The sequence below is a fragment of the Gymnodraco acuticeps genome, unplaced genomic scaffold (genome assembly GCF_902827175.1).
Source record: "Gymnodraco acuticeps unplaced genomic scaffold, fGymAcu1.1, whole genome shotgun sequence".
NCBI lineage: Eukaryota > Metazoa > Chordata > Actinopteri > Perciformes > Bathydraconidae > Gymnodraco > Gymnodraco acuticeps.
This window is the reverse complement of record NW_022989802.1, coordinates 11,455-83,543: the sequence shown is the minus strand read 5'-3', so window position 1 is coordinate 83,543 and position 72,089 is coordinate 11,455. Positions and strand designations below refer to the sequence as shown.

The window sequence follows — 72,089 nt, the reverse complement described above, 5'->3', positions numbered from 1 at the left end:
CCATTCTTCTCCAGTCACCTGCCAAAAACATTCACTTGTTTACAATTATTAACAAATGTGAGCCTCTGAACGCACTCAAAGGGGTTTAAAAAAAAGAATCTTTGTGTGAATGTGGTGCAGCATCCTGTGTTATTGAAACATGATGTATTGACTCCTAAAAGTTATTGGTGAGACTTTGAAATCAACAATAGAGCCGCTTCAGCCCTCGGCAGGATCATATCACGCTGGCACTTTGTAGACACACCCGGGTGTTTAGGGGATGCTCTGCTCTGACATCTGGAGACTAGCTCAGGGCTAACTGGCACCTTTTAAAAGACGCTTGAGATGATCTTCACTGGTGTTGTTTAATAAAACAGGAATGACTTTCATGATGACAATGTTAAAATAATTTGACAGGCCACTTGTGAGTAACCCTCCCACACCTGCAGATAATGATTTTAAATCTGTTGAAGCAGAGCAACACTGACTCACACCACCCTGCGGTTCACTCCCTCCTCTGGCATGCAGCTGATTATTGGAGTGGCATTTAACTAATCCTGCCAGAAAAGGTTAAAGGAAAGAAAAAAGAGGAAGGGAGGAACCTTTAAGACTCTGACAGAGGGAGAGAATCCCAACTGAAAAAAACACAATTTCACATTCAAGCAATTAAGTTTAGCTTCACCCTTCCGATAACTGAGGTTGGTGTGTTTTGAGGTTCTGTGTTTGCATGACAAAGATGAAAGGGCAAGCAATGAAGGTGTTTCAGATTGGCTATAAATGTGTGAAGTCATTAAAAGACTAAGTGATTTGCGGCAATGCTCTGGATGTTGCGTTACATGACACTGCTTTAAACCAGGTGGGGTATGTAAAGGTCATCCCCTCCCTTTACAACTATCTAGCCCTTGAGCAAGGTATTCAACCCTTCAGAGAGGCGCAGGAGGAGACTTGTTGTAGGTGTGAACATAGTGTCAAAAGCTTTTTCATGGAGAAAATATTGTTTGTGCCCAGATGAATGAATGAGGTTCAACGAAACATCTGCACAGCGGATTCCTTTACAAAAGAACAGGAAGTTTTAAGACAGGACTTTTATTATTATTGACTGCTCTGTACCACAAAATGTCATGCAGTATCTGAAGAGGCTGGTCTGGTTGTTGATTTACTCATGAGGATTTGAGCTTTCTGTCATTTAAAATGTATTTTCCCCGACTAATTTTACTTAGAAGATTCATGATTGTCGTGATGTTAGTTTCAGGTTGAATGTTTGACAGACATTCACTGCAGATAGAGTAGCATCGTCTTAGTTTCACAGACTGTCTGCAGTCAGAGGATGGTTAGCTCACAGCCGAGTCCTCACTCTTTACCACAGGGTTTCACTAAGGGACCGTCAACAAATTACTGTTTGAGAGAAAACCAATGTTTTTTTCAATCCTAACTTGGCCATAGTATTGAAAATGATGCTAAACATGTGTAAATAAACCTATCTAATGAGGCACACATTTTCTAATGACTTGTCTATTTGAATATATCAATGAAATAATCAACAGTTTTTTTATTGAACAAGTCTTGAATTTTTTCAATAGTTTCTTTAACATGTGAATCAATTACTCCAAATCGAGGCAGAACTCTCTTACTACAATAATATTGGAGACGCCTCTTGACGACCTGAGCTTTAATGACTCAACTCTTCTATATTGTGAAGCTTTATTGGTAAAGAAGTTACAGGACGCTGTCATTAAGTTGGATGCAATCTGTAGTCAGAGGTTAATCAAACCGATATATTACTTTGTGCCACATAAACATTTGCATAATGGGTTTAAAGTTGGCCTGTACTGTATCTGTTTATTTATTTACATGGTTGAGACACAGGCAGCCTAAAGGTGACCTTCGTTGTGACTCATGTTTGTGGCTGTCAGTGACAGCGGCATTGCGAACAGCAGAGACAAAGACAGGACGCGCCACAACGATCTGCGGCTTCCTGTGGAACAATACTTTTCTAACCTTTCTAACAACTGCTCAGGGTCGCTCCATTAAACGCACACATAGAGACACACACACAGGCCGTTTCTCAATGTCGAGTGAACCTGCTGCAGAGCCACTATTTCAAGTATACTACGTCATCGAGTGGCGTTGAATGCTGGGCATTTAGCATGCATTTAAACCAGCGGTGTCAAACTCAATTTCATCACGGGCTACATTCGCATTACGGTTGCACTCAAAGGGCCGGTTGTAACTTTAAGACTATATAAAAATACATATATCAATATTTAATATATATAAAACAATGTATTATATGACATCATTGCCTTTGCATTGGATTATTATAGGATGGGGTAATAACTTCATAATTAACTAGGTCTGAAAGCAGAAGTCTAGGGCAAATAATTGCAAGTCTCTTCAGTGAGAATGTCACAAAATGATTTAAAAAGAAAAGCCACATTCCCCAAAAAAAGTGACATTTTGAAAAAAAAGTCAAATCTGAGAAAAAAGTCAAATTTGAGATGCATTGTGCTCCATGTATGGGCAATGTGTTTCTGTAAATCGCCATGTAACCGTATAACAAACATGATATTCTTTGCAAGCTCTTATGGGGCCACATAAAATGAAGTCGCGGGCCGGATTTGGCCCCCGGGCCTTGAGTTTGACACCCCTGATTTAAACAGTCCTTCGGCGCCACTCGATGACGTAGTATACTTGAAATAGTGGCTCTGCAGCAGGTTTACTCGACATTGAGAAACGGCCACATAATAAGCTGTTCTCCCCTGCTCACAAAGATAACTATTACTACTTGGATTAGATTGCCATCTGCAGGCCATACAGTTAATTTGATTCTTAGGCTAGAAATGCTTGTGAGAAGCAAGTGAGAACAATTATTCTGGTGATCAATTTCAAGAATTATTTCAGACTTTTACCTTTCTTCTGTGTTTATAATTAGGGCCTGAGCACGAAGTGCAAAGACCTATTGAAATCGTCAGATTTTTTATTATTATTTTACCGGTTCTGCACTTTCGACCTGTTTTTGAGGGGGTTACGACACTATTCATGTAGCGATATTTGGCAACGCCGGCAGGACGGGTGAAAATGTTAACATTCTGGATTCGATGGGTGAAAAATGTCCAACTTGCTCTCTAGCGCCACCTGTGTAAATGCAGTTTTTCTAAACATTTACAAAGTCGCAGCGTGACTCTGACGGACCTGAAATTTTGCACACTTATCCGGGTGCAGCAGCTCTACATATTATCTAAAAATCCCCATGAAATCCCGAAGCTCCGCCTACTTTGATTTTTTTGTAATTAGCATAATGTGAAAAACAGTGAAATATTAACTGAAATTGCAATTTCTTGATTTTCCACACCAAACTTAGTGCACAGCCTCAGTGGAGGGTCAGACACATTACCGTACAAAATGAGCACGAGGTGTGGAAAAATGTGGCCGACATCAATCAAAACGTATTAGCAAAAGGGTGTGGCCTACACATAAATGCTCACAATTCATCCAAAATGTATCCAAATATCACAGATTTCGGTGAATAGGTTCAGTGTGTCTTGGTAAATAGGCACAACAAACAATGTTCATTTCGGACAATAGGGGGCGCCAAAAACACAACTAATTTATATCTCAAGAACCGATGGACTACAAAAATATATGTTGTCATAGACATACTGGCAGGGTGAATATAAACTGAGATTTAAAGGGTGGGCGTGGCCAATGAAAAATGTGGGCGTGGCCTATTCAGGTTTTTCTCGAAATCAAAGGGTTAAAAAATGTACCGAGCCATAAGTAGGGGAAAAAATGAGTTACAGCCTTTAAATTTGGAACGCATGTCACAGCCCACAACCTTTTCCAGACTGTAGAAAAAAATCGTACGTTTTTGCAAATATGGCTCAGTAGTGCCCCCTATTGTGCGGTAGTCAAATATAGTTTCTTCGAACTACCCAAAACTTGGCACAGAGATTCCTCATAGAAATGCGGACATATTTCAAATTGGCTTCCATTATCCCCGCCCCCTATTAAGTCGGCCATTTTGAAATATGTCCATTTTAAGCGCATTTTCACATACTTCTCCTAGGAAAATGATCGGAAAAATTCCAAACCAGGACAAGATCAGCCCATATCCAATGCGATGCTAAATTGTGAATGACTAATCGACTGCTCAAACGGGGAGCTCGTAAGCTAACAGAACATGTACCAATTTTGACGATTTAAATGCCACAAAATCGCTAAAATGACTTTTGGATGCATAACTTGGAACACACGTCACAACCCACTTCTTTTTCCAGACTGTACAAAAAAAACGTACATTTGTGTACACCAGCTCAGTAGCGCCCCCTATTGTGCGATAGTCACATATAGTTTCTCCAAACTACCCCAATCTTGCCACAGACATTACTGATGGAATTGCGGACATATTTCAAAATAGCTTCCATTAGCCCCGCCCCCCAGAAAGTCGGCCATTTTGAACAATCGGCGTTATTCATGCATTTTCAGCGCATTTTCGCAAACACCTCCTCGGGAGAAGATCGGAAAAATTTCAGTCCAGGACAAATTAAGCCCATATCCAATATCATGTTCAATTGCGAATAAAATAGTTGCTAGCTTAATCGGGGTGAACGTAAGCTAACAGAGAATGTACCATTTTTGACGATTTACATGTCTCAAATGACTCCAAACTACTCGCATATTTGTCCAGATATTCACGAAACGCTGTATACACATTGCTATTATGATGGCACACAAATTTACCAGCAACAGCTCTGCTTATTAATTTCCCACATTAACCATAAACACCCAATACATATAAAAGTCCTAAACAATGTATGGTGAAATGTTTTCCATCTTTGTTTTTCTATCTACGACTACAAACAGTCTTTCCAGTACAAGCAGAACAGTAACACATCTTTCTATGCAATACAATAGAACACATAATTTAAACCAGCAGGATGTAAACGGAGGAGAACAGCCGGTCTGATTTAGTGTCATGTGATTATCCTGTAATGAGTAACATACACGGTGTTGATCGACTATATAAACAGTTCATTTATTGTCTCGATACATGTGTTGTGTAAGACATTTGAATCAATTTGATACATCAATATTAAATGTACCTTTATTTTGAAAAACGTTATTGTGAAGGACAAACCGGATGTCACATTTCCGGTATTGCCGGTTTAGGGAGAGACTTAATTCAGGTAGCTTGCCTTGGCTGTGTGTGTGCGCGGAGGTTTTGTCGTCAACAGACTCATTAAACTACCCACTTCTCGGTACATAGAAACCCTGCTCCACTTTGTCAAACGTGAGTAATATAGCAATTGGTGTGTTATACTGAAATGTGTTGACGTTGTATGCTTTTCATTGGAACACGCTGTGGGGTGTGTGCATTGCTACTGCTAGTTAAGCTAATGAAGCATGTCCATGCTACCTCACGCGGATAGCAATGCCATTGAAGACCAGTTTAGACCAGACAAAGAGCTATGTTAGCCTAGCGCATGTTAGTAGCTAGCGCCACTTGTTTTGATGTACGTTTTTGTTGATAACCTCGCGAGTTTGTATATTTCAGTGTTGAGGTGGGCACCGTTAGATTCTGTGTCTTTACAGTCATAAACAATGTGTTGGATGTGGAGCTAGGATAAGTAATAAGGGAGCTAGGCGTGATTTTCGGTGCAGTAATAGGTTAGCATGTTTCGCTCGGGGCTAATTCAGAGGCTCACTGTTAGCATTGTGTGTTTTTAAAAAAAAAAATGAAAACGATCAGTTAAATTTGTTTTTTTCCCGTTATATGGATATAAAATATTCATAGTTTATTAAATATTAAGGTTCCTTAGACGTTGTTTCCTGCAAATGACGCGATTTCGGGTCCGTGGGGCCTAAGAGGATAACAGAGTGTTCTCGAAATCGAAGGGTTAATACCCGTATTACTTATCCAAACTGCACATACAATATATCCAATTAAAGCTGAGACTCCACAGATTATTTAAGTATAGTATCTAAGCGATCCGATCTCGCAACAGGGGAAGCAAACACAGACATCACAACACGTACCTTTTACGGGAGATTGTCTCACCGTAACTGTCAATCTGATCAAAATACGTGTTCAATGGCATTAAAACGAGAAAAAACGCGGCTGAATCGGTTGATCCATAGGTTGATAATGTATATGTGGCTTTGAAGCAATTGTTTATAATCCATAATTCCATTTGTATGTAAAAATCGGAGCACAAAAGTTAGCTGCTAATGGTAGCCACCAGAGTATATGCAGCTTCCGGGTTTGGCTACGTGTCACTCTCACTCCTTATTTGGTAATGTGTGTGTGTTAGTCTGCGCTGGACTGCCGCATAGCCAACACCGGAAGCAGCAGCCACTCTGGTGGCTACCATTAGCAGCTAACTTTTGCTCTGCAATTTTTACATAAAAATGGAATTATGGATTATAAATGAAATAATTTTTTTATACAGAGACGTTAAAAACCTATGGATTAACCGATTCAGCCGCGTTTTTTCTCGTTTTAATGCCATTGAACACGTCTTTTGATCAGATTGACAGCTACGGTGAGACATCTCCCCTAGAAGCTACGTAAAGGTACGTGTTGTGATGTCTGTGTTTGCTTCCCCTGTCCGAGTTCGGATCACTCAGTGATGATACTATATACCTAATTGCATACACTATTTCAAGCACAAATACATTTTTTTTTCATTTCACATACAAACTGTCTTAATTTCTCTTCTCACCCACACCTTACCTAATCACCTACATGTCTTACTATAAATGGAATGGAGACCTCTTTCATGCCGAGAACAAACACCACTGCCCTGCTAACAGGATCTTTTAAATTACATAGCATGCTATTTACAATTATATCTAATGACTTTCATCCTGTAATACAGTACAATACATATGTTGAGACTACATTTTAAGTCATACGCTAATATTAACCAATACACAGCTTCAATCATTACTTTACTTACCTTGACCACATAACAGCTGTATTGAAGGTTTGCTTTTTGATCAATAAACACAACAACAAAAAGCAAACTCCACTGGTATGGAACATACATGGCCTAATATCCAGAGGAGATGCGTTTATCGAGTAAACAAACGGTCAAGGGCAGAACGTCTGCACAACCCACTGCACTGCACGCCACGGTTAAGGCTCCTCCAGACAGCCTCCGTGATAATCGATCGTCGACAAGCCTTTACGGAAATGTGTTTTCCTTCGAGGCGGCGAGCCCACATACGTTTCCCGGTCGCTGCCGGAAGACCTGGGAGTCCGGGACGCGAACATTTGAGAAATGACGAACGGCTCAATTCGGAGGACACGCGCGCGTCTGCTTGACGCCGGGACGACCGGCGACCCTCCCCTACATTCTAAAAATGACTACAACTTTTGAGGTGATCTATAAAGTTTAACATTTTACATATAACTTAAATATCAAGGCACTTAAATATAGTTTTCATGAGTTCAGACCATGGATGTATAGGTTCATACACAGTCTCTGTCCCCCTCTGGTGGAGGAATAGGACAGTCACCACAACATTTCTGTATCTCTCACTGCTCAATCATATATGCACATGCCCTTGGCAAGAGCCTCTCCTCTCTACGCCTGCCACTCTGTGGAGCAGTGATCACAAGTTTGGACATTTATATAGCTTATTTTACATAGTTAACACATTTATTTCTTCATGCATATTTTTACTAATCACTCCCCTTTTTAAATAGTTTTTGTTTTAACATTGGAATTATTGGAATTATTTCATACCTGTTATTATTTATGTTGTTCTTTTATTTACAACTATAATAATTATAAACGTGTCCCTTGGAAATAGTTGTTTACATAAATGATGACCAAAACGTTTGCGACCCACTGAGATAACTTAGACTAAAGTTAACTATTTAAACACTCAGAGAGTCCTTTATCTTTCCAAGTAGATCTGTATGCCAAGTTTTCTAAGCAACATTTTTTTTTTTTTAAATGGACGAAGTACCAAATGAAATTTTTTTTAATGAAAAATGTGAAACTTTACCACTGGAGTCAAAAGGAAAAACCTAGATCTACACCCGAGGACGATAAAGTCATAAAAGTCCATATTTGAGAAGGTCTTGATGTAGTTTTTAAGACATTAAAGAGATTAATAGGGAGTTTTGAACACATCGTAGGGCTCCGCTCTTCAGCTGCAATACCACCAGCGGCCACGGCGGCGTTGTGTCGCCTAAATAAAATGTGTTTTTGTGTTTTTATATGTATTGTTCAAACTATTTAAAATAAAGTTTTCTAAAAAGGCAAAAGGACATCTCCTTCCTTTTTTAAACCTGTTGAACTTCAATTGAAGTGCAACAACAGCAGAGGAAGACAGCACAAGTGTTGGAAACTACAGGAAGTACATCCAAACAGATATTTAAGTTTGAACTCTTTGTTTGAAAAAGATTGTGTCCAGTGTTATTGGAGGGAGTCCAGCCACTCCTCAGGGCTCCTCCCTCCAGCAGGAGCAGGGCAGTATCGGGGCTCCTCTCCTTCTGAGGAGCAGCGGTCGGCCGGGTTCCCCCCCAGCGCTGTGACCCTCGACGCGGCTTGTGTCTCAGCCAGCTCCCTGGTTTTGGAGGTGAGGCGCGGGGCTTGCCTCTACTGTTGTCACTGCAAACCCTGACAGCTTGATGTGTGGGCTTAAGCTGCAGCTCTGAAGAACCAGCCTGAAAACGGAGTGCCTGTCTGCGATCCATAGTCCTGAAATCACATCAAAATATCGTCAGAAGCTAGCAGTCAAGTACTTCACAAGTACATGTGAAGTAGGCCTACAGCAGTTAGTTAGCACAAACAGTGTCGTTTTTATATGTACAAAAGTGGTGGGGCACAAAAAACTCAGATGTCTATAAGCTTCTGCAGTGAGGTTCATGGCTGGTGACGCACTGGCACTGACTCTTCAGGTTTACAAATATTATATTTTGACCTAAATCAAAATATAATATTATTTTCAAAAGCTTTTTTTGTCTGATGCTTCAATTAATTTTAAACAGACAGTTCAACAAAAGGATACCCAAAAAATGTAATTTTATCATTTAAATATTGAATTTTTCTCTCTTAGTAAGATCCCATTTTCAATAAAATTGCAGTCTTACCTTGACTTGAAGATGAAGTCCATTTGCCTATCCTTCTGGACAAAAATCTCTATTACTTTTTTGTAAAAGTCCTCCTTATCTTCTTGTAGTTTCAAAAGTCTATCATAAATCTGATCTAATCAATAGATTTATGATTCGAAAATTATAAAAGTAGGGTAGAAATCCGGCTGAACAAAACGTGCATTTATCTAACAGGTTTGTTTCCCACAGATCTTATTTGGAGCTATTTTCTAAAATCCTATGGAGAAATCTCATTGATTTTTTGTCGAGGGAAGCCATGCGCAGCTTACTTCCGGGTTTTAGGATGCGTCACTGCAGCTCTCTCGTCTCCTCTTCACACACCACACTTTTCGCGGCACACGTACTTACAGCCAATCAGCTCTGAATTATGTGAGATGACGTATGGTGGGGATGGCAGCACTATGCCCCTATGGTCATTATTTTTTTGCCACACACATTAAATAGGAAAATATTCTGAGCATGCGCAGTGTAGTTTTTACAGTCACCATTGACTTAGACAGTGAGAGGGAGGGGCATGATCGGGTTTTGTCCCACATGGCTCTAAACAGCTCAATAGGCACACACTGTAGACACTAATTAGAAGAACACAGACTAAAAAAGCAATGTACAGATGAATCAGATGATTAAACATGATCTTAAAATATATTTTATATATTTTTTAATTTATTTTTTACATTTTTTTGTAATCAATATTTGTAATACTTTCTGCTGACACTAGGTGGGGCTGTGCCCCTAATGACCAGTCGCCACTGAGCACAAAGCCTCTCTTTGGAGAAGATGGACCTTTGAATTCAGGTGTTAAAGCAGCCAGAGAGAAACACATAGTACACAGGATGAAATAAACAGGGATGATAAGAATAACAAGTAAATAATAGAATATTAAATAAGAAAAAACATGTAGTAACAGTCTGAATAGAAATAAGAAAAATAACATGAGTAAAAGCTGGTTCTGATTTGAAAGATAATGCACACTTTTCCATCAGCTTGCATTTGGGTCCTGCCTGCTTCACTCTACCATAACAGGCCTCACGCCGTACGTGCGAATGGGGACGCCATTTGCCGTCGTCAACCGCGGTCCATGTCCCCCACGAGCGACGTCTTCCCTCGACGCAGGAACAACACTCCGTTGAGCTCCTGTGTCACACAGAAACAAGCTTCCTGAGATTCTGTCGCTGACGAAGAGAAGCCGTCAACGCCGTGCCGCCAACGCCATGCTGCGGGGGGTCTGCGATAAATCCCACCAACCTGGATGACGTGGAGCTTCCCATCGCCGCTACCACGTGGAAATATTTCAAATCCCCGTCACGGACTTGTAGACAGGCAAAGTGTGCCTCCACGTGTGCGAACCACACCACAGCGGCATGCTCCCAAAACTCTGGCAGCTTTACAAAAACATCGCGATCAGCCATGTTCATTGAGTCTTCGGAAACTTTCACGAAAACGTCAGGGTCACCAGTGTAGAGCCGATGAACGGGAGTCAGAGGCGGTGCATTCAGAATGGATTTCCACACTTTATTATTCATTAATACAGAAGACGTGAGTACATGTGCTGCTCTGTGTAACCAGCTAGCATGAATAACCCCAGTACCCTCACACTATATCACACAGTGAATTATGTCCCGTAACTGTCACCACACAAGCACCCCCAGAATTCACTCGTACACAAAGTCTGTGCGGCGGGGAGGAACGACAAGCCGACCACCCCGACTCCGAAGAACGGGAGCCGGGGAGGCGACCTCTGAAGGGTAGATGGAAGCAGAACCACAGGCCCCAATTCTGTGACAGGTGTCGAGGCCGGGGGCGGCCCCGTCGCGGAGGTCGAGCCAGCACCACCGGCTGGTCCAAGTCCAGGTGAGCAGCCTTCACCCGGTCCACCGAGACGTGCTCGGCTCTGCCACCCAGGTCGACCACCAAGTGCTTGTCCCCGTGTTCCAAGACCCGGAAAGGCCCATCGTAAGGGGGCTGCAGGGGGCCTCTGTGCGCGTCGTGTCGGATGAACACATCCCCTGCCGAGCGGAGCTCCACGGGAACCCGGGACACCTGAGTTCCGTGCCGAGCAGTGGGGATCGGAGCAAAGGCCTCAGCGGCGTCCTGCAGTAAAGCCCGCTGGGCCGTCGCCGACCAGGGAGCCGATGCGTTGGGGAGGAAATCCCCCGGAACCCTCAGCGGCTGACCGTAAACCATCTCGGCCGTGAACCACTGCAGATCCTCCTTAGGCGCGGTCCTCAGGCCCAGCATCACCCAAGGCAGCTTGTCGACCCAATTACTGTCCGTAAGGCCGGCCTTGAGGGCCGCCTTGAGGGCCGCCTTGAGGGCCGCCTTCATGGAGCGATGGAACCGTTCACATAGGCCGTTAGTCTGAGGGTGGTACGCGGTAGTCCTGTGAAGCTTAACCCCAAACCACTTGCCACGGCGTTCCAGAGCTCGAGCGTGAATTGTGAACCCCGGTCCGAGGAAATGTCTGACGGGGTGCCAAACCGACACACCCACGTCGCAATGAAAGCCCGGGCTATGTCAGCCGCCGATGTTGACACGAGAGGGACCGCCTCCGGCCAACGGGTCGTCCTGTCCACCATGGTGAGGAGGTAGGAAAAACCCTGAGAGGAGGGCAATGATTGTGAAGCTGACAATTAAGCGGCCCGACCAAGCAAGGAGGCAGAGGCAGAACGTCCAAAATACAACCCGGTGTGGGCATTTATTAAGTCATGAACACATGACACACAGCCTCAATCCTGCTGTTTCTCCCTGACCACAGCCTGCAGCCACAAGGATCTCAGACACACTACTTGCCTACTGACAGGGAGAAACAGCAGGATTGAGGCTGTGTGTCATGTGTTCATGACTTAATAAATGCCCACACCGGGTTGTATTTTGGACGTTCTGCCTCTGCCTCCTTGCTTGGTCGGGCCGCTCAATTGTCAGCCTCACAATAGGTGTCAGAAGTGGGATTGACCAAGTGAGGAGGTGAAAATGATGGAGGAACTGAGGAAGATGATGAGATCACTCCTGCAGCTTCAGGCAGCCGGTGAGCAGCAGTTCGCACGGGTACAGGAACGGGAATCCATGATGGAAGAGGAACGGAGACTCCGGAGGCAAGACGGCAGATTGGCTAAAGGCTCGACGGGCACTAACTCTGCCGCTGAGGCATCAAAGGTCCTGTCGGAGAACCGGAGATTGGTGCAAGAGCAGAAAGAGGAGCAGCTCCGGTTACAGAGGGAGGAAGAGAAGAGGAGATGCGCTTAGCGGAGGAAGCTCGTTTGATACGCCTGGAGGAGACGAGGAAGATGCTTTTTTAGCCGAGGAGGAGCGGGTGAAAAGGGCCGAAAAGATCCATCATGAGAGAGAGCGCGTCAGGCAGCAGAACCAGCAGGAGGGCCTGGAGAGGAAGAATCGGATCGCCAAAAGGAAGAAAGGGAAGCTTCCTTCTGACTTCACGCCCCAACGCCCCCCCCCCCCCCCCCACCCTGAGGAAACCATGCTGCACAAGGGGAAGCAGAAACCGTGCAGGGAAGCCAAGGTTTTTAAGACACTGTGCTTCCGGGGGAGAGGGGTAAGGAAATGTAACGGAGGTGATCTCTGGGGCCATAGATCTCGGCCTCCGTTACGGATTGTGTAGTTTTGTTGGTGGTGAAATGTATGTAGTGTGTTCATCTGTATGTGTTTTAGTTTGTCTGTCTCTGTTTGCTGGTTTTATGTTAAAAGTGTTCCCCTTCCCCCATGTCTGTGGCTGTTGATTGTGTGCACCTGGTGCCCTGTGTTGTCTCCTCTCCCCCACCTGTGTCTAATTGCTGATTAGTGTGTGTATTTAGGCTCTGTTTCCCTGTCTGTTTTGGGGCTGGGAGTAGTGTGGGAGATCCTTGTGGCTGGTGACTGTGCTCACGTGAACAGCAGATTGAGGCTGTGTCACATACTTGTGAGTAATAAATGCCCACACACCGGTTCTTCCGGGAACCAAGTGACGTAATGGACCAAATCCACGGAGCTCCTCACACACACACACACACACACACACACACACACACACACACACACACACACACACACACACACACACACACACACACACACACACACACACACACACACACACACACACACACACACACACACACACACACACACACACACACACACTCAGCCAGCCTTATTTTTCTCAGCTGCAGCTCCGCGGATTTCTCAGCCTGAGACGGCGGGACACGGCGGGACACGGCGAGGCCCGGCCCGGTCCGAGCACACACACAGACCCACAGCCAGGTGTGTGTGTGTGTGTGCTCCGGTCGAGCTCGGGCCGGGCCTCGCCGCGTCCCGCCGTCTCGCAGACCCCACGCAGACCCCACGCAGCAACCAGGAAACGACACCAGTAATCCAGCTCACACTGTCCGCTCCAGCAGCGAGCCCCGCAACGTCCCGCCAACACGGCACCCAGACCCCACGCAGCATTCTCATCTGTTTGTCATTACTGGTGTCATTTCCTGGTTGCTAACACCATTGTAACACATAATCACTGATGTTCCGCTGTAACGGTGGTGGACTCATCAGAACAGAGTGGGCGTGCTGACCAATCAGAGCACACTGGGCTCACAGGGAGGGGGGGGGGGGGGGCAGGAGCTCCAACAAGCCGTTTAGGACAGAGAGTGAATACACACAGAGATGCTGTGAGAAACCAATGTGAGTTTGGAAAATTGAACAATGTAAATCTATTCTAGTAGACCTCAACAATGGAATTATGATCAGTAGAAATGGCCATGACCTGGGACCTTTAAAATAAAATAAAAAGGCTGGTCAAGTAAGAAATCTTTATGAAAAAGCAAAACAAACAAACAGAAAAACTGGTGTGTGTGTGTGTGTGTGTGTGTGTGTGTGTGTGTGTGTGTGTGTGTGTGTGTGTGTGTGTGTGTGTGTGTGTGTGTGTGTGTGTGTGTGGTGTGTGTGTGTGTGTGTGTGTGTGTGTGTGTGTGTGTGTGTGTGTGTGTGTGTGTGTGTGTGTGTGTGTGTGTGTGTGTGTGTGTGTGTGCACACAATTGGGCTGATGTAATGTGTGCATATCCTTATAAAATAACTTGTAAATATTTTAATCCACTATTTTTACATTATATTCCAGTACTTCAGATTGTTATCTCTCGATTAACACCAACTGTCAGAAACACGGTGGATCCAACCAAAACAAAACACGTTGCCTTCCTAAACCCAACATTGAGTCTATGCTTTTTTTTTCCGGCCCCAATGGCATTGACCGGTTCGCGCAGTCTTCAAAGTAACCAAGCAACCTAAATTCATTTGTAATTTGTGGGTGTTTCTCAATGTCGAGTACAGCTGCTCCAGAGCCAATATTTCAAGCATACTACGCCATCGAGTGCCGCCGAAGGACTGTTCCAATGTCCAGCATACTTGGAATTCTACCGAAGCCGGCGTACTTCGTAGCGAGGAAATTTCGAGGCTGCACATGTGTTTCCTCCGCGGTCTTAAAATCCCCACAATGCTTTGCGCACGGACCAATTTCCAAATCTTTGGCGGAAATCCCGCTCCATTTAAGGCGGGGCCTCTCATATGACGCACACCTGCACACCTGTTAGCCTGTTCCACAATTCTTCATTTTCCGAGGCTAGGAAGGATTCTTGCCTCGCTTCTGAAGCAAGTGACTCGGAAGACATGTGCTACCAAGGAAGCGTGGGGGCCAAAACAATATTTGCACTGGGGCCAATCACAACCTTGTTGCGCCACTGCATGTAACGTTTTTGTATTTCCACTCAGGCTACCATAGTTCACTTTAAATAGCAAGCAGTGATGTCAAGCTAGCAGCAGGTCATTTCATGCTTCCTTTGAATCATTATCAAATATATAAAATCGACTCATTATTTGAGAGTGTAACTTTCCCTTATACACATTAGTGCAGTGGTTCTCAACGTGGGGGGGGGGGGCGCAGAGGCATGCCAGGGGGGTGCAGAGGCATGCCAGGGAGAGAGAGAGACCAGGAGGAAAAATGGTTATAAAAAAAAAAAAATCATAATTTGAAAAATTATTGATTCGAAAATAATATGATACAGTACTATTACGTCTGGGTCTCTGTGTTTCATTAAAGCTCAGCTCTGTGTGTGTGTGTGTGTGGAACGAGCCATTTTGTGTGTGTGTGCGCGAGCGAGAGAGAGAGAGAGCGCACCGGTACCGGAGATCGTTGTTGTTAGCTTCTGGTGCTAGCGAGCTACGCTAACGGATATAAGCAGTCTTTTCAACAACAAAGTGGAGGAGAGTCCTCTCCTGTCAGACTGAGAGACTCAGTGAACTAAAGGACTCTCAGTGTTATCTCAGTGGGTCTCAAACGTTTTGGTCACCATTAATGTAAACAATTATTTCCGAGGCACATATTTATATGATCATTATAGTTATAAAAAAATAAGAGAATAAATGAAAAACAGCTATGAAATACTATATGACAGTAAAACAAGAATAAAGTTTAAAAGGGTGATTTGTAAAATATCCATAAAGAAAAAGTTTACAATTCTGTTTCAAATGGGTGTTGAGAGATGTATCCATAGATCTCTCATGTTGCTCTCAAAGTGCACCAGATTGATGCTTTTAACTTCAATATTTAAAAATAAATCTTCCCGGGGGAGTTTGCCCCCGGACCCCCCTATGTGAGGTCCACACACCACCTATAAAAATAGCACTTGACCCCTGCTTCCACCTATATGCCGTGAGCTGATTATCGAGCCTTCATTGTAACAGTCGTGGGTACGTTGTGTGTGTGCGTGGGGAGTGTTGCAGTAGAACATTCCTCTGTAGCGCCCGGTACATTAATGGGAAACCCTAAATGTTTGAGCACCCTCTATGAAACGTCAAGCTACCCCACAGCACCTCCAAAATAAATCTCTGGCGCCGCCACTGAGCCTGACTATTTGTGTTGGGGGGGCCCGACTTTTTTTTTTCTCCAAAGGGGGGGCCGGACAGAAAAAGTTTGAGAACCACTGCATTAGTGTGACATAAAGCTACCATGTTATGTTCCTTGTTCATTGTGTACTAATGACCTCTAGTGGACATTTGAAGACACTACACAGATTAGTTTGTGTGTATGTGTGTGTGTGCACAATAGGACATTATTAACAAATATACATTTATTTATAGCGTATCACATTAAAAAAATTAAATGTAGCTCAATCACTTATACATATGATTCAAGTTCGCTTAAAATACACATAAACATTAAGGAACATATCTTTACCACATTCAGAGTTAGTGAGTAACCTGATAAATAACATTTCAATGAAAAGCATTTGTTCTTGATTATATAGTTTGCTAGAGCTCATTGAATAAAATCTAGAAAGCTCAAGACTTCACGGTATTTGCATTCTGGCAGATAGAACAGAATATCTTTACTATTAAGTTATACACATTTTACACATGTTATACCTCAAAATACAGACTTAAATATACACAAAATGTTAGATCTATATCATGATTAATTTACTAAAATACAATGTATGTTACGGTATTCCACCGGCATTATTATGTAGCTAACTGTCACAATGCCGAATGAACGCTGCCAAGTAAGAATGGAGCAATTAAAGCACACTCTATAAAGAAAGACATGCAGTGGAAGTAGTAGTCCAAGGAAAGTGTACGAGGGAATAAGTTAGTAAGAGAAACCCAAAGACAGTGTGTTTTGAAGAGTTTGAGGGTCACATGTTTTCCTTGCAGTAACAAATTAAAACGATAAATGAATCTGTGTTAAAATGAGAGTCAGACAGACCTCGGCCTTTATAAGAAAAAACTGGAATGAAACTGAAACAAATGAAAAAGATAACCTCCTCCTCTGAGGTACAATGTGTCGCAGTCAGTGTGTGTGTGTGTGTGTGTGTGTGTGTGTGTGTGTGTGTGTGTGTGTGTGTGTGTGTGTGTGTGTGTGTGTGTGTGTGTGTGTGTGTGTGTGTGTGTGTGGCCTAGCATTACTATACTTGTGGGGACCTAAATCTGTTTACACAGTCACGTGTGGGGACTCACCCCCCTTATGGGGACAAAATGGAGGTCCCCATAATCATTAATGTTAGGGTGAAGACTTGGTTAGGTTTAGGATTAGGGTTAGGGTTAGGCATGTGTTGGTTATGGTTAAGGTTAGGATAAGTCTCCAGGAAATGCATGTAAGTCAATGTAATGACCTCTGAAGTGATGTGTGTGTGTGTGTGTGTGTGTGTGTGTGTGTGTGTGTGTGTGTGTGTGTGTGTGTGTGTGTGTGTGTGTGTGTGTGTGTGTGTGTGTGTGTGTGTGTGTGTGTGTGTGTGTGTGTGTGTGTGTGTGTGTGTGTGTGTGTGTGTGTGTGTGTGTGTGTGTGTGTGTGTGTGTACTCTGACATCTGCTGTGATGATGACTTTCTGAGAGGACGCGATGTTAATCAACACACAAGTGCATTACGGACATAACCACGCACACACACACACACACACACACACACACACACACACACATGCAGAACTACTAACAGACACACACACACACACACACATATGCAGAACTACTAACAGACACACACATATGCAGAACTACTAACAGACACACACACACACACACATATGCAGAACTACTAACAGACACACACACACACACATACATATGCAGAACTACTAACAGACACACACACACACACATATGCAGAACTACTAACAGACACACACATATGCAGAACTACTAACACACACACACACACACACATACATATGCAGAACTACTAACAGACACACACACACACACACATATGCAGAACTACTAACAGACACACACATATGCAGAACTACTAACAGACACACACACACACACATATGCAGAACTACTAACAGACACACACACACACACACATACATATGCAGAACTACTAACAGACACACACATATGCAGAACTACTAACAGACACACACACACACATACATATGCAGAACTACTAACAGACACACACACACACACACATACATATGCAGAACTACTAACAGACACACACACACACACACACACACATACATATGCAGAACTACTAACAGACACACACACACTCACTTACACAAACACACATTCTGATGGACAGACTCACATAACCACACTCACCCACGCACGCAAACAGACATACACTTATAGTACATAGTATATAGGACACACACACACACACACACACACACACACACAAACTGTCCCTTGTTAAATGTCAGGTGGTGTGTGTCATTATGTAACTCACAGTGTGTGCCCTCTGCAGTTTCACCTGCAGAGGGCACACACTGCTCACCTGAGGAACATTAACAAGATGTGTTCATGAGTCAAATCCACATGTTAGTCTCTTCATGACATTATGTTAAATGGAGTAAACATTGTTGGTTATTTAAACTGTATTACTGGTTCGGGGGTAATGGGAACGGTCTAATCGCTGGATTCAGAAGACTTGCTGTCAGCTACATGTGATCTAGCAGAGAGTATTTGCAGACATAAATCATATATGTTATCTATTTAGTTTGGAATTGAGGTAAAGGCAATATGTTGGGGATTGTGTATTTCTGTATTCCTTAAAACTCCACTGATGTCCTCTCAATTCAACCCGAACAGAACAAAAGGGTCCAAGATGTCAACATAATACTAGAAACAGACTTTCACAGTGTTTAAATAAATAGTCCATATATTGTTTTAGATATAACATCATTTGACTTCAGCCTTGAAGCGATGGTCAGGAAAGGGCGAGCGTGATTGACAGCTGATGTCGTTCTGAATCAGAACATTTGGAGCTGACAGAGGAGGACGTGAACTTCTTAAGACACTGCGGTCAGATGTTACTCAGCAGAGGTGGGAGAAGTACTCAGGTCTTGTACTTGAGTAAAAGTAGAAGTACTCAGGTCTTGTACTTGAGTAAAAGTAGAAGTACTCAGGTCTTGTACTTGAGTAAAAGAAGAAGTACTCAGATCTTGTACTTGAGTGAAAGTAGAAGTACTCAGATCTTGTACTTGAGTAAAAGTAGAAGTACTCAGATCTTGTACTTGAGTAAAAGTAGAAGTACTCAGATCTTGTACTTGAGTAAAAGTAGAAGTACTCAGATCTTGTACTTGAGTAAAAGTAGAAGTACTCAGATCTTGTACTTGAGTAAAAGTAGAAGTACTCAGATCTTGTACTTGAGTAAAAGTAGAAGTACTCAGATATTGTACTTGAGTAAAAGTAGAAGTACTCAGATATTGTACTTGAGTAAAAGTAGAAGTACTCAGATCTTGTACTTGAGTAAAAGTAGAAGTACTCAGATCTTGTACTTGAGTAAAAGTAGAAGTACTCAGATCTTGTACTTGAGTAAAAGTAGAAGTACTCAGATATTGTACTTGAGTAAAAGTAGAAGTACTCAGATCTTGTACTTGAGTAAAAGTAGAAGTACTCAGATCTTGTACTTGAGTAAAAGTAGAAGTACTCAGATGTTGTACTTGAGTAAAAGTAGAAGTACTCAGATCTTGTACTTGAGTAAAAGAAGAAGTACTCAGATCTTGTACTTGAGTAAAAGTAGAAGTACTCAGATCTTGTACTTGAGTAAAAGAAGAAGTACTCAGATCTTGTACTTGAGCGAAAGTAGAAGTACTCAGATCTTGTACTTGAGTAAAAGTAGAAGTACTCGGATCTTGTACTTGAGTAAAAGTAGAAGTACTCAGATCTTGTACTTGAGTAAAAGTAGAAGTACTCGGATCTTGTACTTGAGTAAAAGTAGAAGTACTCAGATCTTGTACTTGAGCGAAAGTAGAAGTACTCAGATCTTGTACTTGAGTGAAAGTAGAAGTACTCAGATCTTGTACTTGAGTAAAAGTAGAAGTACTCAGATCTTGTACTTGAGTAAAAGTAGAAGTACTCATATCTTGTACTTGAGTAAAAGTAGAAGTACTCAGATCTTGTACTTGAGTAAAAGTAGAAGTACTCAGATCTTGTTCTTGAGTAAAATTAGAAGTACTCAGATCTTGTACTTGAGTAAAAGTAGAAGTACTCAGATCTTGTACTTGAGTAAAAGTAGAAGTACTCAGATCTTGTACTTGAGTAAAAGTAGAAGTACTCAGATCTTGTACTTGAGTAAAAGTAGAAGTACCAGAGTGTAGGAATACTCTGTCACAGTAAAAGTCCTGCATTCAAAATGTTCCTCAAGTGAAAGTAGAAAAGTATTCTCATCAAAATATAGTGAAAGTAGCGACAGTAAAAGTAGTCGTTGTGCAGATTGGTCCATTTCAGAATAATATATATGATATGTTTTATAATGATTGATCATGAAAGTGTTCTCAAAGCTGGTAAAGGTGCAGCTAGTTTGAATGACTTTGTATACTGCAGGGTAGCTGGTGGATTTACTCCAGGTGGAACTAAAGTCTGATTCAACACTTGATTAGATTTCACATCATTCATCCACATCTGTGAAGTAACTAAAGGTATTAAATACATGTAGTGGAGTAAAAGTACAAAGTAGTATGAAATGCAAATACTCAAGTAAAATACAAGTACCTCAAAATTGTACACAAGTACATTTACTTAGTTACTTTACACCTCTGTTTCCCTGCATCATGGAGTGTTGATATCTGATTTCATGAGTTTCCAGGAGCAGAGAATCCAAATACATTGTTGTCAGCCTCAAAACATCACATTTGGATTCATTATTGGAAACATAATAGTTGAGTTTCAGTGTTTCCACTCATGGCGTAGCAGGAGGAGAACACAGAGCTCAGAACCTGCCGTGAGTTGTTTCTATTTCCAGAGCTTTGAGGTTTGTGATGCAGGGAAGCTCTGCTCAGCAGGGGGTCAGGCTTTGAAGAAAGGACAACAGTAACATTTCTAAATAAGGCAACTTCTGTACCGTCTCTGATAAAGACACAGCACACTCTGTTTCCAGATGTTCAGAACAGTGGTTAAAAAGTCGTACTGTTGACCCCCCAACAGATGTGTTTGCTCATTATGTAAAATCAATTGTACAGTATATTTACACTCAGTAAAGTGAGGAAGAAACATGAAAAGAAACACACAGAGACACATAAATGCACACACTAAAAAATACATATACACACTTACACACATACAAAGGCACACACTCACTTACACAAACACACATTCTGATGGACAGACTAACAGAAACACACTCATCCACGCACGCAAACAGACATACACTAGTAAATACTAGATAGGACACACACACACACACACACACACACACATTATTTGTCCTTTTAACAGAGAACACTCAGTAAAGTGAGGAAGTGGCTTCTGCTAGTCTTATAAATAATAAGCCCTTTGAGCACCAGGAAAAGCGCTATATAAATAACATTTAATATGATTATTATTATTATTATTATAAAAAACCAAACCTTTAAGGGTGTCGGTGGTATTTAAATTAGCATTGCATATGTTATACCCCTAAATACCCCCCAACATGGACTCTGATACTCTGCAACTTCTACAGGTGCACCATAGAGAGCATCCTGACCTCCTTCAGGTGCTCCAGAGAGGATCCTGACCTTCTACAGGTGCACCCTAGAGAGGATCCTGACCTTCTACAGGTGCTCCATAGAGAGGATCCTGACCTTCTACAGGTGCACCATAGAGAGGATCCTGACCTTCTACAGGTGCTCCATAGAGAGCATCCTGACCTTCTACAGGTGCACCATAGAGAGCATCCTGACCTCCTTCAGGTGCACCCTAGAGAGGATCCTGACCTTCTACAGGTGCACCCTAGAGAGGATCCTGACCTTCTACAGGTGCACCATAGAGAGGATCCTGACCTTCTACAGGTGCACCATAGAGAGGATCCTGACCTTCTACAGGTGCACCATAGAGAGCATCCTGACCTTCTACAGGTGCACCATAGAGAGCATCCTGACCTCCTTCAGGTGCACCCTAGAGAGGATCCTGACCTTCTACAGGTGCACCATAGAGAGGATCCTGACCTTCTACAGGTGCTCCATAGAGAGGATCCTGACCTTCTACAGGTGCACCATAGAGAGCATCCTGACTGGCTGCATCACGGCCTGGTACGGCAGCTGCACCGCCCTCAACCGTAAGGCTTTACAGAGGGTGGTGAAAACTGCACAGAACATCACCAGGACGGAGCTGCCATCCATGGAGGACCTTTACGGAGCGTCCACACTACAGCTTCAAAAAAAGCTTGGAGCTGGGCGTGTCTAAAGCTTGGGGATTTTATTCGACCAACAACCAATCACATGAATCTCCCGCCCCCGACATACAAAGCAAAAAACCCCGGGGATTTTATGCGAGCAATATATATATATATATAAACTCCCCAAACAGGTGAAAACCTACCAGTTTCACCCACTGTCTCTGCCACCTCCCTCCATGCCTGGTTCCTCCGGGTTGTATCCCGGTAGGTGAAGAGGGTCTGCTCATACAAAACCGGGTGATTTGCTACGCCGATAATTAGTTTCTCCTCCATCTTTTTTTGAAATATAGAAATGAACGGCGGGATATCTCTCCCAGCTTAGACGCGGTTTATTGGCTAGGGCTTGAGCTGTCAGATTTTCAGAAACGGGATTTGATTGGCTGGCGCTGGCTACTCCGGCGGAGACGGACCGCTATGCTACCCACAATTCAGTTCGGCGAAAAGCGAGGCAACGTGACGTCACCCCATTCAAAGTGAATGGGCAGACGCGTTGGAAACTGTTTTTGAAGCTGTCGACGCTGTAGTGTGGACGCAGCGTTACTCCCAGCGGCTCAGGGAGAAAGCTGTTAAGGGAAATGTTTACATAATGTCCTCAGTTATTGTATAAAGAGATTGTGTCTATTCTGTACTATAGGGATGTAATACTGTTATTGTACCAGTGTGAGGCACTGTAGTATTACGTGCTACGTAATGACCAGTCTTGCGTCATGTAAATGAGGGTGTGTTCATCTGATGCACGTGTACACTGTCTATGTTTGTTCTCTTCTAAGTTAGCTCGGCTGAGCGAAGGAATCACCTGTGAAGCAGAGGAATAACTCATGCTCAAGGGCTAAACAGTTCATCGTCTCCGTCTCCAATATTTCTCTCCGAGTGCAGCGTAGGAAGAAGCTGCCATCCTAAACCTCAACAAAAGCCCTCAGGATTATCAAAGACCCCCGTCACCCCAGCCACCAACTGTTCTGTCTGCTGCCATCGAGCAGGCATCCGGACTAAACCCACCAGACTCAGAGACAGCTTCATCCCACAGGCAATAAGACTGTTAAACACCTGAACTGTTGAAACAACATCCACAACATTCATCTGCTACATGCAGGGGCACAGCCCCACCTAGTGTCAGCAGAAAGTATTAAAAAAAATGATTAAGAAAAAATGCAAAAAATGTATTAAAATATATATAAAATATAGATTTTAAGATCATGTTCAATCATCTGATTCGTCTGTACATTGCTGTTTTAGTCTGTGTTCTTCTAATTAGTGTCTACAGTGTGTGCCTATTGAGCTGTTTAGAGCCATGTGGGACAAAACCCGATCCTGCCCCTCCCTCTCCCTGTTTAAGTCAATGGTGACTGTAAAAACTACACTGCGCATGCTCAGAGTATTGTCCTATTTAATGTGTGTGGCAAAAAAATAATGACCATAGGGGCATGGAGAGGCGAAGTAACGCCCATCTACTTCCGGTCCATGGGACCCCGGAAGCGAAAAATTTACATTGAATTCAATGGAGAGAGAAAACGTATCTTTTGATCCTGTTTGAATTGTGCTACGAACTACACATATGATGTTTGTCAATCTTAAACAATCATTTCCATGTCAAAAAAGTCACATTTTGTCGTAAAACTGCTGAAATATAAGACTATGAAAAATACGCTACTACAAAGACTACAAATCCCAAATCCCATTCTGGGTCGCGTAAGTGATGTCACAGGCATGCTCGGTGATTTATAATAAGACTCGTAATTAAAGCGAAGAAGAAGAAGATCTCATAACTGATTTATTCCCTCCAATAAATTATAGATCGCTAAAAATAAATTCACTTTTACAAGATGCCTGTGTGCTTTGTACCAGGTTGTAGTCATAAAAGTGATCATACCACTTGCTCCTTCTATCGATTCCCGTCTGATGAAAGGACCAGGAGTCGCTGGATCAGACATATCAGGTAATATCATAGGTAATATACATGTTGTGCATGGAACATAGTCAAGTTAGCTACCTAGCTAGTAGCGACGAGTAGCGAGCACGTTAGTTAGCATTACATTACTTAGCCTTGTCATTTTTAGTAGCCTTACCATGAAGTTATTATTTTATTACATGAAGTAAACCAACATTTTAAACAGTAACCAAACATGATGGTAAGTATTTCGTGAAACTTTTGAAGAGTAGCCTACTGCGCCCTCCACCGGGTGCTAAGGAAGCAGTTCAGGGAGAGTCGAAGGCAGGCAGGGAGCTTTGCATGACATTCTTCTGGACGTGTTTCATTGTGATGACAGCGAGGGTGAGTCAATCTGTTTGTTGGAAAGACAGTCGTTGTGTGCTTATTGAGAGAAAATTGTTAGAAGAGATAATTATTCAAAGTGTTGTTACTTTAAAGTGTTGTTACTGACCTTTTTCTCTTTTATTTTCTTTACCTCACCTGTAACTGCTGAGACGTTGAGGAACATGCACACTGACCTGCTCTGGCAACCTGATTTCCACTGTACGTAATAGTATTTGGTTATGATATATTATTTATATACATCAAAGGCACAATGCACCCCCCAGAGACACACATGTATTGAGTGTGATATTTTGCATAGGTCATGTGAAATCATCTTTACATACTAGAAAACTGTAGGAGCGGCAACTTGTTTTGAAATTGAATTTTTAATATCCGATAATAAAGTTGATCTGTTTTCTTTATTCTTCTCTCTTCCCAGCTCCATCACCATTCTCTGTTCCTGCAGGTCCTGCTTGCTAATCAATGCTCATATTTTTTTACACAATTACAAATAAAGTCATTGTATTGTATGACATGGTTTATAAAGCACTGAATGGTTTAGGCCCAAAATACATTTCTGACCTCCTGCTAAATTATGAACCATCCAGATCTCTCAGGTCTTCAGGGACTGGTCAGCTTTCTGTCCCCAGAGTCAGAACTAAACATGGAGAAGCAGCGTTCAGTTATTATGCTCCAAATATCTGGAACAAACTCCCAGAAACCTGCAGGTCCGCTGCAACTCTGACTACTTTTAAATCCAGGCTGAAGACTTTTCTTTTTGTCGCTGCTTTTAATTGAACTATTCATATTTTAGACTGCACTGTAACTTTTATCCATGTATTTTTTCTTTTAATGTTTATTTTATTAGCTTTTCTTTTTAATGACTGATTTTAAATGCCATTTTCTTAATCTCTTTCATTTTTTGTAAAGCACTTTGAATTGCCTTGTGTTGGAAAGTGCTATATAAATAAACTTGCCTTGCCTTGCCTTGACATGAAGTTGTGCTTCATTCGGAGTCAATAATAAATTCATTCTGCCTTCAACTGCGCAATGATTGTGGACTGCACCGACATCCATGTAGCTGCCCCCCAGTAAGATGAACCAAGCAAAGAGGGTCACCATCATGCCCAAGGACATCCAGCTGGCCCGCCGCATCCGTGGAGAGAGGGCTTAGACTGACCTGAGACCAGCACACCCAAACACAACAGCTCTTTTAAGAGCCACATACATTTTCAAAGAGTTGCAATCCTACGTTATTATAATGATTAAACTGGTTTATGTATCACTTAGTTTACTGAACCGTGATGAATGAAATAAATGAGTGAGGTAGTGGTTTACTGAAGTTACAAAGACATTAATATATGAGTAACAGGTCAGTGTAAACACAAGCTTCTGTCAATTATGGATCATTCAAACTATTTATATAAAAATATGTAATAAAGTTCTAAAACAAGTATTCGGTATATTCCTTGATAGCTTTTGGAGAAGGTTGTTTTTAAGTTTACTCAAATCTATCGTTTCAACTGTTTCACTTTATGAAAAGGGAACAGGTGAGTAGAGCATCATTGAGTTTCTTATTCTGTCAGTAAATTATCCAAATGAATGTTTTTCATTATTTTAGTCAACCCTAAACAAATTGATTGTACCTTGTAATAATGACCTTAGATGGTCGGCAAAGTTAAATTAACTTCAGAAAATTAAATCTGTTCTGAGAAAAAACTAATAAATGTTTAAAGATAGGAACTTGCCATCCCACTGAAAAACAGTCCGTAGAGATTTAAAGGCGTAGTTGTAGTTCAATCCAACGTTTCATTTGGATTCATTTGACAACAGTCAACTATTTTCATAAAGAATATATCTATGTTTCAAAGTCAACTTTATTGTCAATCTTACTCAGTTTGAGAGATCAAAAAGACGTTTAAATACAATTATACAATTTACAGATATGTATACAAATATATATATCCTATATACACCATCATGTATAATGATGGTGTATGATGTAGAAGGAAGTGTGGTAGATAACAAGTAAATATAGAGTTACATACAGATCCATGTTACAGCAAAATATGGAATAACTAAGAAGCACGCAGTATAATAATAATTACATGCAACAATTAAATAACTGCTCAGCATCTCCACCACAATCCCAATCTGCTGTGTCCTGTTTTCCTCCCCCCTGCATAACACCCCATCACACATACGAAACACAACGCAGAGTCCGAGGGTGTTAAGAGTATGTTTATTGAAATGTCCTCCTCTCTACTGGCCAACACAGGGAGCATATGCTGGGTGTAGAATTTTTCCAGGAGGAGGAGATTTCCATGCCATGCAGGGTCTTTGGGGATGGGGATGATGATCGCCTCCTTCGTGGTCCACACAACAAAGTAGCAGAGACTCCGGTCTGTGATGTGCAGCTGCCCTTGGACCTGGTGCCAGTATGGGTGATTCTCCTTGAGAATGTATGACCCACCCTCCTCACGAAGACAGAAGGATGGTAACTTGACTGCCTCCGCGATGGTCATGTTCCTCTGGCTGTGTGGACACTTCACCTCCAGCAGGGCAGATGGCTGCACAAGTCCATCGGGTGATCCTCCCAAAACACCGGACTCACTCACAAAGAGACCAGACTCGATTCGAACACTGTCACCCGATAGGCCTCCACAAAAGCCTTCACCCCTTCGGCCTCGTTTACAACCCCCCAGTTGACAGTTGGCGATGTCTCTGGCCAGTGGGTTGTATGTCTCCTCTCGCTGTTGGTAAAGTTGAGACACCGGCTGGACTACTTTGGAAGTGCCAGGCTTCCTCCACTGGCACTCAACATCTGTGGAGCTGATCTGCCACATGGCAAATATTGCCAATGCTGCAGCGTGGCTGCATTTGTACATCCCCTGTGCACAATCACAGACAGCGCTCTGCATCGCGCCATCGTCTCCCATGCAGATCTGTAAAAATAAACTAAGTACCATTTGTTAGCATGCTATAATAGATTGAATGAGCAATAATACAAGGATGGTCCGGATCTGGAGGTGGAAGGGTTTATTTTTCCATAGTTTTGTCCTCTTGTCTAATTGTTGTTATTGTTTTTTTTTTCTGTATTTTTTGTAATTTGTGCTGTATTGGTTGTGATTGTACATTGTATTTTTCTAAATGTGTATGAATACATTTTTGAAAAACATTTGATCAACAATAAAAAAGGATTTGGTCAGGATCTAGACTCAGTGTGTAGTTTATTAATTAATCAATGCTCTCTACATTAGGAAAACACATACCAGTGTACCAGAGGGAGTCACACACAGCTGTGCCTAGATAACCAAAATCCTTGAATCTACACACAGCAAATAAAGTCAAATGACACAACGAGAAAAAGGAGATCACACATACAGTATAGTCGATATAAAACTGGCCGCTTCAATCTGAAGAGCAACTAAAACAAAACACGGGAGTGTACCTTGTTCTTGTGAACACTAATGTTATCCACAGCATACACAGAGACCACGCATTTCTTAAGGAGAAAACTAGTTACTAAAACAAAACACGTTAGTGTACCTTGTTAGCTAATGTTAGCTAGCTGACATTAACGTTACACATTGCACTCATATTACTCACCGAAACCTTGTAAAGCCGGTCCCGCTGCTGTTACAGAACCGACTAACTCCCCTTTCGTGTATGTACAGCTCTCAACATGCCCAGACTTGTAGTGATGTTCACCTCGTTTTATACTTTTCGTCTCAGTCTGAAAGAAACAGGTGAAATTTGCTAACGTGACGGCCATCTTTGTGATGGTGACGCGTTTTGTGCGAGACCAGAGACCTGTAGTTCACTGAGCGGTTTCTCACAAACAAATGTGTAACTTCACAGTTTTACGACACATTTACATTTTTTTGACTTGTAAAATGTTCTTTTAAATTGACAAACATCATATGTGTCATTCGTGGCACAATTCAAACGGGATCAAAAGATAACCTTTCTCTCTCCATTGACTTCAATGTATAATGTTCCGCTTCCGGGGTCCCATGGAGGCTCCCGGAAGGGGAGGGACTTCGCCTCTCTATATTGTGTGTGGGTGTGTCCCCCGGAAAGTGGAGGATATTAATGATTGTGTTACATTTTAGCAGCGGTGCACATACCATGAATATGGGGACATGCCGGACAGATCTTCAAGTAAGGGTTACGATCCACCCGCTGTGAAATGAACTTATCTTCCATATTTGCCGTACACTTGTGTTTACGGAAGTTGAGATGTTTCTCGGTTGTGATTGGTTGTTCCTCGTCACATGACGAGCGGTGCGCGCTGCTGCAGTGCACGTCTCCATTGAAACCAATGGAAATGAGCTCGCAACGCTGATGTGTATGGCTCCGTACAAAGTTGTACTCATTGCATTAGTGTAGGCTACTGTAGATTTTTACACTGGAGGCACCCATCTCGGCCGAAGTCGGTTCATGTTAACCTAAAGGTACATCATTAAATGGTAAATGTCGCCTTTAAGGAGCAGAACATTTTTGTTTTATTTGTGTGTGAATAATGAAATCATTTCAAATATGTTTTTCTGTGATAGGTAATTGGTGTGGAGAAGATTGACCTCAGCCTTGCTTTGAACATTCTTCCAAAGGCTCTGTAGTAAATGGTGAGTATTCAAATGTTTTGTGTGATTTACTTGACTAACTTAAACTTGATCTTTAACTAATTGAAAACTGGTATTAGTCTGACAATTTCTGAATGTTTATTCATAACATTTACATACTGCAAACATTGCAGGGATAAACACATTTTCTGATTTATTAGGCAAAAGTGATTCAGAAAGTGAGAGGCAATAGCCAAACATTCTGCGATAAAGCCTCCTTCACAAAAGTGATAATGTTTTGTTTGTTGAAATGGCTATAAGGGTGTTTCTTATATGTAGTCTTTAAAAAAAACGTAAACTAAATGAAATGTAATGTAGTCTAACCTGAGGCCTGTACTACGAAGCTGGTTCAACCTAACCTGGATATGTTTGAGTTAGCCGGTTGGCCTAATCCAAAACATACGCGTTCTCACTAAACTGTACTACGACGTGGGTTATCAAGTGGATCGCTCAAGCCAGCCGTGTCCTATCTAGTTAGGTGCGCGTTCACATGAAAGGGGTAGTATTTGGAGCATTCGACCAATCACAAACATGGAGAAGCGTACTGACAGCTCAGCGTCATAGTTACTGAATGAAAAGTCAACTATAATATTAGACAAATATGAAGACGTTAAACTTTAAACATCCATGACTTTATCCAGGATCAAAGCCACATAGCTGCACCTGCAAGGTGAATACAGCTGGCAAAAGAAAAAGTGTTTGAATGCATACATTAACAGGTTTATGATATCACTGCCCCGTCTAAGAGACGAGTGGATCTGACTTTAATTACATTTGTCTCGAGTGTTTCGTCAACTTAATGTGTTGCTTAAAATAATCCTTCTGCATACAGTATGTGACACTAGTGCTGTAGCGACGCGTCGACGACGTCGACGTGTCGACTTCAAAATATCGTCGACGACATATTTCCGCGTCGACGCGTCGCTACCTTTATATATACAGTCTATGGTCGCTACACACACGTGGGTCACCCAAAGCAACAAGCAGTTCGCAATCGCACTTCAAACACAATGGAGACTGAAACGGCTACCACCTCCTCCTCACAGGATTGCGCACGAAGCCCCCAAACAAAAACATCTCGCCCCAGGTTCTTCAAAAGCATGGGAATATTTTAAAGTTTGTCCAAAACGCAAAGATATTTATATATTTATATCTCACTGAGACTGCTGCATAGCCTAGGCCGGAAGCAGCAGCTAGCTGTGGTGGCTACCATTAGCAGCTAGCATTTGCTCTCCGATTTTTACATAAAAATGGAATTATGGATTATAAATTCAATATTTTTTATACATAGACGTTAAAAACCTATGGATTAACCGATTCAGCCGTGTTTTTTCTCATTTTAATGCCATTGAACACGTCTTTTGATCAGATTGACAGCTACGGTGGTGAGACGATCTCCCTAGAAGCTCTGTAAAGGTACGTGTTGTGATGACTGTATTTGCTTCCCCTGTCGCGAGTCCGGATCACTCAGTGATAATACTATATACCTACATAATCTGTGGAGTCTCAGCTTTAATCGGATATATTGTATGTGCAGCTACGATAAGTAATAAGGGTACTTTTATCTTGAGTTCTGTGCCAATGTCCGTTAGCATTTTTCGCTCAGGGGTCATTTAGATGCTTCTTATGAGACTTGTGTTTTGTTTTGGTAAACATGGTTTGTATCGTCAGTTAGCTGAGATTATTTCCGTTAATCTGGTATAACACATTAATAGGTTCTTAATATTAAGACACAGTATCGTGAAACATTTTTTTTTACATTACGTTTTTTTTACATTACGTTTTTTATGAATTGAACAACAGAAAAATAATCGTTATGTCGACTAATCGATCAAATAATCGCCCGATTAATCGTTTTCAAAATAATCGTTTTCAAAATAATCGTTTCCCCCCAGCACTATGTGACACTGTGAGTGTTGCACGGCCAGATACGACTCAGCTGACTCAGATAAGGAGATATATGATACGTTATGATGTGATATGCCGCGAATGAGTTGCAGGCGAACTTGAGCTCCAGGAGAAAACCCTAAATATGAATGTTCATGGCCTCAGTTTTCTTCATATTTACTGCCAGTACTTTTGTACTATGTGCAGCTGTTGTTGTATTTTTTCAGTTTGAGACAGTAGAGAACACCATCATCAGCATAAAGCAGAAACTTCACCTCATTATAGAGAGACCAGCAGCAGCACATTGCGCCAACCCAACAAGATTTAATTCATATATACATTAAATAACGTTTACATTTAAACCCTGAGCTTTGAATATACTTTAACAGCTCTTATGAAATCCTCACATTTTTGAAAAACAACAAAAACAAAACAATGTAATTGAACCCAAAAGTAGAAACACCAAAAACAATCTGTACAAAGATATTCTATTGTTGTTGCATTTATTAAATTCAAAGTTGTTTAAATCACAAATAGAACAGATACCGGTACTTTAGTAACCTAAATGTCATAAAGTAATGAATATATACTGTATATGTTTACACAGTGAGGCATACAAATAATACATTTAATTAACATTTTATTTTAAAATCAAGTCTAAACACAACTAAAAAACACTAAATATGAAAATGTGAAGGAAGGGAGGGGGTGATGTAGGAAGAAAGAGGTGAGGGAAATGGAGGAGAGAGTTTGGGGTGAAGTGAGGGGAGAGTATGGAGGAAGTAGGTAAATAAAGGATGGAGTAAGGTGAGAGAGGGTGAGGTAGCAGGAAGTAGGTACAGTAAATGGGGGAGGGACTTAATAGTGAGTTTTTTTACATCTATTATACAGATTGTGGGAAAACCTGAGCTCCAGGAGAAAACCCTGAGTATGAAAAGGGGAAGGCAGTAAGGGGTGAGGTAGGAGGAAGGAGGTGAGGGGAAATTGAGAAGAGAAAGAAGAGAGGAAAAGGCAGCTACTGACGTCCAGCCTCCTCCTTCTCCTCTTTCTCCCCCTTTGCTTTCTTTCTCATCTCCTTCTCTTGCATCTTGCGTAGCATTTTCTGCAAAATGGCGTCCCTTTCCTCAGTCGCCCTCCTGCGAGCGAAGAATCCTCTGCTCTTATTCTTCATGTGAAGACACAGGTCCTCCAGAAGTGTCTTTTCGTCGTCCATCTTCTTCTCTTTAGCCTCACAGCTCTCCTTCGCCTTTTTCAATCGTATCTCCATCAAAATAACCCTGGTTTCCCAGCGCTGGTCTTTCTGGGTCAGGTCTTCTGAGAACTTTTCCTCCTTCTCTCTCATCTGGTCTTCAAGCTGCTTGACATCCGTCTCCCAGCTTTTTTTTAACTTGGCCAAATGATTCTTTTGCTTCTGCACCTGTTTGCATTTAGCCTCCACCTGTTTTAGCTGAGTCGCCCAGCTCTGGTGTTTTTCGGCCAAATCTTCAGAGAACTTTTTCTCTTGCTCATCCAGGTCGTTCTGCAGCTGCTGGACTTTCATGTCCTTCTGTTTGAAATCGATCTCCCAGCTCTTGTTTTCCTGGATCAGGATATATATGGATTCCTTGGCCTTTTCAAATTTTGCCTTAACCACTGTCTCCCCGATCAGCATTTTCAGAACCAGGTTGTCCTTCTTCTTCTCTTCCTCTTGAAATGTGGTTTTCATGAAATTAACCTTGGTTTCGCAGCTCAGGTGTTCTTCTGCCAGGTCTTTGGAGAACTTGTCCTCCTTCTCTCTCATCTGGTCTTTCAGCTGTTTGACATCCGTCTCCCAGCTTTTGTTGTTCTTTGCCAGATGCTCGTTCTCCTCCTCCACCTGTTTTAGTTTGTCCTCCACCTGTTTGAGCTCAGTCTCACAGCTCAGGTTCTTCTTGGCCAGGTCGTCCTTTTCCTGAGACACCTCTTTTAGTTTGGTCTCCATCGAGATCTTTTCTCCCTGCTTTTCCAACTGGTCCACCAACTTTTGGACTTCCTTCTCCATGGCTTTGATTTTACAGGTCTGGTAAGTGTTGTGCTTCATCACCTGTTTCAATTTCAACTCCATCTTTTGTTTTTCCGTCTCCAAGGTGTGGTTTCTAGCGACCTGGTAGTTTTTCTCTTCCACTACATACTTCATGCCTTGTTTCTCACTCTCCCAGCTCTGTTGTTTCTCAGCCAGGTCCTTGGTGGACTTTTCCTGGCTCTGAATGAGTTCTTCCTCTCTTCTTTTCAGCAGGTTTATGGTCACCAGGTTCTCCTGCAGCTGCTGCTTGTGTTGCGCCTCTTTAGTTTCCATTTCCTCCTCCAGAGCGCCGTATCTTTCCTCCCAGATTGTCACACAATCAAGGAGTTCATCTCCTCTCATCACCAGCAGTTTTACGGTCTCTGCGTCAAACTGCAGGAGACTCTCATCGTTCTGGCTGTCGGATGTCTCCATGTTGCTCTGGTCTGACTTTGTTCCCTCCATGGCACTGTCTGTGGACTTGTGTTGTGCGTAGGGATAAAAATCTATGTGTCTACGTGATACGTGTTTTGTCTAGAAAACTGTAAAGTTTGTTTGCTCTGACTGAATATGTGTACCACTCACCGCTCTGAACTGAACAACTGAATGAGTTGACTGGAACCCAAAGCTCTTGCTATGCAAAGCTCTAAACCACCTGTGATGTCACGTGATGATGTCACCGATTCTACTTTCAACTGTGAAGATGTCATTCCGTTAGGGTCACATGTGATTCCGTTAGGGTCACATGTGATTCCGTTAAGGTCACATGTGATTCCGTTAGGGTCACATGTGATTCCGTTAAGGTCACATGGGATTTTGTCGTAAAATGCGATTAATTTGTCCCACTTTATGACTTTATAAGCATAATAAATGTTGTGCTTTAAGGTCTTTATAGTTACACAATGCCAATATTTAATTTTATGAATTTTCTTTAAGTTGTTTGGAGTCAAAGGTAACAAGCCTCTTTGTAAGCACAAATTTGTATTCATACAAAAATATAATTATGTATTATAAGTGCATTATTTGTGTGTTTGTTTCTACTTAGACACACTTACAAAATACTGACATTATATACAGATTAGGTGATTTAAAAAGAAAATCTTAATTTAAAAAATAACAAAAAAATTAAATGCATGATGCTTTTGGGCAAAACCTAATAACTGAATGCCTCCCTTATTGCTGACAGGATTTCATGATTTCATGACTTTATAAGCCCAATAAATGTTTGTGTTTCGAACACTTTACAGTTACGGAGCGTCCACACTACAGCTTCAAAAAAAGCTTGGAGCTGGGCGTGTCTGAAGCTTGGGGATTTTATTCGAGCAACGCGACCAACAACCAATCACATGAATCTCCCGCCCCCGACATACAAAGCAAAAAACCCCGGGGATTTTATGCGAGCAATATATATATATATATAAACTCCCCAAACAGGTGAAAACCTACCAGTTTCACCCACTGTCTCTGCCACCTCCCTCCATGCCTGGTTCCTCCGGGTTGTATCCCGGTAGGTGAAGAGGGTCTGGTCATACAAAACCGGGTGATTTGCTACGGCGATAAATAGTTTCTCCTCCATCTTTTTTTTAAATATAGAAATGAACGGCGGGATATTTCTCCCAGCTTCGACGCGGTTTGATTGGCTAGGGCTTGAGCTGTCAGATTTTCAGAAACGGGATTTGATTGGCTGGCGCTGGCTACTCCGGCGTCTCCGGCGTCAGAAGTTGAACATTGTTCAACTTCTGACGCCGGAGACGGACCGCTATGCTACCCACAATTCAGTTCGGCAAAAAGCGAGGCAACGTGACGTCACCCCATTCAAAGTGAATGGGCAGACGCGTTGGAGACTGTTTTTGAAGCTGTCAACGCTGTAGTGTGGACGCAGCGTAACACAATGCAAAGATTTAACTTTATTTAATTTTCTCGATATTTATTTTATTCAATGGTAACAAACCTCTTGCATAGCACAAGTGTCTTTTCTGTTAGTCTTTGATCTCTGTTGTAATTATTTCAAGGATAAGAACTTTGGGTTCTAGCACTCCCAGACCATTTACATGCACAACAACTTATAACACACTACAGGAAAGGGAAAACCCCCCAAATCAGAATAAGGCCTCATATATAAAGACATTATAATTATAACTTAACAATAGTTTATATAAACAGTCTATGATTGTGACACATGCCTGTATAAAACAAGTGAGAGATGGCTCTTCTGTAATTTCAGTGCTACACATAGATTTCACCACGATGGATCTGGTAACGTTTGAGAAGGAGAACTGTGAGCGTATCCAAGCCGTTGAGACTTCATTCGGACCGGCAGGGAGGCCTCTATCCCAGCCAGGGAGAGTTCTGGTGGGTCAGGGTCATAAAGCAAGGACGTACTAGGAAGCCAGAGCCTAAAGTTTTCTTTCTGTTCAACGACATGCTGGTGTACGGCAGCATCATCCTGAACGGCCGCTGGCACAAAAAACAGAAAGTCATCCCTCTAGGTAAGCAGAACCCTAGATCTATCCGACAGATTCAAAAGATTCGATTCAAAGGTTTTATTGTCATATGAACAGTGTAGAAATGGCTATGAAATTCTTCTGACCTGAGCTCCTCCAACAATGCAACATGTATAATAAAATACAAAAATACAAAATAAAAAGTAGTGCATTTAGTCTATATCTAGATAACGATGATATGATGGAATGTATACCTCCGTAGAAGCTTTAGTGATGAAGTGTTTGTTTTTGTTTTGCCTTGTTGTAACTTTATATTCACGTGCAAAAGATATCTACAACAGCAAAACAATGGAGGTGCATGGCATTTAAAGTACACTGAAAAAAAGGGGAAAGTGGGGTTGTTCAATTTGCAAATATGCAGTTAATATATGAGACATAATTTATTCATGTTTCTCGTCGAAACATGAATCAATCATGTAGAACTATTTTAATCTTGAGGGCTGTACGTTCTATAAGTCTCAATCATGTTAAGAAATAAGAAAAAAGTTATGTTTATCTCTGTAACTCCGCCCACTGAGCACATACGTCAGCAGCTTGCTCTGCAGCCGATTACTCAGCTTCTAATTATTATTTACAAATATTTTATTCACAAATTAACATGGTCGGACTCAAATCCGTACTTTAATAGTTTCGTAATTGAACCTGAACAATATGGCACTTTAATGGACAAGATGTAAAGCAGAAAAAAATTGCAAAATATATTTATTTTTTAAAATGTGAAGCTTTTTATTTTTTAAACAAAGGAGGGGGGAGGGGTTCTACCATATTTTCTTCCCGCATCGGAGGAGTAAGCTGGTTCTGTCCCGAGAACATCTCTACAAGGTAAAAGTTATTTAAAGTTATTTAATGTCATCAAACGTTCGTCATAGGTCATAGGTTATCACAAGACGCATTGTTTGCAAAAAGCAGAGTTCACATTTGCCGTTACAACGAGCAACGTAAATACAGCTGTCAATTTGTAAACATTGTCATTCACTGGTGTTAGCTAGGATAAAGCCATGAAAATCATAAGGTGAGTTTATATTGATTGACTTGTGTTTAGCGTGTTTTTATACTGTGAGTATTTGTAGAGCGTAAGTCCGGCAGTTGCTTGATTTACAATATTTAAAACTATGAACCTTGCCCAACGTTATGCACATTAAACCGAGTTCAGTGGGGAGGGGGGAGTCATAGATGATGGATGAGCTTGCGGCATGTTTGCATGTCTATAGGCTAGCCTACGTCTTGTTTTAAATGATTGTTTCATGTCTGCTGTCAGGCGGTGTAGAACTTTACTGCGTCGGTCCGGCTCTGCTCTTGTGCCGACTTTTAAGGGCGCTGATGCAGGTTGTAGGCCTACCTTGCGTTAAGCGACCATCTTTACCCATTTAAGGTGTTGATTGTTAAAGATACAGTATTGTCTGTGGGACCGCAGTGTTTTCTCTAAAAAACGGTGTTTATGTCTCTGCTTTGATCCGCTCTGTGTCCATGTAAATACCGTAAATACACACAGATCAAAACAGAGACTATGGAGAGGCGAAGTCACGCCCATCTACTTCCGGACCATGGGACCCCGGAAGCGAAAAATTTACATTGAATTCAATGGAGAGAGAACACGTATCTTTTGATCCCGTTTGAATTGTGCCACGAACTACACATATGATGTTTGTCAATCTTAAACAATCATTTCCATGTCAAAAAAGTCACATTTTGTCGTAAAACTGCTGAAATATAAGACTATGAAAAATACGCTACTACAAATCCCAAATCCCATTCTGGGTCGCGTAAGTGATGTCACAGGCATGCTCGGTGATTTATAATAAGACTCGTAATTAAAGCGAAGAAGAAGAAGATCTCATAACTGATTTATTCCCTCCAATAAATTATAGATCGCTAAAAATAAATTCACTTTTACAAGATGCCTGTGTGCTTTGTACCAGGTTGTAGTCATAAAAGTGATCATACCACTTGCTCCTTCTATCGATTCCCGTCTGATGAAAGGACCAGGAGTCGCTGGATCAGACATATCAGGTAATATCATAGGTAATATACATGTTGTGCATGTTCATGTGCATAGTCAAGTTAGCTACCTAGCTAGTAGCGACGAGTAGCGAGCACGTTAGTTAGCATTACATTACTTAGCCTTGTCATTTTTAGTAGCCTTACCATGAAGTTATTATTTTATTACATGAAGTAAACCAAAATGTTAAACAGTAACCAAACATGATGGTAAGCAGGGGCGTCGCCTGGACCTGGAAACATTCGGGGCTTAGCCCACAGTGGCGGCGCTACAGTCACATTTTCTACTGCAAGACTCCCCACACGCACATACACAATTGCGCCATCTGGTGTCACAAACAAAAAGCTTTGTTACGGCAATGGAGTGTGGGAGACTCTCATAGCACGTGAGGATCTCTTGAGGGTAAGGTGCCTCTATTATCTCGGTGGACAAAATGTATGTTTTTATTTTATAAGGACAATAACGTTCTGTTGTGTTTGTTTAGTTTAATGTTAATTGTTTAATGCTCACAGTCACAGCAACATGTTTTTAGTGTGATTGGCTATTTGTTTTATATGATTTATCAACGTGATCATCAATAGCTAATCTGAGCACCAGAACCCAGCTCACGAGTCCTTTTATGCTGTCCATTGAAATGCAGGTATGTGAGTTTTGTACACCAGTTTATTTATGTTTAATATTTCACATTGCTCCACATGATGCCTCGACTACAAAGTCTTCCATGTTTCTACGCTTCTTCCTCTGTGTCACAGTTTCGGGAATATCACGATCATTGCACAGGGCCTTGGTCTTGTCATAGACCTCATGTGCTTTCTCGTTACTTTGGTAACTTTTCAGTGTGTTCTCAACTGCTGTTTTGTAATCTACTGCCTGCACCAAGTCAATTGTTTCTTTCTGCAGGTATTTGTGCAGGCCCTGAGTGGTTGAGAGCAGTGTCTGGAACATGACAAGCATGTAGATGGTACTGCATTTTCAAAGCTTGCTTTCCAGTCCCTTTGCTAGAGGGGCTAAAGGCTCCCTAAAGTCTTGATCAAAGCAGGAGGTTTTTGACATGCCCAGCGAACAAGTTGTTTGTCCCCTACCTCTAGCTGTTTCTGAAATGTTTGCAATCTCTGATGGTGGACAAGAGATGTGGAGAAGAAAGAGTAGAGACACTCCAGGAGATCAATGCAGGTATGTGAGTTTTGTACACCAGTTTGTATAAGTTTAATGTTTCACATTGCTTGTAAAAAATATACTACCACTATACGATCACTGAAATTTGTTGTTGACTGGACACTTATTTTGTAAAAGAGATAGCATGTGAGGATCTCTTAAGCAATGCAGCTCACGTGTCCTTTTTATATGCTGTCCATTGAAATGCAGGAAAGTAATCACCAGCTCTGAGTGATCTGTTGACGAGGGGACACTACACCGGAGTTACATAAGCAGAGATAAAGTGCTATTTTGGGGGGAAGTCACCTCCTCTGGGGTCCCCCAGGAAGACTTTTTTTAAATACTGAAGTTAAAAGCATCAATCTTGTGCACTTTGAGAGCAACATTAAGAGATATGGATACATCTCTCAACACCCATATGTCAAAAATAAATCTCAGAATCAGAAACGGGTTTATTATTTAAAAACACTTCATTTTCCAATTAAATCATAAACTATGTCAATTTATTAGAAGTTGTTAGTAATCAGATTAAACAGAAAAAAGGGATGGAAGGAGGAAATAATAATCCCTCATCTCTTGCTGTTTGCGGTTGAAATGATCTCTTTTGCTGGCCAAACATGCTGGATGGAAAGCAGTGGTGTCTCACTTGCCTTGGCCCTGTATCTGCAGTCCCTAAATCAGTCATGTTACTCATTGACTCTTGTCTGTTCTGGTGTTCCTGTTCGTTGTTGTCTCCATTGTCGTTCTTGTCTGTTGTATCTCCTTCTTGTGTGTCCCTTTCTCCTGTTCTCCTTTTCTTCATCCTCTACTCTGTTTGGCTCATCTGTGATGACTGTGTAGGTAAACACAAACAAGTATGTAAGTCAATCAGTTTCCAGCTCTGTCAAATAAATGAATTTCAAGATACACACATTTGTCTTCATTAAAATGAGTGTCACCACACTGTCACAAAATGTAATACTAACCAATTGAAAATAGTTAAATTGACATCTCTTGTAGATATCACTGTTAGAGTAGTTATCTGCCAATAGGACAGAATCATTCCTATACAAAATGCAGTTTGAGTAATTCACTTAATATATTTACTTAAAACTTTAATATAGTCATTTTCACTTAATACTCTAATATAGTCATCTTTCTGCATTCAACACTAAGGAAAGCTGTACAATTTGACATGATAATGAGGAAAAAAGGCCTCCGACAATGCAGATCATTTTTTGATCATATCAATTTTAAGATGGGGGTCAAGGCTTAATATTTGGGAGCATAGTGTCCCTTCCCCCTTTCAGGAGCCCCACTGGATTGGCTTTGATCTGAAATATTTGTATAAAAAGCTTGTTAGCTGGCTGTCCATCTCATAATGTACACATAGAAACTAGCTGTCAATAGGAAATATCAATCAGAAGAATTATATTTTCATGCAAAATCTGTCACAAAAAGAGGTTGCACATTTAAATGCAGGTGTTGTTATGGCAACGTCAGTGGCCAAACAGCCACATTTACTGCTGCAAATACGTTCAAACATGCTGTCGACACGTAAAGCAGTGGCAACTATGCCACCATTTCAGCTGACTTTTTCTCAGAAATACTGTCACATAATATCCATATATTTCAGTGCTAGGTTGATGCTTAGCTAAGCTAACTATGAAACACGACAGGACTCAGGAATCAGGATCAACTGTGATGTAAGGTAGCTTCTAGCTTCATGTCGAACACAGACAGTAAGTCAACATTTCCCAGAGAGCTTTCTTTGAAATCACCAAGTAACGCTAAAAAACACAACATTTAGATTGTATGACAAAGTGTTTATTTAATATATCTGGCTAGCTATAGCTACTTGCTAACGGTTTAGCTTACCCGCGCGATTCAAAGTAACGTCAACGTAGCTATAATTTATGCTTTGCTTACATGTTCGCATAACTTGTAAGTTTACTGATAGGTACATACCTTGTTCACCTGGCTCAGGTGGTGGCTCTGGGGTTGTTGTGTGAGCCACCACTTGAGAATTGCCGTCTTTTTTATTAAACAAATGTCTAATGTCCATCTTCAGAATCTCCGCGTCCGGGGCTGACAGTTTAAAGTTTAAACATTGTCACAGAGGAGAGGTACGTACCTGTCAGCCAATAAAACACGTGTATTTCCATGCAACTCTCTGATTGGTCTGGTGGCGTCGTCTTGCCTCTGTGTTGCATTCACTGAACATGGGAAATTACAATTCTGCCATCCGTCCTATAGGTAAAGTAGGTTAATGTATTATATTATTGAGGGAGAATTTGTCCGGGGCTAAAGAAAAAACATCCGGGGCTAAAGCCCCGGATGCCTACCCCAGGCGACGCCCCTGATGGTAAGTATTTTGTGAAACTTTTGAAGAGTAGCCTACTGCGCCCTCCACCGGGTGCTAAGGAAGCAGTTCAGGGAGAGTCGAAGGCAGGCATGGAGCTTTGCATGACATTCTTCTGGACGTGTTTCATTGTGATGACAATCTGTTTGTTGGAAAGACAGTCATTGTGTGCTTATTGAGAGAAAATTGTTAGAAGAGATAATTATTCAAAGTGTTGTTACTGACCTTTTTCTCTTTTATTTTCTTTACCTCACCTGTAACTGCTGAGACGTTGAGGAACATGCACACTGACCTGCTCTGGCAACCTGATTTCCACTGTACGTAATAGTATTTGGTTATGGTATATTATTTATATACATCAAAGGCACAATGCACCCCCCAGAGATCACACATGTATTGAGTGTGATATTTTGCATAGGTCATGTGAAATCATCTTTACATACTAGAAAACTGTAGGAGCGGCAACTTGTTTTGAAATTGAATTTTTAATATCCGATAATAAAGTTGATCTGTTTTCTTTATTCTTCTCTCTTCCCAGCTCCATCACCATTCTCTGTTCCTGCAGGTCCTGCTTGCTAATCAATGCTCATATTTTTTACACAATTACAAATAAAGTCATTGTATTGTATGAAGTATTGTATTGTATGAAGTTGTGCTTCATTCGGAGTCAATAATAAATTCATTCTGCCTTCAACTGCGCAATGATTGTGGACTGCACCGACATCCATGTAGCTGCCCCCCAGTAAGATGAACCAAGCAAAGAGGGTCCCCATCATGCCCAAGGACATCCAGCTGGCCCGCCGCATCCGCGGAGAGAGGGCTTAGACTGACCTGAGACCAGCACACCCAAACACAACAGCTCTTTTAAGAGCCACATACATTTTCAAAGAGTTGCAATCCTACGTTATTATAATGATTAAACAGGTTCATGTATCACTTAGTTTACTGAACCGTGATGAATGAAAGAAATTAGTGAGGTAGTGGTTTACTGAAGTTACAAAGACATTCATATATGAGTAACAGGTCAGTGTAAACACAAGCTTCTGTCAATTATGGATCATTCAAACTATTTATATAAAAATATGTAATAAAGTTCTAAAACAAGTATTCGGTATATTCCTTGATAGCTTTTGGAGAAGGTTGTTTTTAAGTTTACTAAAATCTATCGTTTCAACTGTTTCACTTTATAAAAAGGGAACAGGTGAGTAGAGCATCATTGAGTTTCTTATTCTGTCAGTAAATTATCCAAATGAATGTTTTTCATTATTTTAGTCAACCCTAAACAAATTGATTGTACCTTTTAATGATGACCTTACATGGTCGGCAAAGTTAAATTAACTTCAGAAAATCAAATCTGTTCTGAGAAAAAACTAATACATGTTTAAAGATAGGAACTTGCCATCCCACTGAAAAACAGTCCGTAGAGATTTAAAGGCGTAGTTGTAGTTCAGTCCAACGTTTCATTTGGATTCATTTGACAACAGTCAACTATTTTCATAAAGAATATATATATTTTTCAAAGTCAACTTTATTGTCAATCTTACTCAGTTTGAGAGATCAAAAAGACGTTTAAATAAAATTATACAATTTACAGATATGTATACAAATATATATATCCTATATACACCATCATGTATAATGATGGTGTATGATGTAGAAGGAAGTGTGGTAGATAACAAGTAAATATAGAGTTACATACAGATCCATGTTACAGCAAAAGATGGAGTAACTAAGAAGCACGCAGTATAATAATAATTACATGCAACAATTAAATAACTGCTCAGCATCTCCACCACAATCCCAATCTGCTGTGTCCTGTTTTCCTCCCCTCTGCATAACACCCCATCACACATACGAAACACAACGCAGAGTCCGAGGGTGTTAAGAGTATGTTTATTGAAATGTCCTCCTCTCTACTGGCCAACACAGGGAGCATATAATGGGTGTAGAATTGTTCCAGGAGGAGGAGATTTCCATGCCATGCAGGGTCTTTGGGGATGGGGATGATGATCGCCTCCTTCGTGGTCCACACAACAAAGTAGCAGAGACTCCGGTCTGTGATATGCAGCTGCCCTTGGACCTGGTGCCAGTATGGGTGATTCTCCTTGAGAATATATGACCCACCCTCCTCACGGAGACAGAAGGATGGTAACTTGACTGCCTCCGCGATGGTCATGTTCCTCTGGCTGTGTGGACACTTCACCTCCAGCAGGGCAGATGGCTGCACAAGTCCATCGGGTGATGCTCCCAGAACACCCGACTCACTCACAAAGAGACCAGACTCGATTCGAACACTGTCACTTGATAGGCCTCCACAAAAGCCTTCACCCCTTCGGCCTCGTTTACAACCCCCCAGTTGACAGTTGGCGATGTCTCTGGCCAGTGGGTTGTATGTCTCCTCTCGCTGTTGGTAAAGTTGAGACACCGGCTGGACTACTTTGGAAGTGCCAGGCTTCCTCCACTGGCACTCAACATCTGTGGAGCTGATCTGCCACATGGCAAATATTGCCAATGCTGCAGCGTGGCTGCATTTGTACATCTCCTGTGCACAATCACAGACAGCGCTCTGCATCGCGCCATCGTCTCCCATGCAGATCTGTAAAAATAAAGTAAGTACCATTTGTTAGCATGCTATAATAGATTGAATGAGCAATAATACAAGGATGGTCCGGATCTGGGGGTGGGAGGGTTTATTTGTCCATAGTTTTGTCCTCTTGTCTGTTGTTATTGTTTGTTTTTTCTGTATTTTTTGTAATTTGTGTTGTATTGGTTGTGATTGTACATTGTATTTTTCTAAATGTGTATGAATACATTTTTGAAAAACATTTGATCAACAATAAAAAAGGATTTGGTCAGGATCTAGACTCAGTGTGTAGTTTATTAATTAATCAATGCTCTCTACATTAGGAAAACACATACCAGTGTACCAGAGGGAGTCACACACAGCTGTGCCTAGATAACCAAAATCCTTGAATCTACACACAGCAAATAAACTCAAATGACACAACGAGAAAAAGGAGATCACACATACAGTATAGTCGATATAAAACTGGCTGCTTCAATCTGAAGAGCAACTAAAACAAAACACGGGAATGTACCTTGTTCTTGTGAACACTAATGTTATCCACAACATACACAGAGACCACGAAGTTCTTAAGGAGAAAACTAGTTGCTAAAACAAAACACGTTAGTGTACCTTGTTAGCTAATGTTAGCTAGCTGACATTAACGTTACACATTGCACTCATATTACTCACCGAAACCTTGTAAAGCCGGTCCCGCATGCTGGCTCTTACAGAACCGACTAACTCCCCTTTCATATAGGTACAGCTCTCAACGTGCCCAGACTTGTAGTGATTTTCACCTCGTAAAATACTTTTATTCTCATTCTGAAAGAATGTGGTGAAATGTGCTAACGTGACGGCCATCTTTATGTTGGTGACGCGTATTGTGCGAGACGAGAGACCTGTAGTTCACTGAGCGGTTTCACACGAAAAAATGTGTAACTTCACAGTTTTACGACACATTTTTATTTTTTTGACTTGCAAAATGTTCTTTTAAATTGACAAACATCATATGTGTCATTCGTGGCACAATTCAAACGGGATCAAAAGATAACCTTTCTCTCTCCATTGACTTCAATGTATAATTTTCCGCTTCCGGGGTCCCATGGAGGCTTTCGGAAGGGGAGGGACTTCGCCTCTCTATAGTGCTGCCATCCCCACCATACGTCATCTCACATAATTCAGAGCTGATTGGCTGTAAGTACGTGTGCCGCGAAAAGTGTGGTGTGTGAAGAGGAGACGAGAGAGCTGCAGTGACGCACCCTAAAACCCGGAAGTAAACTGCGCATGGCTTCCCTCGACAAAAAAGCAATGATATTTCTCCATAGGAATTTAGAAAATAGCTCAAAATAAGATCTGTGGGAAACAAACCTGTTAGATAAATGCACGTTTTGTTCAGCCGGATAATATCCACATGTCTACCCTACTTTTATAATTTTCGAATCATAAATCTATTGATTAGATTAGATTTATGATAGACTTTTGAAACTACAAGAAGATAAGGACTTTTACAAAAAAGTAATAGAGATTTTTGTCCAGAAGGATAGGCAAATGGACTTCATCTTCAAGTCAAGGTAAGACTGCAATTTATTGAAAATGGGATCTTACTAAGAGAGAACAATTAAATATTTAAATGATACAATTACATCTTTTGGGTATCCTTTTGTTGAACTGTCTGTTTAAAATTAATTGAAGCATCAGATAAAAAAAAGCTTTTGAAAATAATATTATATTTTTATTTAGGTCAAAATATAATATTTATAAACCTGAAGAGTCAGTGCCAGTGCCTCACCAGCCATGAACCTCACTGCAGAAGCTTATATATAGACATCTACGTTTTTTGTGCCCCACCACTTTTGTACATATAAAAACGCCACTGGCTACATGACAGGTGACATGTCATGCTTTTCCGGTTATTACCCGTCCCCTTGTGTGTTATGAAGGTTTGTATGCATGTAAATGGTGTGCAGAGTCAAAACCCTCAAAGTACACCCTGTAGCGAGTAAAACTCTAACACAGAAAATACCTCCCCAAAACGCCTCGTTGGAGATACGTCATTGTCCTTTTGATTCTTCCGGGTACGCATGATGTCATGTCGTCCCCGGAACGAAATGGACCAATCCGTGGAGCCGTTACGTTACGTCCGCGGAGCCGTTACGTTAAGTCCCCGCTGATTGGTCCAAATTGACCAACCCACGGACTTCCTCACACACTCAGTGCAGGCAGCTCTGCTGATTTCTCCTCCCTGCTGCAGGCTGATAACAGACAGTTGGGATCGCGGCGAAATTCTCTCTGCAGACCCATTCTCTCCGCAGACCCATTCTCTCCACAGACCCATTCTCTCTGCAGACCCATTCTCTCTGCAGACCCATTCTCTCTGCAGACCCATTCTCTCTGCAGACCCATTCTCTCTACAGACCCATTCTCTCTGCAGACCCATTCTCTCTTCAGACCCATTCTCTCTGCAGACCCATTCTCTCCGCAGACCCATTCTCTCCGCAGACCCATTCTCTCCGCAGACCCATTCTCTCTGCAGACCCATTCTCTCTGCAGACCCATTCTCTCTGCAGACCCATTCTCTCTGCAGACCCATTCTCTCTACAGACCCATTCTCTCCGCAGACCCATTCTCTCCGCAGACCCATTCTCTCCGCAGACCCATTCTCTCCGCAGACCCATTATCTCCGCAGACCCATTCTCTCTGCAGACCCATTCTCTCTGCAGACCCATTCTCTCTACAGACCCGTTCTCTCCGCAGACCCATTCTCTCCGCAGACCCATTCTCTCCGCAGACCCATTCTCTCCGCAGACCCATTATCTCCGCAGACCCATTCTCTCTGCAGACCCATTCTCTCTGCAGACCCGTTCTCTCTGCAGACCCATTCTCTCTGCAGACCCATTCTCTCTGCAGACCCGTTCTCTCTGCAGACCCATTCTCTCTGCAGACCCATTCTCTCTGCAGACCCATTCTCTCTGCAGACCCGTTATCTCTGCAGACCCGTTCTCTCTGCAGACCCGTTCTCTCTGCAGACCCGTTCTCTCTGCAGACCCGTTCTCTCTACAGACCCATTCTCTCTGCAGACCCGTTCTCTCTGCAGACCCATTCTCTCTGCAGACCCGTTCTCTCTGCAGACCCATTCTCTCTGCAGACCCGTTCTCTCTGCAGACCCATTCTCTCTGCAGACCCATTCTCTCTGCAGACCCATTCTCTCTGCAGACCCATTCTCTCTGCAGACCCATTCTCACAGCGTGTATCAACCTTTTTCTTACTCAATATCAAGCCACACTTATTGTTTTTACTTCGGCTGTGACTTTGTGTGTGCTCAGCTGTGTTTCGCTGTGTATCGCTAAACAAGGAAATCACACCTCCACGGAGCTCAGCGCGATTCACAACGTCCCGACTGGTCCCGACCAATCGGAGCACACTGGACTCACAGGGAGGGGGGGGGGGGGGCAAGAGCTGCAACGAGCCGTTTAGTGGAGAGAGTGAATACTGCTGAATACACATACTTTACAGAGATGCTGTATGTGAAACCGATGTGAGTTTGGAACATTGAACAATGTAAATCTATTCTAGTAGACCTCAACAATGGAATTATGATCAGTGGAAATGGCCATGACATGTGACCTTTAAACATTATTTATCTATAATCTAATATATCATTCAAATAACTTGCATATAGACTCTTATTGCACTATTTCACTTTTTTAAACTATTTTTATTTTGTGTTTAATATTGACTTGCACTATATTTGTCTGTTTATCTGTTATTGTGTTGCTCTGTTGGAGAAGCCTGTGACCTAAGAATTTCATCGGCATAACTACTGTAGCTATGTTCGTATGACAAAATAAAGAACCTTGAACCTTGAAATGGTCTGGAACTGCAAAAAGCTACCACTAGCGAGATTGTATATTGGTTTTAAATGTATTATATAATGTATTTACATAGTGTTATAGAGTAAAACATGGAGTGTAATGGATGGATGGTTAAAATAGTTTGATAAAAGATGCCAAAAGTTAGCATAGTTAGCTTAAAGCAATGGATAAACACTGAATAGTTTGCTAAAAGGAGGGGATTAACCCGTAACGTAAAAGTAATGGATGAATAGTTAAAAACATTTGCAAAAGTAATGGAAAACAGTGTAAATATTAGTTTAGAAAGCTTAAATATTGGACATGTTCTCACTGAAAACAGCTGTTTGGAAGATTAGGACTCGAACACCTCAATTTGGTTTGTTTATATAACCAAATAGTGATATTGACAAATATGCTGGTTTAATTTGACCTCTTAAATTGATTATGTTATGTTCCTCTTACAGTAAAACGTTATTTAAATAGTCTTACATAACACCTGATCTGTAAACCTAATCCCAAATAGTCCTACATTTAAGATCTGGTCCTTCAGAGATCATGAATTCTAGGATAAATCTCCTTCAATGCATCAAATCTTATTGTTTTGCAGCCCTTAAGAACGATGACAGACTCAGGTTTGGCATTTAGAAATATTGTCTTTATTGAGAACGTAAAGCACGGAAACACCGGTTTCAGTCCATAAAACCAAAAATCCCTTTTTATTTTACAAAACATTTACATCTAACAGTGCCTCGCTCTAGATATACATGAAGTAATAAAAAAAAGAAGACATCCACAGTACACGGGTGATATACGACAACCTATCCTGCCGCTGCGGATTCACTCTGGATATTAAACCGACCCTCAGGTATCAACTCTCCGTAGTCATTATCGTTCCAGATCCCTTTACGCTCAGGCCAGATTGAGTTAGAAGCTACATTCATTATTATCATTACCTTTTCTTACACTATGACATGTAGACCACACGATACAGCATCACAACACATCTGCATTTAACATTTGACTAGTGCACATTAAAGTCACCTAGATGATGAAAAGAGTAGCAGGGAGATGAGTAATGTTTACAATACTGTAGTGTAAAGCCTTCTGGGTAATGGCGTTTGAGTCATGCACTAATACTGTACGACTTCCCGTGTGCATCATGAACTGAGCAGAGCTGATAAAATACCTGACTTTTGAACGATAAAATCCTCATTTTCTCAGGGCTAGGGTTAGCTATAATGGGATGTTATCAATATATTACTTTTCGAAGTGAGAGCCCTTGCAGGATTTTGCCTTTAAATCAGCCTTTGTGGTGCGTACACACCGGACGCAAAGTGCAGTTTTGGGGTCGGTACTGAAGTGGGTCGGTCTGTCGATGTGGGCCGGTCGGATAAATCACTAGCACCCCCCGTGTGCAATTTACTAGCGGGTATAATTCAATTTTTCCAACTTGCAAAAAGCCAATCAGCGTTGAGAATCTCCGCCTGTCATCACTGACGTTGAATCAGAAAACCAAAACGTTAGCCCACAGAGATCACAGCTCCTCATATCTGTTCAGAAACTGGACAAATATCAGTGTTTATTAACGTCTATGGCATGGTGAATTGGTGAAGCATTTAAATAAAAGCCAAAGCATTAATTCATGGTTTTTACTAATCGGTATCAGTATGTAGTTACATCTCTTTGATATGTGTATTACGTATGTATCTTTATCTTGTTTTTGTGGGTGGCTAGCTGGAGATAAGCCCTGCCTCCTCGCCACTGCGTCTAGTTTGAGTGACGTTAGTAAACACAAATGGTCAAAGCGATGCCAATATTAGCTTAGCATCCGGTGTGAACGCACCTTTAATGGTTTTAAATCCTGGCTGAGAATCCTGGTTGTTAGTGTCTATCCTACACCAGATGTTATTTAAAACCATAGATTACATGTAGAACGATGAGGACAGTGTGTGTCTATGAGTTAGTTAGAGGAGCGACTCCATTTTCTAGAGACAGATCTATACACAGTAATCCCTATATATATATATATATATATATCTCTATCTCTTTCTCTACAAGCCGCTCCCACTCCCCTCCACGTCGTCGACCACCAGTGAGCGTTTGCGCAGCACCGAGTTCCCCTTCCTGTTCCCTCGGGCCTGGGGGGGCAGCTTGGTCTGGCACGGGGCGCGGTACTGAGGCAGGCCCGTCTTGGTGGTGTCCAGCTCCTCTGGGTCATCCTGCTGAGCCCTGAGGGCGGCCATCACATCTTTATCTGAGGGGCTGAGGGTCAGGCAGCCGCACGGACGCCCTCCTTCACCTTCACCTCCAGTTTCTCCTGCGTCTTCAGGCTCGTCCTCCACCGACAGGAAGGCGTCGCCCCAAAGACTCTCACACAGGTCCCTGCCGTGCTGGTACATCTATATGCAAAGAAACACAAAGGATATATTAATTGGAAGTGAAGACAATGTAACATCATCCAACGAAGGAATGGCTATCATGGACTTGTGCAGAAATTATTTTTTAAACGTGGAAATGAGTTAGCTTCCGCTTATCTTGTGTGGAAGTCAAAGGTTTTCTTAATGTGTTTTTGGTTGTTAACCTGAAATGGCTTTAGGATTATTGCAGAAAATAAACTCTGTGGCAAACACGTTAATTACACATTTTGTTCAGCAGGATAATCTCCACATATTAACACCACTTTATGATTTTTGAATTAAAAAGCTACCATTAGACTATAAAGGAACTACAGCACGTTCACATGACTTCACGTCACCACCGCTAAGCTAAAGGTGGCTAATGTTGGGCTATAAAGGAACTACAGCACGGTCACATGACTTCACGTCACCACCGCTAAGCTAAAGGTGGCTAATGTTGAGCTATAAAAGGAACTACAGCACGGTCACATGACTTCACGTCACCACCGCTAATCTAACGGTGGCTAATGTTGGGCTATAAAGGAACTACAGCACGGTCACATGACTTCACGTTACCACCGCTAAGCTAAAGGCGGCTAATGTTGGGCTATAAAGGAACTACAGCACGGTCACATGACTTCACCACCGCTAAGCTAACGGTGGCTAATGTTGGGCTATAAAGGAACTACAGCACGGTCACATGACTTCACGTTACCACCGCTAAGCTAAAGGCGGCTATAGTTGGGCTATAGAGGAACTACAGCACGGTCACATGACTTCACGTCAACACCGCTAAGCTAAAGGCGGCTAATGTTGGGCTATAAAGGAACTACAGCACGGTCACATGACTTCACGTCACCACCGCTAAGCTAAAGGTGGCTAATGGTGGGCTATAAAGGAACTACAGCACGGTCACATGACTTCACGTCACCACCGCTAAGCTAAAGGCGGCTAATGTTGGGCTATAAAGGAACTACAGCAGGGTCACATGACTTCATGTCACCACCGCTAAGCTAAAGGCGGCTAATATTGGGCGTGATGGCGTTTAGTCGTCTCATTTAGACACTTAGCAACCTGTTTTTAAAATCACCAGTGGGGTATTTACTGATGTATTTTATGTCGTAGAAAAAAACGGTAAAATCTCTTCAGCTTGTGTTAACCACAGACCTTATTTCACGCTTACAACAGAAAACGAATTAATAAAACCATTGAATTTAAGAGTAGCGAACCTGGAATAGCTAAAATTCTAACTCTCTTCCAGGTTTAGGACCACACCACTCCATTAACTCTGGCCTATTTCAGACGGCCCTCTGCCAGGTGTTAGAGCGGCCTGCCGGCACCTGGCAGCTGCTTTTGTGCCTCTCCTCGGCCTCGAGAGGACATTATAACACACAATGACCTTGGACATCACACACTGGTATCTGAAAGACATCTTTGTGTCGTTTTTACGGTAGAACAACAAATCTGGCAAGACAGACTGAACTAATCGGAAAGGTCACGCTCAGCCTCCTTTGTGTTGCTATCTGACGGATATTCACAGAAGTCCTTATGAAGTTTTACTTTGAGGACAAACTTCAATTACCGCTGACATTAGCGCTACAGTTTCTGGAGCGTGACAAATTCCCCTGTCTAATAAGACAAGTATGGGGATTACAAGGGATATGGCACAACGCTGCAGAAAACAAATCACAATTCAACATTCGAGCTGCAGCTGTGAATATCGTAGAAGACTACAAAGTTGAGGAAGCTCATTCGTGAAGTTTCAGTGACACACACACTGAAGTTTTGAGTGTTAAGCTCCTTTTTCTTTACCTAGTGACAGCCTCATGAGCAGTCATTAAGTCACTGTCTCTGCACTTTGACATTCTCATATACTGCACATTTTCTATTCCACTTTTAAAAGCTGATTAGTACTAGGGTACTGTATCATATCATCAGCATATCATGTGTTTTATATGTAAACATAACTACAGTACAAGCAGAGGTATAAAGTAACAGTAAGTACATTTACTCGAGTACTGTACTTAAGTACAATTTTTGAGATACTTGTACTTTACTTGAGTATATTCATTTTATGCTACTTTGTACTTTTACTCCACTACATGTATGTAATACCAAGATCTGAGTACTTCTACTTTTACTCAAGTACAAGATCTGAGTACTTCTACTTTTACTCAAGTACAAGATCTGAGTGCTTCTACTTTTACTCAAGTACAAGATCTGAGTACTTCTACTTTTACTCAAGTACAAGATCTGAGTACTTCTACTTTTACTCAAGAACAAGATCTGAGTACATCTACTTTCACTCAAGTACAAGATCTGAGTACTTCTACTTTTACTCAAGTACAAGATCTGAGTACTTCTACTTTTACTCAAGAACAAGATCTGAGTACATCTACTTTCACTCAAGTACAAGATCTGAGTACTTCTACTTTTACTCAAGTACAAGATCTGAGTACTTCTACTTTTACTCAAGAACAAGATCTGAGTACATCTACTTTCACTCAAGTACAAGATCTGAGTACTTCTACTTTTACTCAAGTCCAAGATCCGAGTACTTCTACTTTTACTCAAGTACAACATCTGAGTACTTCTACTTTTACTCAAGTACAACATCTGAGTACTTCTACTTTTACTCAAGTACAACATCTGAGTACTTCTACTTTTATTAAAGTACAAGTTCTGAGTACATCTACTTTCACTCAAGTACAAGATCTGAGTACTTCTACTTTTACTCAAGTACAACATCTGAGTACTTCTACTTTTACTCAAGAACAAGATCTGAGTACATCTACTTTCACTCAAGTACAAGATCTGAGTACTTCTACTTTTACTCAAGTACAAGATCCGAGTACTTCTACTTTTACTCAAGTACAACATCTGAGTATTTCTACTTTTACTCAAGTACAACATCTGAGTACTTCTACTTTTACTCAAGTACAACATCTGAGTACTTCTACTTTTACTCAAGTACAACATCTGAGTACTTCTCCCACCTCTGAGTATAAGTGTGCAATTAAATGCAGTGCAGCAAAACCACAATACTTTCATTTCAAAATGGAATTGAGTAGAAGTATTATTTACGATTTAATATAAATATTCAAGTAAACTGCACATATATTATTACATTTAGGGATGTCCCGATCACCTTTTTTTGCTCCCGATCCGATTCCGATCATTTGATCGGAACATCTCTAATTACATTTGTTAAGTAATTTATCCTATTTTTATTGCACTTTCTTTTTTGTCTATTTATACTTCTTGTTAACATTTATTTTTGTTTTTTAATTGTATAAAAGTTCTCACTTTGTTTATGTATGCACCGAAGCAAATTCCACCTATGTGTACTATGAACCTGATTCTGTTTCCTGCTCATTTTGTCCCCTTAACTTCCACTAAATATTTATTTTCCTGCACTTACTATTTATTTATCTCTCTTATTCAGTGTTTCTCTGTAACTCCCCCTTCCTAACGTCTGCTTCCCTCTATCCACACACACACACACACACACACACACACACACACCACACACACACACACACACACAACACACAACACACACACACACACACACACACACACACACACACACACACACACACACACACACACACACACACACACACACACACACACACACACACACACACACACACACACACCACACACACACACACACACACACACACACACACACACACACACACACACACACACACACACACACACACACACACACACACACACACACACACACACACACACACACACACACACACACACACACACAAGAATTAGCTTTGGCAGCAAACCGTAACAGGCTAATGACAGGGTGTGATCGAATAAGTGAGAGGCTGAAATTTCCTGCGGCTCTATCTTGTCCTTTCCATCTTTATCTGATTCAATTCCACGCCTCTGTGTTCCGAAACCTGACGCATACGAGCCGGTGCGACAGGGAAACAGAAACCAGAGAGGACACTGACAATAAATGTATTTATATCAAAGTCTATTGCAATGACTCATGTCGCCTGGGGTCAAAATAAGAATATTACAAATAGTCGATTTCCTGAGAGTGGATCTGTAATTACCCAGATGTTCAGCTATGATATACTGAGTAAGTATTTTAATTGTTGATTAATTAATGCTGATTACTAAATCAACTCATCACTTAGTTTGGCAGAACATTTTGAAAACTGTTCCTTAAAGTACAGGGAGATTTAGGTCTTTGAATGTCTTGTCCTATCCCTCTGAAATCCCCAAATATGTATATAAACCAGCAGTAAAGTAGAAAGAAAAATAAGGAATTGTCTATATTTGAGAGGACAAAAACAGCATGTTATGCAATCTTTAAAGACATACTGTCATGTATGGTCACACATTTACTTTCATATGATATAAAACTGTAAAAAGTAGGATTTGTCATCATTTTAGAGGCTTAAAGAAACTGCATTCTCTGCTATTTTTGTGCTAAAGAAGGAATGGAAATAGAACAAATTGTCATGTATTTATATTCAAATGACATAAAACAGAAAAAAGTAGGATTCTTCATAATTTTAGCGGCTTAAAAGTGAATTTTCTGACATTTTCTATAAGAATATGTGGAAATAAGACCTAATGTCATGTTTAGTGGCTTCAATGCCTGACATTGCTTTGGAAATTCATGGTAAAATGACAAACAGCTACTTTGAAAGGAGATGGCTCTTTTAGTCACCTGTGCTAATGTTGGGTGTGATGACGTTTGACACACATGTTAATTTAAAAAGCTCTTTCAGTGTAACCTCCATGGCCGCTCTGTGCATTCATTCCCTCAAAACCCTGAGCACAAAGCGCGTCTAACGCTGAGATGAATCAGACCTTGGCTTGCAAATAATGTTACCATCGAGTACAAAGACAGAGAGAGACGCAGTGCCAGAGGGATTTGTGTGTGTGTGTGTGTGTGTGTGTGTGTGTGTGTGTGTGTGTGTGTGTGTGTGTGTGTGTGTGTGTGTGTGTGTGTGTGTGTGTGTGTGTGTGTGTGTGTGTGTGTGTGTGTGTGTGTGTGGGGTGTGTGTGTGAATGTGTGTGTGTGTGTGTGTGGTGTTGGAATGCATTAGCTTGTTTCAACCTACGGCAGTCAAGCATTCACAGATTCCTCCCCGGTATCGGTTTGCATATTTTTATTTCTACAGGCACCTGCGTTTCTGTTCCTATCTTTAGGGTGAACTATTCATGAGTTCAGGATTTTAAAAAGGTTTTAATGAGGATTTCTCAAATCGTAGGGGAATTTATGGATTATAATCATTTAATGTAAATCTTCTTTCAATTCTGCGTTTCTAGAGGCTTTTACAAATGAAATTACGGCTGCCGGAATATAACTCAAGTACTATGTTGACATTACTTTTGTACTTTTTAAGGAGTCTCTGCTGCTGAGTTCAGGTGTATATCAGTAGGTAGTGCTCTTACTTTAAAGAGTGCCTCTCCTGCTGATGTTCAGGTGTATATCAGTATGTAGGTGTCTCTACTTTAAAGAGTCCTTCTCCTGCTGATGTTTCAGGTTTGTATTATCAGATTGTAGTGTCTCTACTTTAAAGAGTCCCTCTCCTGCTGATGTTCAGGTGGCTATATAAGTATGTAGTGTCTCTACTTTAAAGAGTCCTCTCCTGCTGATGTTCAGGTGTATATCAGTATGTAGTGTCTCTACTTTAAAGAGTCCTCTCCTGCTGATGTTCAGGTGTATATCAGTATGTAGTGTCTCTACTTTAAAGAGTCCTCTCCTGCTGATGTTCAGGTGTATATCTGTTTGTAGTGTCTCTACTTTAAAGAGTCCTCTCCTGCTGATGTTCAGGTGTATATCAGTATGTAGTGTCTCTACTTTAAAGAGTCCTCTCCTGCTGATGTTCAGGTGTATATCAGTATGTACTGTCTCTACTTTAAAGAGTCCTCTCCTGCTGATGTTCAGGTGTATATCAGTATGTAGTGTCTCTACTTTAAAGAGTCCTCTCCTGCTGATGTTCAGGTGTATATCAGCATGTAGTGTCTCTACATGTCTCCATGCTTTAATGTTCAAAAAACTCTTTATTTTTCTCATACTGTCTGTGCTGCAGCACCTCTTTTCACCCTCTGTCTGAAACCAGACCCCAGTCTGCTCCGATTGGTTAGCTGGCCGGCTCTGCTGTGACTTTTTACTGCACTATGTTTATATACCACTCATAGTTATTTTTACTTATGAAATGCATGATACGTTGAGACTGTAAGGGGGGTCAAACTCAAATACACAGTGGGCCAAAATTAAAAAATGGGTACTAGTGGAGGGACTCCGGACTGGTTCAATGTTTAATGCAGAACTTATTGAAATGAACTTATTGCACATATTAAACCTGGAACTAACAAAGCTTAAATTATTGCCTATAAAAACAACATTAAACATTAAATAATCAGGTGCATTCATTTCTTATGGCTCTATCTGCAGCTTTTCCAGAGTCATTTCTTATGAGTACATTTTCCCACAGGCCAACAACAGCTTCAAGAAAACTATTCCCCTCAAAGAGAAAACCAAACATGCCCTGTTGTCCTGAGAGAAAGTGCAGAAGGAAGCATCCATTAAACTCAGTGTGCTGCTCTGTGATGCTAGCTCAGATACTTGGCATCTCATCTTGGGTGCAAGGTCATCAATGTTTGGGCTCAGGCTCTGAGCGGAGGAGACCCTCAGGATGGAGTGAAGGTGTGCGTGCAATATACCGGCGGGCCAGATCTAACAGGAATTAGAAATTATCCTGCCGGCCGAAATTAAATCCACCAAGGGCCTGATTTGGCCCCCGGGCCTTGAGTTTGACACATGTGCTTTAAATTGTAATGGAGTATTTTTAGACCAAAGCGTTTCTACCATTAAATATATTTTCAACTGGTGTCTGAAGCTGCCTTCAAAATAGATAGATAGATAGACAGTGTCATTGTGTGACAGTTATTTTCCTCCTCTGCCTCTTTTGAAATCCCCCAGCTGGCCTCTGTCCACTGAAGCAGGACGAAGCGTTTCATGCTTCAGCGCGTTAACCCTTTGCCTCCTGCACACTCACTCCCCTTCACTGTGAGACAGTATCTGACCTTCTACCCGCTGCACACTGCTCCAATGACAAGCTCTGAGATCTGTCAATGGGGATTTAAACCTCTGACACCCGAGAAAATATCAGCTTAGGAGTGATCGCTCACATAATGCATCAATCAAGGTCCTGAGGGGTGGAATAAAGCGGTGAGCAAACAGCTTTGTTCCAGCAGCCAGCGCTCAGGTGAACAACTTGTAACAGCATCGTAAAGAACACCGACTTATTACAGATACCTTTTACTGATAAGCCTTTTGCACGACAGCATGATATGCATTTTGTACATTTGTCATTAATGGTAAATGATGAAATGCAATGAAAACAACATGGCGATGGGCAAAATGTTCCCCTTAAGATTTCAAAAACACTCAAACAATGAAATTACTAGGGATGCTCCGATCCATCGGTCACCGATCGAGATCGGCCGATACTCACTCTCTACCGATCGATCGGTGCTCTCTAAACATGCCGATCGCGAGAGCCGATCGCATGACGTAAAATACATGACACTTTTCTCTGTGTGCGGCAAAACAAGCTCGCCAGAATGGCTTCACCGGTCTGGCATTATTTTAAGGTGTCCGAAAAAGACAGTAAAATAGCGGAATGCAACGTGTGTGAAGCTGAAATCCTGCAGCTCCGCCCGCCGGACCGGTAAGCGGAACGAAACACACAAGAGTTAGACCTCACACACTTAGCTATTTCATCTACCTCTGGAACAAGCTAAACTAGTAATAAATATATGTATTCTTCACTGTCGGGTCACTCATTACTGGATCAGTGAGCTGCATGAGACACTGACAGGCTGTCAGGAGAGAGAGAGAGGAAAAGAGAGCGCTTCCGCTCATTTCTCCCGTGTTATTATCCAAAGTGAATGTAAACTTGAATAATGTACATCATTTGAATGTAATAATTAAGTTGATTGTTGTTTGTGGAAGCTCCAGTGAATGAGCCCCATTAACTGAGTTTTAAACATCACTTTAAATGGAAGATTTAAAGTGATGTTTAAATCTTCCATTTAGGCCCCGCCCACTTGATCGGATCGGCGATCGGTATCGACCGATACCGATTCCGGCGATCGGCGCCGAAATTGGCGATCGGAGCATCCCTAGAAATTACTACTTCTTTTATACAGTCTATGATTAACACTTTAGATAAAGTACAACAGGTGGAAATGTCATTATTATCGTCTACTGACTGGCCACAAAAAACGTGACCACATCACCCCAATTCTGGCCTCACTGCACTGGCTTCCAATTTGGTTCCGAATTGATTTTAAAGCCCTAAATGGGCTCCGGCTCATATAGCTGAACTCCTCCATCGCTACACCCCAGCCAGAGCTTTAAGGTCTGCTGACCAGCTGCTGCTGGTAGTGCCCAAGACCAGGCTCAAACCCGAGGGCACCGAGCCTTCGCAGCAGCTGGCCCCAGGCTCTGGAACACTCTGGCCCTCCATGTGAGGTCGGCCCAGACCCTGGGGGTTTTAAATCTACTCTTAAGACACACTTCTTCTCCCTGGCCTTCTAGTCAGAGCGGAGCACGACTCCTGACTTTTCCCTGTGTTTTTTTATATACCTGTTGCAATTTATTGTCTTTTATTGTGATTGTAGTAATGTGTTTTTATTACATGTACACTACTTTGGCTCGACCGAAAATCGCTTTTAAATGTGCTTTATAAATAAAACTTGATTTGATTTGATTTATTGCAGCATGTGGTCAGAGCCGGGAAGTATATTTACTCAAGTACAGTACTTAAATATCATTTTTAGATACCATTTTATGCTACGGTGTACTTCTACTCCACCATTCAGAGGTACATGGTGTAACTAAAGGTATGTATTTAATCCCTTTAGTTACTTCACAGATCTGGATGAATGATGTGAAATCTAATCAAGTGTTGAATCAGACTTTAGTTCCACCTGGAGTAAATCCACCAGCTACCCTGCAGTATACAAAGCCATTCAAACTAGCTGCACCTTCACCAGCTTTGAGAACACTTTCATGATCAATCATTATAAAACATATCATATATATTATTCTGAAATGGACCAATCTGCACAACGACTACTTTTACTGTCGCTACTTTCACTATATTTTGATGAGAATACTTTCCTACTTTCACTTGAGGAACATTTTGAATGCAGGACTTTTACTGTAACAAAGTATTCCTACACTCTGGTACTTCGAGTTTTACTCAAGAACAAGATCTGAGTACTTCTACTTTTACTCAAGTACAAGATCTGAGTACTTCTACTTTTACTCAAAAACAAGATCTGAGTACTTTTACTTTTACTCAAGTACAAGATCTGAGTATTTCTACTTTTACTCAAGTACAAGATCTGAGTACTTTTACTCAAGTACAAGATCTGAGTACTTCTATTTTTACTCAAGTACAAGATCTGAGTACTTCTACTTTTACTCAAGATCTGGGTACTTCTACTTTTACTCAAGTACAAGATCTGAGTACTTCTACTTTTACTCAAGTACAAGATCTGGGTACTTCTACTTTTACTCAAGTACAAGATCTGAGTACTTCTACTTTTACTCAAGTACGAGATCTGAGTACTTCTTATTTTACTTAAGTACGAGATCTGAGTACTTCTTCCTGCATATGGTCATAAAAAGAAGGTGTGCGATACATTTGAACTAATTGCCTTGTATTCTCAGGGGGCCGTGACTTTCTCGTCTACATGTAATGCCATTTCACCTTTTAGAAGTGCTGAAGAGATGGAAATATCCCCCAGAAAGCCATGCTGCTGCTCGAGTGGCACACAAACACTCAAAATGTCTGATTTCTACTGATGGCAACAAAAGACAAACACAAGGGTCCATGTTATGTAAGTAACCAATCACAGCTCACCTGCTGATAGGACACACAGGTTCCAGTGCAGTTCTGTCCCCGGGGGTCTCTGGCCCAGTTACGAGCGCACGTCATGTCCATCCTGCAGGCGTCAAACCTGAAGAAACACACAGCAAATCTCTCAATTAAATAATGGCAAAACACTCAACTGTAAATCTCTCATTGTAAGATGTATTCCTGAGATTCCGGTTGTGTACCAAAGAACTGGGGTGCAGCTTTTATGCAGAATTAGTTCATATGCCAAATATTAAGCGACAGTTAGCTTAGCTTAAAGACTGGAAACATCCAAAAGCAAGCCGAACTCCGTGCAAGGTTAACAAAATCCACCTGCCAGCCCCTCTAAATCTCACTTTATTTCATATTTAGTAAACATTTCATATCCTTCGCGATTAATCCCTACAAAAACCAAAGTTTAAAAACAACTAGTTAACACTGTTAACTTAAAGGTAGGGTCGGTAATTTTGGAGAAACCAGCTCGAGTGCGCTAGAATTTGAAAATACACAACCGGAAAAAATCTGCCACTTCCTCACAGAGCCCCTCCTCCAACACACACGAACGCGCACATGACCAATGAGGGCACGAGATAAGTTTGTGCCCAGATGGAAGGCTGACAGGCAGGTAGGCCATCCAGTTACTTTAGCCGGCTCAGATGATTGGTCGTGCTTTTTACAGCGCCACGGCTTCCACAGATGACATTTTGTATGTATTTATTGTCAAAGCATTTAATATATTCATTGCTGTCGGATGTTAAGAGCATTCCATGGAATATAACAAAGTGTTTCTGAAGTGAATTACCTACCCCACTTTTAAGTAGGCATGTTCAGTAGTAGCCTACAAACAAAATATGTTAAGGACTCAGCTAGTAATCTACATTTTGTTTTAAGTATGTGTCTTTGTGACTAAACCTTGCTAACCATACTAGCTAGGTAGCGCTAGCTTTAGCTTGTACCAGGTAACACAACTATTGTCACTTAAATAAACAAAATGCCAAATTCAAGACTTAAAAAAAGACAACACTAAAAACCAATGAATGACGTCACACTAACTATGAAGTCCCCATCTAAAACCAGTCTATTGTACCAACAGAAAAGTGGTATCAATCATCTCAAACTCAAGGCTGCTCAAGCGCTCCTAAATGTGTTCATTGTAAACACAAATATAGTATAAAAGGTGACAACAACCCCTGCAACAAGGCAACCATGATATGAAACAGTTTCTCATGCTGACAGGAATCCCCTTTGCTGCTGTACATTGTTGTACCCTACTTTGTAAAACAGGACTATATGTAACCTTGGCCTTCCCTGAGCCATTATGCTGTTAATGGGACACTCTGTCTGAGCACAGAACGCCGTTACACCGTGCGGTAATCTCTCTCCTGACAGTGCTTATAGGTGAACCGGGACAGATACCGATCTTGATTTAGATGTGATTCGAAATGTGTTTTGGCACTGTTGGGAAAACACTGAATGTCCTCTTCCAGTCTGAGAGTAACGTGATAACAAAGGTATCCCAACTGTAGCTGTGAACATGACAGGATGTGTGATTACCTAGAAGAGCATCAGGACTGTTTGAGGCATATGATAGCTATGTGATTAACATGATGATTCAGCCTCTATGGAGATAGACATCAAGCATGCTCATTTCTGACGTGGAGCTAATCTGAAGTAAACATTGAATACTGCTTTCTATTCCTCCATCTTGTGACTGTGTAACTCCCTCTCTTGGATATCAGCATGTGAAGAACACTGTTCAGGAACTAGTTGATGCTCTGTATGTGATGACTACTTCCATTCTGGAGAGGATCACAGATACATGGATCCTGAGATTGAAGATCAAGCCGGGGACCAGTGAGATGTTTCTAACATTAACGAATGACTAGACCTAGGGACTATGGGTAATTAGCCCAATGTGTTTTGGCAGCCTCACCAGTCCCTGCAGAAGCTGTGGCAGAGCGGCACCGCCTGGATGTAGGAGCGTCTCTGAGGGTGAGGCCAGCGCGCGGCGTCCGGAGAGCAGCGGTAGAAACATGACACTCGCTTCAGGAAACCTTCACACCTAAAGAGATAAAGAGGGGGAGGGGGGTTAGTACTAACATTATGACATCAGTGTTTAAACCTTCATTGACCCTGGTAGGGGTGACAGAGTGGAAATGGTCCCAAGGCAGTTAAAGATGATGCAGGAATGAGTCGTAAAAATGGGAAATGAGTCAGTATTTTGGTAATTTGGGTTCTCTTTTTTGGAAGTCAATGGGTTTTTTAAGGTCTGTGGTTAACACAAGCTGAAGAGATTTTTTTTCTACCACATAAAACACGTCAGTAAATCCCCCCCTGGTGGATTTGAAAAAAGCGGTTGCTAACAAGTGTCTAAATGAGACAACTAAACGTCATCACGCCCAACATTAGCCGCCTTTAGCTTAGTGGTGGTGACGTGAAGTCATGTGACCGTACTGTAGTTCCTTTATAGCCCAACATTAGCCACCTTTAGCTTAGCGGTGGTGACGTGAAGTCATGTGACCGTACTGTAGTTCCTTTATAGCCCAACATTAGCCACCTTTAGCTTAGCGGTGGTGACGTGAAGTCATGTGACCGTGCTGTAGTTCCTTTATTGCCCAACATTAGCCACCTTTAGCTTAGCGGTGGTGACGTGAAGTCATGTGACCGTGCTGTAGTTCCTTTATAGCCCAACATTAGCCACCTTTAGCTTAGCGGTGGTGACGTGAAGTCATGTGACCGTGCTGTAGTTCCTTTATTGCCCAACATTAGCCACCTTTAGCTTAGCGGTGGTGACGTGAAGTCATGTGACCGTGATGTTTATAGCATAACGCTAACGTTGGCTACGTCATCACTGCACCACTCAAAAGTCGTTGATGTTAGTTTTGATATGCTTTCTATTAGCTTGTCTTCATTGGAACTGTTAGAGAATATTTCTTCTCTCTTTCTAAGTGTCAAATAATAATTATTCCTTACTCCTAAGATATTTAACATTTACTGTGTGTTTACATGTACGCCCTGCTCCTTATCTTCCGTAAGGAATGTGTTGATGCAGTCGTATTTTGATACTAGGTTTTACAGCTTGACCTACAGGGCATAGGGAGGTTTTGTGAGTGTGAGAACGCTAGCTTCTAAGCTCCAGAGTTGGGGGATATCTCCTGTAGCTCCACAGATGTTTACGCCTCCCCCAATATGCTGATTAACTCTCTGTAAACTAGTTAAAAGGTCTATCGAGAGATAGGCTGGGCAGAATTGACATGACAACCCACCCGTGCAGTCAGAACCTTTTGCTGCTGTGACTTGTGATATGAATTCTCCGGCCGTTGACTTGTAATAAACTAACAGTGTTTGACATCAAAGCTCCAACTCTCCTCGTGTCTCTCTGAGTCCTGACTCTCCATTGCTGCAGAAGTTTCCCTTACAGGAACCACTATCCAATGGAGTGTAGCTCTGCTAATATCATATTTGGCGGTCGAAGCTCAGTCTGTAGGGACTTGTCTTGGAAAGCAAAGGGTCATTGGTTCAACTCCCATTCGGACCATGTACAAAGTGCGAAATGGTAGCTGTAAAGTTTTCCTGCTAGGCACTAATGAGGTGTCTTTGAGCAAGGCATCGAGTCCCCAACTTCTCCCAGTAGCTGAACCATTTGCAGCCCTTTTACTTATGCATGTGTATGGAGTGCCACAGTGACGCATCCTAAAACCCAGAAGTAAGCTCCTTGGTGGTTACATTAAATGCTAACTTACTTCCGGGATTTAGGAAGCGTCACTGTGGCACTCTACAGTATAAGTATTGTTTGTGCATGTGTGTATTGTGGGCCTATGTGTGCAATGTAAAGTAGAATAACACAAGAGTGAATAAATGAATTTGGGATAAATAAATCTTAATCTTGATCACAGACAGATTTAATCTCAATGTTTTTTCAATCGCCATAATCCTCTGTGTGTTTACAGGTAGTGATGTGATGGATGTTAACATAAATCAGTGTTAATCAGAGACTGTGAGACTCACTCAGAGCTCAGAGGACCGCACTTGTCCCAGGGTTTGTTCTTGTTGAGAGCCGAGGGGACATGGGAGACGTCCGGAATGTCTTCTTCGGTGCAGCAGCTGTCTGTCGACCACAAGAAACACATGCAGTCAGTCGGGAGATACAGTTTGATATTATCACCACAGGGTGTCTTTACATCATCAAACAGGCAGTGTTTCAAGGTTACTAAGTAAATTTAGTGAAGTACTAAAATACACATTTAAGGGGACTGCACTTAAGTACTTTTGAATTTACTCCATTTATTTGACAGATTAAATACTAGTTACATGAGAAATGTTGATTTGAACACACATAACATATACAATATTTGTATAATAAATGATATTATGATGTCGATTAAACTAGCACACATTATATTTAAGTACACCTGAAAAAGTATTTTGATAATGTTTAATTTTTGTAGTTAGACTCCTCAAATTGAAAATGATCTGCTTCTAATTAATACTTTTATTGACTATTTGTTATTACATGTTTCTGCTTAGAGTAGACTACTTTTATATAATATATCTAATATTTTGTTAATAAATGTACTTAAGTAGCCGATCATTCTCAATGCAGTACTTTTACTTGTAATGGAGTACTTTTCCAGAGTAGTATAAGTACTTAAAGGCTCTGTAAATCCACTCACTGTCAGCGTACAGCCCACACTCCGTCAGGTTGGGCTCTGGACTGGGCGTGGCCTTGTGCTTAGCGTCTTGAAGACACACCCCCTCTGAGTGGGCTCCACCAATCAGAGCGGCCAACAGATAAACTCCAGCCAATAGCAGTGGACGAGAGGTGACACCCATCTCTACAGCCAATCACAGGTCTGGAAAAGAGTTCAGCACAATGGACAGAGGCAGATTAGAAACAACATGCTCACCTGACTGAAATATTGAAGTGCATTTACAGTACTGTATTTAAGTACAATTTTGAGGTACTTGTTCTTCACTTAAGTATTTTTATTTTAATGCATTATCTGACCGCTGTAGTCACAGATTCAGATATTTAGCAAATAATAAAAATCAATAACGTGTATCCTTTGGTACTTTATGTATATTTGACGTCAATACTTTTGTTAAATTGAGACTCAACATTTTAATTGCAGAACTTTAACGTGAGTATTTTTTTGTGTATTACTAATTTTTCCACCTCTGGAAGTTGACAAGAAAAGACAAAAAAGTTAAAGAATAAATAAAAAATTAAATGAAATGTTAGTTTTGGCTTTTATAAAAAGAAAAAAAACATACTATAAAATAAATTATTTGGTTAATTGAGTTTACTTTTATTAACCTGCATTCCCATTAATGTAGGGATGATGGCCTGTTTAATAGAATACATATAAATGACATCCAAAGAAGAACTACCTACTGTAGTGTAGCTACCTGTACACGACTTTAAAAACAAACACGTTGGATGTAAAATCCTAATCTGGGTTATTCTCACGCCTCAGTCTTCAGGTTTACAGGCTGTTTATCTCCGTGTGAGCTCTGCATGTGGTGACCCAGAGGCTGAGTCTAATTAGGTGAGACTGGAGCACCGTGCACAAATGCGTAGTTGTTTAATCTGACAAGCGGATGGCCGATGTGTAGCCTAGATAACAAGAATTAAACAAATCTGGCTGAATGGGACACGTTGCTCTGAATCTACACAACAAGGATATACGACACATTTCACACACTACAGGAGAACTCACATGATGGGGTTATAACGTTATATATCTGTGAGATACACTTGAAGTCACACATTCCCGCAAATAAGAAATAGTCCAGTGTAGCCTTGATTTTACACGACAAAGATATGGGATGTGTTTCAGACATTTAAGGAGAAATAGATAATATTCTTAGCTGTTATAAAATCATGAGAAAATACTTGAAAAAATAGCTAAATAAATAAATACAATAATCTGATGTAGCCCTGATTGAACACAACAAATACACAATTCTTAGATGTAAGAAAATCATGTATTTTCGAGAAGAAAATACGTCATTTCTGGAATAAAAGTTCAATAAAAAAATCAATAAAAGAGTCCAGTGAAGTCCAGATGTCACACAACAAAGATAAAGGATGCATTTCATATATTCAGGAACAAATAACGTGACTATCCTATGAGTTATATAGTCATACATATGGAAACATATGTATATAATATATAAACCTCACAAAATCAGGAGGAAAAACTCCAACAAAAAAATAACAAATACATTAAATAATCCGAGATATACGCTAAATAAATAAAAATACAAATGGTGCATTACACTACTTTCACCTTCCAGTTTTAAACCCTATCTAATGCTACTTCGAGGTAATTCAAAATGTATTTTTGTATACAATATTCCACCCAAAAAATCAGCTCGCTTAACCTTGAAAATTAAAACTAAAAAAGCAACTTCTTCCTATTTCCAAAAAGATAACGTTAATTTCTTTAAGCGTTATTATTTACAACGCAATAAGAACTTTTATGTATATGCAAACATGTTACCAAGTAGAAAACACGCAGTTGTAAAAAAAAACCTCTTTTTCCAATGGAGTCTGGTGTTGCTTATTAATGAGTTTTAAATTGGACTCTAAGGCACTTTAGGGTATTTTTGTTTCATCCGTAGCAACACATTATGCTAACGCACTGTCCTCGTATACACCTGTTAATAAAGATCATTCAAAATGTGATAATACGTCTGACAAGCTGTCGAGTAAAACTGTTCAAATCGTCGTGCATTCATTATTGTTACCTGTCGGTGTTGTGATGAATGCTTCGGATGAGTTGCTTCCTCTCGGGTGTTTCTCCCCGGTGTGTCGCTGCGGATCTAGCGGCTGCTCGGTGCTCGGTCTCCTGCTGTCTGTGTGGCCGCTGCTCACCACTTTGTCACCGGTTTATATGAAGGACATTTCAGTCCCTTTCGAACCAGGCAACTCACCCCCTCCCTCCCCCATGCTGGGAAGTCCTCTCTATATCTCCCTCCCCCTTTATGCACACATAGAAAAGACTCCCTCCTTCCTAATCTCCCCCCTGAGATGTTCACCAAATCCTCCTTGTTGACAGCCTTCCTTCCAAAGCCCATGCACTACATATACAGTGCAATATAAAAGGATGTGTTGCCCTTGATCGTGCTCAGGTGCTGCTGAGTCACACCTGTCCTCACCCTCTCCTCAGTCACCCCCAGTCTGAGGTCAGGGCTTTTTCCACATGATACGGTTAGCAGAGCTGAGATTTAATAGCTTATACTGCATGATGTGCTGAGGACAGGGAACACAAATCTCTGCAGAACAAAACACCGACGAAGCTGCTGCGTTCTGCAAAAAACTGTAATCATATTTTTATAGATGACCTTTTTTTTTTTTGACATCTGTGTCAATGTACGCCTCGACAGGAGCTGGTGACCTTGGTTCAGGATTCAAAGGCTTTATTTGTCATGTGCACAATAGCTACAGAGTTTTTACAATGGGAATCTTTTGTCTTCCAGCAATGCAACAAAAGACTTGCAAAGAAATACAATCAAAACGAGCCAGGGACATTGTGTTCCAAGTTAAGTGCGTGAATAGGATTGAAAGACAACAGATTCAAAGGCTTTTCTTATCATATGTATGCTAGCTAAGTCCTAAGCTCTTCCAACAATGCAACATATTATTATCATAAAAAGAAAGAAGACATGAGATAACAATAACATAATGGTGCAAGTAAGATGCAGGAAACTAAAATGCTTTTATTGTGGATTATTAGATTCAAGGCGTCATATGCACAATAGCTAAGGCTTTGTTCTGGCAATGAACATTTTGAAACCAATCTCCTCCGACAATGCAACGAACAATATACTTGACATAAAAGGAAAAATAGATATAAAACTGCAATTCAATTGGAAAAACAAGTAAACTATGCATGCAAAATGGAAGGAAATACAACAGAATGTAACATGATGTAATACAAATACTAGGTGTTTCAATGATATAGCCTTTAGATATGTGCACTAAAAACAGATGTATATCATATGAAACTTGCAATCTCTGAAATAATGTTGATTATTCTTTCAATTTGGTGGAAAAACAGGTAAACTATGCATGCGAAATTGAAGGAAATACAACAGAATATAACAGTAAATACAGTGGAATAAAAACACTGAATGTTACAATGATATAGCCTTTAGATATGTGGGCTGAAAACAGATCAAGATTCAAGGTTTTTCTTGTCATGTGTGCATAGCAACAGTGTAGTTATGACAATGAAATGCTTAGGTCACAGGCTCCTCCAACAGTGCAACACAGTGAAACAGATATAATACAAGTAAATACAATCAAATTGAATATAATAGAAATTGTGCAGAATAGTCTATATACAAGTAATTGGAATATTGATATATATAAGTTGCAAACAGATGAATGTTATGGATGTTTTTTCAAAAGTATATGGCATGTAATGCAAGCAATGAAAAAACGAAACATGTAATTTCTGAAATAATGTTGATTACTTTTTCAATTTGGTGGAAATAACATGTTGAATGACGGAGATATACGCTATAGTCTGAGTGGGGGTTGTATGGAAACATGTCATTCTGTGTGTTTTTCCACGATGAGTGTATTACTGCTCCTGGCTTTTAATCTCACCTCGCTCTGGACCCGGTGTACCAGGCTAATCCCTCTCTCTCTCTCTCTCTCTGACCTCCCAAGTCTTTTGGCCACAGAATAGCAGATGGAGAATGTCTTGCAGTGGCCTAGATTCATCTGCCTAAAACTAAGGCTGTGAAATTGGTAACATGCCATAGGCATGATTGGTTTTGGCAACAAAAGCATGCCGGGACAGGAAGGAAAGAAGACAGATTGGCCATCACATTTACACACAGATTGAGTTCAGATGCAATTGTCTCAAGTAAGCTGAGAATTTAAATAATTGGATAAAAGTACAAATAAATGGTAAAACTACTTTGCTTGAAGGTAAACAAATAGGTAAAATAGTATGCTAACAGTAACGGATAATCATTCAAATAGTTAGCTTATAATTAGCTAAAAGGATTGAATAGTTGGCTAAAATAAACGGTTAAAATAGTTATCTCATAGTTAGCTAAAAGGATTGAATAGTTGGCTAAAAGTAAAAATAAACGGTTAAAACAGTTAGCTTATAGTTAGCTAAAAGGATTGAATAGTTGGCTAAAAGTAAAAATAAACGGTTAAAACAGTTAGCTTATAGTTAGCTAAAAGGATTGAATAGTTGGCTAAAAGTAAAAATAAACGGTTAAAATAGTTAGCTTATAGTTAGCTAAAAGGATTGAATAAATGGCTAAAATAAACGGTTAAAACAGTTAGCTTATAGTTAGCTAAAAGGATTGAATAATTGGCTAAAAGTAAAAATAAACGGTTAAAATAGTTAGCTTATAGTTAGCTAAAAGGATTGAATAGTTGGCTAAAAGTAAAAATAAACGGTTAAAACAGTTAGCTTATAGTTAGCTAAAAGGATTGAATAGTTGGCTAAAAGTAAAAATAAACGGTTAAAATAGTTAGCTTATAGTTAGCTAAAAGGATTGAATAAATGGCTAAAATAAACGGTTAAAATAGTTAGCTTATAGTTAGCTAAAAGGATTGAATAGTCGGCTAAAAGTAAAAATAAACGGTTAAAACAGTTAGCTCATAGTTAGCTAAAAGGATTGAATAGTTGGCTAAAATAAACGGTTAAAATAGTTAGCTCATAGTTAGCTAAAAGGATTGAATAGTTGGCTAAAAGTAACAGAAACACAAGTCAATTGGTTAGCCTAAGATAACAGATAAAAGGTTTAAAAAGCTAAAGTAAATTATTAACAGTTAAAATAATTAGCTAAGAATTAACAGCTAAAATAGTTAGCTAAAGTTGTGAAATATTAAACAGTTAAAATAGTTATCTTTAAGTGAGGGATACAACGTTAGCTTAAACTAGCTTAAGGGTTGAATGGTATAATAGTAATCTACAAGTTATGTGAATAAAATAGTTAGCCTAAAGTAACAGATACAAAGTTACGGGTAAACAATAAAAATAGTTAGCTACAAATAACTGCCAACCAGGTAAACTGGTTAGCTAAGAGATACGGATATAGAGGTAACATCGTTAGCCTAAGGGTTGATGTTGCCAAAAGGACGTTATGTATGTTAACATACTTAGCTGAAAATAACAGATTAACTCTGAAGTAGTTATCTTAAAGAAATAGATAAACAGCTAAAATAGTTAGCTGAAAGGAAATATTAAATGGTTGAAATAGTTAGCTTTAAGTTACCACTAATCAGCTAAAATAGTTACCTAAAGCAGTGGCGGACTGGCCATCGGGACCCGATGGGCCGGTACTGTAGTGGCCCGGTCGGACGATGAGAGCCGGTCGGATAAGTCACTAGCTCAATAACTGCCTAACAGGTAAACTGGTTAGCTAAGAGATACAGGTATAGAGGTAACATCGTTAGCTAAAAGAGTTAGCTAAAAGTTACGGAAAAACAGGTAACAACGTTAGCTTAAAGTATCTTAAGGAATGAACCTTTAGTAAGTAATCTAAAAGTAACGGAAATGAAATAGTTAGCCTAAAGTCACAGATAAAACGTTTTTTTAAATGCTGAAAGTAACGGATAAACTGTTAAAGTACCTTAAAGCAAAGGATAAACCCAGTTATCTAGTAAGGAACAAATGGTTTAAATAGTTAGCTTAAAGTACTTAATGGTATAATAAACAGTTATCTAAAGTAAACGTAACAGATGCTCCCACAGATTCCTACGGAACGTTTGAAGGAGGAAATGTGGTCCCTGTTGTCCATCAGACCGTTTCATAAGCGCTGAGGGTCGTCACCACAGAGCACTTTATTTTCTGGGGGTGAGAGCAGAGGAGCGGGAGGCAGAAAAATAGCTCTCCATCTGGTAATTAGAGGAGGAATAACGATATCCTTTGTGTGAGAGCTATTCGGGGAAACGGAGAGAGGACAAAGCCGGCCATCGCTGCTCTCTGTGTACCCTTGTTTTCGTTCTCATTTGACAGGGCTGGGTCACTGCTGTCGGGCCTTTAGGCTGGATCTCAGCTGGCAAACAGTCACACAGTTCACTCATTCACAGACGTTCATCTCTGCCTGCTGGAGTCTTATGGGTGTGTTGTTCTGCTGACCTGGTAAATCTGTACGCAAGCAAATAAGAAACTCTTTATGACAGAAAGAGAGATTTTGTAGGCTTATTTGTAGGCAGTGATTTCACACCAGGGTTAGCCTTTAATGTAGCCCAGAGGACACGTATTCAACCTCTTATTGATTAAATGAACCTTGCTATCTTTTAAGTTGAGTTACGACTTGCTGTGACGCTGAGCTTGAGTGTACTTTGTGTAAACACGTTAGCAAGGTAAAGAAGAGTACGCAAATCGTTAGCTCATAGTATTAGCTAAACGAAAATCAGTAAGCTAGAAGTAACAAATGGTCGAAAATTGTTGTTAGCTAAAAGTAACAGATAAACAATAACAATAGTTTGCCTTACTGTAAGTAACAGATAAACTGTTTGAATCGTTAGCTAACAGCATAGCCGCGGGAAGTAGGGGTGCTGGGGGTCCACCGTGTCCCGCAGCGAGGCACCCCCCCACCCCCGTTGACAATTCACGAGCACCCCCCACCCCCGCCTCCCTTGATAATTCGCCGCACCCCCTAAGTAAAATGACTTCCCGCGGCTATGGCTAATTCTTTCACGCACAGTGACGTCACGAGCTACCCACAATGCAACGCGTGCCATATATATATATATATATATACGCCATTTTTCTGGAGGTGCAAAAATCCTGGAGGTGCTAATATAAACAGCTAGCTAACATAGCCAGGCAGAGCACACTCGGTTTTTTTTCTGAATTAACGACCGAAGAAATCGCTGCATGTCTTCGGATTACATCTCTGGGTGTGCTCTAGGTCGTTACCAGCGTAAACTAGAGCTGTGTGGGTTGTTGGATGTACAATGTATGGAATTACGACCCTCGAAAGTGGCCTTCGGTCGATTTTGGCAGCATCTACGTCTATCTTCTGGAAACACCAGGTGAATACCCCACTTGTCACAATAATATTATCATGCCAATGCATATGTGGTATTTTAGAGTTGACTATATTGATTAAGGCAATAGACTATGATATTCTGCTTGCACCTCGTGTGAAATGGCGGATACCGGAAGTACGGTGTCGCCCTCGGCCCAAAACCCGTATGTGTGTGTGAAAGAATAGTAATGTATAACTGGTTAAAATACTTAGCTAAAAGTAACAGAACCCAGTAAACAGTTAGCTAAAAGTAAGGGAACTAGTTTGCTAAAAGTAAGGGAACTAGTTAGCTAAAAG

General features: G+C 41.1%; 1 protein-coding gene across 1 annotated transcript; it reads right to left on the bottom strand.

The window, feature by feature from the left end:
• Positions 1-48,085: 48,085 nt before the first annotated feature.
• Positions 48,086-66,727, bottom strand: rtbdn (retbindin). Its single transcript, XM_034226486.1, has 6 exons — positions 66,528-66,727; positions 64,448-64,627; positions 63,783-63,882; positions 61,708-61,836; positions 59,781-59,877; positions 48,086-49,851 (listed from the first exon to the last, which is right to left on the bottom strand). The coding sequence occupies exons 2-6, from the start codon at positions 64,605-64,607 to the stop codon at positions 49,504-49,506; spliced, it is 834 nt and encodes a 277-aa protein (XP_034082377.1). The 5' UTR covers positions 64,608-64,627; positions 66,528-66,727; the 3' UTR covers positions 48,086-49,503.
• Between the last annotated feature and the right edge of the window lie 5,362 nt (positions 66,728-72,089).

Excerpts from the sequence above, each read along its gene's own strand:
- rtbdn (XM_034226486.1), bottom strand. The coding sequence starts at position 64,607 with ATGGGTGTCACCTCTCGTCCACTGCTATTGGCTGGAGTTTATCTGTTG. Across the intron at positions 63,883-64,447 it reads GTGTGGGCTGTACGCTGACA|ACAGCTGCTGCACCGAAGAA; the intron begins GTGAGTGGATTT and ends TGTGGTCGACAG. Across the intron at positions 59,878-61,707 it reads CACAGCTTCTGCAGGGACTG|GTTTGACGCCTGCAGGATGG; the intron begins GTGAGGCTGCCA and ends GTGTTTCTTCAG.